This window comes from Rhopilema esculentum, chromosome 3, assembly GCF_057945365.1.
Source record: "Rhopilema esculentum isolate cy_ngs chromosome 3, ASM5794536v1, whole genome shotgun sequence".
NCBI lineage: Eukaryota > Metazoa > Cnidaria > Scyphozoa > Rhizostomeae > Rhizostomatidae > Rhopilema > Rhopilema esculentum.
The window spans coordinates 2,828,228-2,883,906 of NC_142817.1; the positions used below are offsets into that span (position 1 = coordinate 2,828,228).

The 55,679-nt window shown below is 35.8% G+C and overlaps 3 protein-coding genes and 1 long non-coding RNA gene across 4 annotated transcripts; 3 read left to right on the forward strand and 1 right to left on the reverse strand.

Moving 5' to 3' along the window:
* Positions 1-1,355: 1,355 nt before the first annotated feature.
* Positions 1,356-14,316, forward strand: LOC135692712 (sonic hedgehog protein). Its single transcript, XM_065210962.2, has 3 exons — positions 1,356-2,031; positions 12,318-12,579; positions 13,348-14,316. Exons 1-3 carry the CDS (start codon positions 1,741-1,743, stop codon positions 14,151-14,153), a joined length of 1,359 nt encoding a protein of 452 aa, XP_065067034.2. The 5' UTR covers positions 1,356-1,740; the 3' UTR covers positions 14,154-14,316.
* Positions 14,317-22,626: 8,310 nt separating this feature from the next.
* Positions 22,627-29,522, forward strand: LOC135692683 (synaptophysin). Its single transcript, XM_065210931.2, has 4 exons — positions 22,627-22,789; positions 24,024-24,356; positions 26,644-26,844; positions 29,047-29,522. Exons 1-4 carry the CDS (start codon positions 22,724-22,726, stop codon positions 29,200-29,202), a joined length of 756 nt encoding a protein of 251 aa, XP_065067003.1. The 5' UTR covers positions 22,627-22,723; the 3' UTR covers positions 29,203-29,522.
* A 4,660-nt stretch (positions 29,523-34,182) lies between these two features.
* On the reverse strand, positions 34,183-39,311 carry LOC148960495 (uncharacterized). Its single transcript, XR_016144468.1, has 2 exons — positions 38,779-39,311; positions 34,183-35,007 (listed from the first exon to the last, which is right to left on the reverse strand). It is a non-coding gene; the product is annotated as an uncharacterized LOC148960495 (long non-coding RNA).
* A 4,225-nt stretch (positions 39,312-43,536) lies between these two features.
* LOC135692711 (metabotropic glutamate receptor 3) lies at positions 43,537-51,133 on the forward strand. The gene is made up of 3 exons (XM_065210961.2): positions 43,537-44,259; positions 46,883-47,041; positions 47,941-51,133. Exons 2-3 carry the CDS (start codon positions 46,888-46,890, stop codon positions 50,529-50,531), a joined length of 2,745 nt encoding a protein of 914 aa, XP_065067033.2. The 5' UTR covers positions 43,537-44,259; positions 46,883-46,887; the 3' UTR covers positions 50,532-51,133.
* Positions 51,134-55,679: the final 4,546 nt, after the last annotated feature.

Genomic DNA, 55,679 nt, shown 5'->3' on the forward strand with positions numbered 1-55,679 from the left:
AGGCAACCTTAAAAACTGTGTGCTCGCGTTTCTGACTGGCCTATTTCGATCCACAACTGGGTACATATATTTCCTAGCGTAGCGTTTTCGATCTATGTTTTGACGCTTTATACTATGAAGGGTGTCAGAAAAGCTTTAGTAACATGTCTCAAAATTTTTGCATTTTTCAAAGCCAGTTTTTCTTTTCCAACCATCTAGCTATCGATTTCTTAATAGCTTACTCAAAGAGCATACAGTTCATACCTCGAGATTTTAATGTAAAAAACCTAATAGGCTTCCTGTAGGGTTTAAGACACCTTATCTATAATTAAGACTTGTATTTATAATGTCTATATCAAAGATTATCGCCTAATAGCATATCTATTTTTCCTTATGTTAACACATAAATCTCTAACTTTATTTAGTACTTCCAGTGCTAATTTCGTAATTTTTTTACCTAAAAAATCCTCAGTATGCATATTTCGTTCCCGCCCTGATCTATAGCAATTTCAAAACATCTTTCTTGCCAAGATTAAGTCCCCGCCTACTTTGCCGGATCTCCATGTTGATTTGTCTTCACAACACGTAATTTCCAAGAATTAAAGTTTATTCCTGCTGCCTTATTGTTTCATTAGCAAATCCCAATTTTTTTCAATTTTTACAAAAGGAATACTTTTAAGCGTTTTTTACCATAGTGCTTTTCTTCTTAAGCTGGCCGAAAGACTAGAATGTAATTTAAAATTATAAGCAATTATCTAAATGAACCACATGTCTTCCTCCACAACAAAATCCCCAAAAGGTAGAAGGAAGTTTCAGAGAGAGTGATCAGAAAATATGTTGAACATAAAGAAATATAGCAAGAATTATACTGTTTCAAACAACACATTCGATTCAACGTTTCCCCATTTTTGAAAATTCGGTCTTCCTGAGTTATGTCCGAGCATGATTGGAATTTGCGGAAGATTATATTTAGATTGCCTTACAATTCTTCATCAAATATTCATCACAAAGTTTCAAATTTGCCAAGTTGATTATAATGATTAATCAATATTATAAATTTACCAAGGTATTTATTTTAAAATTCCTGGTTATTTTTCAAATGTATCTTTTAGAAGTGCTAGATTTTCGCCTACCAATAAAATTTGACATAATTCTCTTCCACTGGCGTAATTGCAACATCAACACGCTAGGCTTCATCATCACCATCATCATCGTGATCATTTCAAAGGAAATCAGCTGAAAGACCTGAGGGTGGCTTGATGTCTTGTATGATGATTACGCCTTGACAATTATCAAACAACGATACAATGTGAAATTTTGTTCCCATGGTAAATGATTCTTTGTCCTAAACCTCGGTTTATCAAATGACATTGAAGCTAATGACAATGAACAATCGTGAAATAATGTCTCGGTTTAGTTCTTAGATCTGATCTTTTGGATTCGAGCTAGAATTTTGATTAGCGCTTAAGAGATGATCACCTCAGCGCTTTATTTCATAATTGACTTGGTGTAACTAATTCGCATATGATGAGGCAAAAACTTACTTTTTAAATTATGTCGACAGTAGAACTATAAAAGGGATTGGCTTCATGCGATATGGATGAGAATATCTTTATAAAACTACGAATCAAGCTAAACATTTTGGCCGAGAGGTGCATATCCACGAACATTGTCTAACACAGGTCAGTCACTATTGTCAACAGTCTATAAGCTCAACATTACAAGAAAGAGCACCAGAACCAAGAGCTTCAAACCTAAAGGATGAAAGTCACCCGAGATAGGAATTGCTACTTTTTGATGTTCCTGTTCTGCCAAATATTACGCGTGTCTCTGCAATGTGGACCTGGGCCATCAGCATCACGCAGAAGCAAAAGGTTGAAGCCCATGACATTGTACCAACGGCTTCCCGATGTGGACGAAGATTCTATCAGCGGCAGTGGGATGTTCCGTAGAATAGTGACAGATGAAAGCAAAGAATACAAGGAATTGGTGAAAAATTACAACAAAGACATTGTGTTTGAAAGTGGTGAAGGAAAGAGGATTATGACGAAGGTTTGGTTAATTCTTTATCTGTTTACATTCACTCCTGAAAACAGATTTATAATTTTTTGATTGCATCTTCTTTATCTTGTTGATATTTTATACAAGATGTTAGTCTTGATTTGTCTTTCATTGATAACGTTTATGTAATTGACGTGGGGGATATGACTCATTTTACATAATACTTTTAAAATAAAATTTTCCTTCTGGCAGATGTTAACTTGAAGCAATATTCCGTTGGGTTTGAAAAACACCAAGTTATAATCACCATAGTCTTTATTTTTTTCTCATTTCTAAGTATCTATATTTTAGCCAATTCATATTATTATCAATTTTCTTGTGGATAATTTCTGGCAGCTATAAAGCCCTTTATGAGAAGAAGAAAATTTTGGACGAAGCCTGCTAGAGCAATGGATTTGTGAACCCATTTAAATCTAGATAACAAATTTCCTTTAAGAGTATCGAGGAGTTTTTTTTACGTTAAAGGGCCGTTTAATATGACGTGTTTGTTTCATCCTGACGTTTCATACTTCATATATTCTTCTTTCTCTAAATATAATAATTAAGCCCTACTTTTACTTCATTTGATAGATTTTGATTGCTATTTTTGTGGGCTCTAGGCTTTTAACAATGTTCATCTCCAGACTTGTTTCATCTTTAAAATTTAATGCCATTCACACGAGCCTCTAACAAAACTATACGTTAAACTATATGTTTTGTGCTCTTTTGTGTTTATTCATTGTTTTGTCATTTTTGCAACATTTCTCCATATTCAATACCTTTATTATACTAGCCTTTTGTACAATATCAAGCGAATAAGCAGAGGAATTTCTTTCAAATTAAAACAGTTTTGAAGCTGATTTTCTTTAAACGAACTTACATATATTTCTGTTTGTTTTTTCTTTGTCCCTGTACCCTTATTGTTCTATGTCTAATGTACAGCCAAACCCTAGACAAAGTTATAAAGTGGTTATGGTTTCATGATGAAAAATGAAAACATTCTTTCTTTGCCAAATATCATTTCATTTTTCGTTTTAAATTATTTAAGGGGGGTAGCTCTTCAGCAAATGCTGCTTTACAAGGGGCTCTCTATTTATCTTACAATGTTGCATTTGACAAACAAAGCTAATTCATAAATTTATCTAAAATATATATAAAATAAATTTACAATATGTTTAGAAAGTGAAATGATATTTGTGTATATTTGTGCATGACTTCATACTTTAGTTATTTTAGTACCATTCGTTATACCTGGTAGTTGCATCTGTATGCCAAGAAAATTATCATTATATGATTTGTGAATCAAACCATCAAATAAAGTTTTGATTTTGATATTGCAGTCAAGAATATTGCTATTAGAGAATCTAAAAGATACCAAAATTAGCAAACTTTAAAAAGGTTCAGAAATTTTATCCTAGAAAAATGTTTGAGAATTAAAGTTCTAGTTTCAGCTAGTCTTAGAGCTATAACATTTATTGCTAGTTTAAGAGCAGTTTTCAGTGAAGTTCAAATTTTGCATAAAGTTGAGAAACAAGTCCAGTGTTCTTCACTGCAAAGCACTCTCCTCCACACTGGATTGATCTCTTCATGACCCTACCGAATCCATTTGTTGACTGTTATGCCTTTTGAAATAGCTTTACAGTATTCCCTTTAAGGAAAGCATTTCATTTTCTGTGCATGTTTTTCCCATTGTATGAAACACTAACTAAAGCAACAATAAAAAACTGCTTTCATTTCTCGTTTCAACTTCCCAGTGGTTTTCTAGCTATACGCCCTAAAAATTATTGTGGAAAAAGCACTTTGAAGTAATAATAAGATGCTATCTGTTTCCAAATGATGTATTGTCTAAGTTCTATTTGTTATCAACATATGGTGTATGTCATAGATTGAAATTTGATGCATTTACCGATTGCAATTGAGAAATTACTGTCTGATAATTCGAGACATCTCTGCTATTTATTTGGCTATCATTCAACCTCATTTTATATTTCACTTATTCAGAATCCTCTGCGGAGTCAGATCATAGACTATGGTCCAGTGGAAACCAGAGGATTAAAATCCACCAGGCTGATATTTTAACAATTACGCGTATTTGAGTTAAGAACCAGAAACATTTCCCTGATGGTCGCATTAAGCATGAATCTCAAAGTAGCAGTTTCAGTATAAGAGCAATTTCAGCCTGTGGCAGAAAATCTTAAATTGTTTTATGTTGGTTTCTTTGAGTGTCTTTCTTTGATTAAAAGCTGGAGAAACATCATCAGCTGGAGAAGAAATGTAATTCATCTGAGATTTCAGCAGTGATTTCAGAGGTATCAATTTAGGGGTTGCAGAAGCCTGAGCTTCAGAAATATGTGATACTATGTGGTATTAAGAGATTCTTCTCCTTTGCATGCAATGTTAGAGGCTGATGTGACAATAATGCTTTTGAAAGCACTCGTGATCAAATTCACTTGCAGCAAATCATTAGGGTGTTTTCCAGTTATCAATTTTTGCTGATCTTATCTTCATCAGTTCAAAACATTAGCTACTCCGTGGGGTTGACTGCTCTTTGTGAAGAATCCTTGATCTTTGCTTCAATAATCTGCAAATCAAACTGTTAACTTATAGGCTTCGTTCATGCGAATACAAAGTAGGCTCCTTTAAAAGTTGTATCCTTGCCAGGCAATCGATCCTGCTCCATTTTCTATTTATCATACCTTTGATTGCTGTGTTCGTCGCTTTCTGAATTCTGCTCAAGTCTAGCAAAAATAAAAGACCCAATCTATTCTTACTAGCTTTTCATTTCCCGTTAAATAAAGGGATAATATTCAAAATTATTTGGATTAACCATAATTTTTGTGTATGATGTTCTGTATCACAGGTAGTACACGTAAGATCACAAGTGTCGTAGGAACATAACAGAACATTCATCTAAGCCTGTTTATCCAGTATGGTTCTCTCTGACTAACGAAGTTAACTAAGTATTCTAATTTATGCAATGTTATTTTAATGTATGCATAAATCGCAACATTGCATTTTGGAGGTGCGGAGAAGCAATTGCAAATTCTAGAGAAATTGCACATGCGGATCTCGATTTTTATTTACTTATTTGCAGATAGGTCTTACTCTGTTTCGCCCTTAATAAAGAAAGAAATAAGTGTACTGCAATGCTTTGGTGTGATCTTCTTTAATTTGTTTTGAAAATGGCTTTGAAAAAAGCAAACATTTTACAACATACTTAAAGCTTTTTCGTCTGACACTCCTCAGAGCATAAAACGTCAGAATAGGTTCCGAAAAAACACGATGGAAAAATATATACCCAGTTGTGGATCGAAATAGGCCAATCAGAAAAACGCAAGCACAAGACCGGTATAGTTGACCAATCAGTGCCGCGAGCCTAAAGAAAAATTACCAATGGAGTCCAAGAGAGAAAACGAACTCCTTTTGTCTACACAATGGCGGCTTTTTCGTTTTTATGTAGATTGACTCCAAAACTGCTAGATGGAAGGACGACCGGGCTCTGCCAATTATCCGAAACATGTCGTCATTATAGAGTTTTGCACAATCTGGGTTGTCTAAAAGATGTTGACCAATGGCAGAATCACTTGTTTTAACAGTGTTTCTAGACCTACAAGATCGAGGAGGCTGTTCTCTTTGAGGGGCAGTTTTGTTTCGTATGTTGGAAGGAACATGCTGTTTTATCCTATCCCCCAATCTTTGGGTTGTGCGCCCTACGTAGCCAGAATCACACTGGCACGTAAATTCATAAATGACGGAACTTTTTTGTTTGGTAGGGACGCAATCCTTTTGAATGGATGGAAGGGCTCTCCTAGTGCTGTAAACAATCCGAGGATTGACAGCAAAGAAACAATTGGTTATGGCTTGCCTAATCTGACTCTCGAATCGCAAGGAAGTGTTACCAATCCATGGTAGTTTCAAATAAACTGGGCACTTTTGCGGACCAAACTTTTGAACAGCCGAAAAACTTGCGATCTTCTCCTTAGTATAAGATAAAATGACGTCTTCAGGATAGCCGTTGTCCAAGAAGATCGTTTTGAGTTTTTCCAGTTCAGCGTGCAGTTTAGATTTCGAGCAGATCATAAGTGCCCTATGTACTAATGTTTTGACAAGGTTGACTTTGCGTTGTTTTGGGCAAAATGAATTCCAGCGTATGTACTGACCGGTAAAAGTAGGCTTGCGATATACACTGGTAAGAAATCCAGTGTTAGACTTTTCGACCAAAACATCTAAAAATGGTAAGGAATCATTTTCTTCCTTTTCAAACGTAAACTGGAGGGCTGGGTGTAGGCTATTTAGGTGTTTTAGAAAAATATCACACTCAGCCTCTGTTTTGAAAATGGTATATGTGTCATCCACATACCGAAAATAGACACCTGGCTTTTGGTCGTAGTCGAACAAACGCTCTTCATGAAAGCCAACAAAGATATTGGCCAAGGCAGGTCCCAGAGGGCTACCCATAGCGACACCATTCTTAATTTGTTTTGTTGGCAGTATTTCTTTTAATCATTTTCTTCTAAATTCCCTATCCCCCCAGTTCCTTCTCTATCTACCTATAACCGGGTCGAAAGGACTTCACGATAAAACCGTTAATCAGGCGATATATGTGGATGGCCCCATGTCCTTCTACATGTGTGTGCAGAGATGAACAAGCTTAAAAGCTTAAATAATGATTCGCCTCATTATAAAAACTATTTAGACTTCAAACGCTTTCCGCCTCTTGATGTCTTGATATCAGAGCGGTCTGCTTCCCAATTACCAATTGACCAAGATATGCCGATTATATGATATACAGTTTTAAATGCCTTTAAATTAGCCACATTCGAGTAAGAGGGTCAGCATACTTGAGGGTTATATCTCGTAAAAACCTGCACTGTCTACGGGTATCGTCAAAATGACTTGACATTTGTGTCATATTCATGGGCAAAGCCTATCATTTTGCGGTCTTAGAAATTGCTTTCAAAAAGGATGGTGTCAGCAGTTTCCTGTTGTCAATGATAGGCCCTAAACTTTAAATTACGGAAAATATAATGGTTGGTGTGCATTTCTATTTTAAATTGTAGCTGGTTTGAGCGATGCAAACAGCCGAACTTGTTAAAAAATAACTTTCTAGGCCATCGGAATACTGGCTGCTGTAGTAAAATACTTTCAGCCTCTCGAGAGTTTAAAATTGCGTTTTCTGTCAAAGGAGATTGATAGATTCAAATCTATACAATATCACACATTCGTGTGCATAAATATGACTCTCTGGATGTTATTAGATAATTCATAACATTCAAGTGGTCATAAAGGGTGCGATCGACGCAACAAAATACAAGTATGATCAGTGGCGGGTTAAAGGGGGGTCTAAGGTCCATGGCCCCAGGCCCCATGCTTATGGTAGCCAAAAGGGGCCCCACACCTAAGAAAAATAATAGATATTGTAGAGAACAAGGACCCCGCAATCCCTAAAACCGCTTAGCATTATCCTCGCTCGCTTGGAAGTGATAATTCCTCTTTTTTATATTCCATATCAAAATTTAATTGAAAAAGTTAGCAGCCATTAAACATGAAACACAAGGACACAAAATATTTCTTATATTACTTCTTGTATTTAAATATTTATTATATCTCTTTTTCTTTATAGTCAATTGTTCAATTCTTAATGTCGTGACGGCTCGATGACGATTTGATTTTCATATAAGTCTGATCCTTTAGAATTTAAATTCGATCTTTAGAACCTAAAATAATCTCGTTTTTTGTTTATGTTTTTCGAATTATTATGATATGATAATATGTTGATATGATAATAAGTCTTTATTTTACTAAATATTCCAGTTCACAGTTAAGATAACATTATTGTATGGAAAAAACGTCAGAACTCCAGACGCGTAACCAAGTGATGTTTTAAAGTTCATGGGGGCTGAAACAATGTTACCTATATTCAGCAGCGTAGCAAGGGTGGTAAGATTAGGGGGGGAGAGCGAAAGCGAGTTGAATGAGGGAAAAATTGATTCACACCTTTTGGAACGTCAGAATTCGCCCTTTTTCGATGAGACTTTTTGCCATGTTAATGGGGCATCCCTCCCTTGCCCCCCCCCCCCCTCACTATGCTACTGCCTATATTTACAAACGTTTTAGTGGGAAAAGACATTGCACAGCACCTTTGTATCTCATAATAACTGCAGCCTTTTAATATAACCTTGCTCAGTCATCAGATTTCGTTAGTGTTCTTCGCTTGCATTTTATACTAGATCTTCTATTGTGCAGTTGATCAGGTCAGCGACTAGCCATTCCCATCTCAAAGAGATCTTAGTCTTGACCAGCTACATATAGTCAGGACCAAGCACGTTACTTAAAGGGGCTGTGTCGCAAGGGACATGCCAGTTTGCGAAAGTTGTTTGGGTGAAACAACCTGCGTTCAATAGGAAAACCAATATGGAATAAAACAGTTTTTTGTATCCGTGCTCATCGTGCGAAGCTTTTGCATTTTTGGATGTTTTATGAAATGAAAAGAATATTAAAGGTATTTTCTTCAGTCTTATCACCATATTTCTTTGGATAAAAGATGGCGCTACAAAAACAAAGGCAACTTTTACGGCCAGGATACAGCAATTCGCAAGGTGCAGTTTATAGAATAGAAATAGGAACGTTTAGGGGTAAATTATTTTTTGAGGACAGTTAATGCTGTATCCTAGAAACTCAAGTGAAATTGTTGACTCAGAACCAGTTGGCTGGAAAGGCTCGAGAACAGAGCGATTTTGTTTCTGTTGAAAACGCAGCTGGCATTGCGTTGGAAAGAAACTTTCTACAAATCTAAATAAGTTTAGCAGCTGCATATGCTTCGCATAACAAATCAGTACTATTTTCCAGTTTATTGTAAACGAGTCTTATTCCAGGTCCTTTCCTTTCTCTTCCATGTAAACGAGAAGAGAAGTGCGTTATATATAAGCCAAAATTAATGATACCAAATAGTTTCCTTTGTAGTGTAAACGGAGTCCAAATCTTATTGGGTACGCTACCCTTCTTTCCGAAAGGTGTGAAAGTTTGTCGGCGAAGCATCCCTACATGGCAAAAAAGATTTGCATTTGCAAAGAGTTTGCATTTGCATTTCCCAAGGGGGTGTCACCACCCGTGCACCGCACCGTAACGACAGCCCTGTTTATGTGGTTCTATTTATCAAAAACTAGATTTTCCAATATCCAATTATTGCAGGAAAACTTATCACATTTCTATATCCCCCTCCCTCTCTCCTACTCCTACTCGTAACTTAAAATCAGTCATCAAATTGAAAATTTAAAGGCGAAGTTGCGTGTAGAATAACAGCTTAAGTGTTCATCAACAAAAAAACCAGTTCAGAGATTCATATCTTAAGCTTTCTAGCTATCTATAAGATAAATTTCTGTATTGTCTTAAGTTGTATCCGCATAAACACGGCAATTATAATGATATGCCAAGATACCTTATCAAGCCAGGTCTAAGCCACAGAAGATATAATTTCAATCAGGTATCTACGACCAAACATCCATTTCATTAGAGACGATTAGAAAAACATTCACTCATTCATTTCCCATATTCTGAGAATCTCGAAAGCCAATAGATAAAAACCCTCCAACACCATCTTGTTCTTGGATATTACTTAAGAGTTGTTCTATATCTATTTATCCTTAAAATGCCATTCCATCGTTTTCATCTTTATTGTTTCCCTTTATCTGTGGTATTTTCAGCTTCAAAATCATGAAGACGTTTGTCTTTGGGCATAACACATTTGGAAAAAGGACTAAGCGCTGGTATATCTGTGAAATGCTTATAAAGTATCAAAACAATTTTGCTTTTGTTTGCTCGTGAGTGGGATAGAGATGCCGGTGTCGTGGAAGAAACTAAACTTCACCCTTGAAACTAAATTCCAAATATGTGCATAAACGTCAAGAATTAGCCTTCCGAAAGTTGCTTGAAACGATTTAGATTCTGATCGAAGCTTTGTAAAAAGAATTTTAGATATTCATGACTCAATAGAGTTCTTAAGTGGTGACTTAATAAATATATCTATTAGGAATTTCTGAATTTGGACCACATGACCTGAAAAACCATTTTGAAATACCTATAAATGTGCAAATTCAGCAAATTTGTTACATATTGGTTGAGACATAAAAAGATGGGCACAACCTCTTTCTCTGTCCGCTTCCGTTCTCGAATCTGCAAACCAGGCTGTAAGCTAGGAAATACCAATAGTAGTTTACTGGCAAAACTCAGTTTTCCCACTTGCAAAAATTGGCCAATTTTCAACAATTTCAGCATGTTTTGTGGTTTAAGAGGTATTTCATGATATTCATGGTCTTCTAGAGTTATATTATATAAAACTCCCGACTGATTTGACTGGTGCAAAGAAATACTTACTCGTTTAGAAAAAAACGCGCGCTTCTTAAGAGCAGCCCCGTTAGAAAACAGCTTACTTAACGTGCAAACTGGATTGGCCGATTACTCAGTACTCCCACTCCTAAAATCCTCTTATGATTCCTAATTACGATCTTACATTGTTGATGATTCATTCATGTGACTTTGAACTGGTAAGAAAAATCTGCTTCCTTCATTGATTGCCACACTATTTTCTGAAAATTTTTCTTTATTTTCTCTCCTATCACTAGGAGTCGTCAAAACAGCTTTTCCTCTTCGAACATCATCCATTAAGATAGATCATTTTGGAAAACGAATTAATTTCCCAATTGCATTCCGTATCCTAGTTCCGCAGGCTTAGAAATTATTTTTAAAGAGATCTACCAAGTCAATAGTTTGCGGTGATGTGTGTAGCTAATTGTAGTTAAAACTCTCTGTCTTTGCTTTTGCTTTCAACTTACAAACTACCATATGAAAAAGGCAAGAGGAGATGAACTGGGATGTGGCACTCATCAGATAAAGAAATCTCGATGTGATGAATTCTGTCCAGAATTTGAAAATTTGTTGTTTTGTTTTTATTGTTATAGGAGCTGATCTTTACTCCAGACTTCTAGTTTTAACTGAGGAACAGGCTTATATCTGTAGATTTTCCGAATTATATATAGCCTTAATATGCCTGCAAAGCGTGCACTAGCATTTTGGAGAGAGTAACAGCTCATTGACTTTCCCACTAACAGTGTGTATCAATGACTATTGTGCTACATTTTTTTGTAAGGCAAGGCGTGCTCATATGGATGAGGTTGGTGTTAAAGAGGCTATAATAAGAATTAAGCTGAGTAGTTGTATAACCCGCATACTTATAGTAAAGTTATAATGTGAGAACCAATATAGGACTGGTTACAAGTACCCCAGTCTAAAAATACCTTTTGGGGGCGTTTTAAAAGCTTGATATGCATCCCACCGTTTTCAGCATTTCGAAGTGAGTATCTGTAGCTGTAGTGGTTGTATCATGAAATGCAGAATTCAACTACTAAGCGACACCAATATCATTAAACGCCAGAATGGCAAATTCTTTAATAGAAAGAAAAATTCCAACAGCCAAAACATAACCTTTTGCTTTTAGATCAGATCACATTGCTGTTTTTGTATTTTTATTCATTTTTGCAAGCTCTTTCTGATGTTGTCATTTCCCGCTTCCGGAACGTTGGTCATTTTGCTGAATGTTCACAGAGCTTAAAGGCAATCTGTTCCTTATTGTGCTTAACTTTATTTTCCCGCGAGTGAAATTCACGCACTTTTGAGATTGATCGATAATTAAACGACAACCAATCAGAAACAACTTTGATTCCAGAGCTTTCGAATCAAATGGCTGTGTTCCCGTTCAAGAAAACTGTTGCTAGAAAAAATTTGTTCCCTGTTCCCTGTTTGGTTTGTGGAACAGATATGTGAACAGCGAAAGGAAATGCTTCCATTATCATCATTTAATTCCAGTAATTAAATCTTCTTGCCATTTTTGATAGCTTTTTGCTCGCAGTTTCAATTCGTTAAGGCGGGAAGACCAATTGTTCATGTTAGCCAATCACTAAAGGGACAGACTGCCTGTGGACATTACTTTTATGATCTAAACTTGAAAAAAAATTGGTTAGGCAGGTTGATAGATGAAAGAAGTCGACGGCAGTATTGTATGAAGAAATAAATACTAGAGGGGCACCATTGTTTCGTAAAAAAGAGACAAAAGGGATTGTCTTTTGTAAAAAGAAGTTTTACGATAATTATTGGTTCCGTTGTTCATAGTGGATGTTAGTAAAATTTTTCTTCGGATACAATCTTTTGATTGGATCCAAGCGTTCATTGTCATCACTACACTGTTGATAATGCATTCATGGCTCGAGCTTCCGATTTGTTTTTAACCTTATGTGCATTTTCAGCGTTGCCGTGAGAAGATTGACGTACTGGCAAAGCTTGTAAAACATCAATGGCCTAATGTAAAGTTACGAGTGATTGAAGCTTACGACAAATATGGACAACATCCACCAAACTCACTTCATTACGAGGCAAGAGCAGTAGATATCACGACATCAGACAGAGACAAATCAAAGATTGGTAGTCTTGGCGCGCTGGCATACCGAGCAGGCTTTGATTGGGTGTACTATGAGTCACATTCATATATTCATGCCTCCGTAGTCGCTGGTTCGTGTAATTTGTCTATAGAGTATCTTATTAACATAGCACTCAGATCTTGCAGGCTTAGCAATTACTAGACAAGGAACTTCTTATGACGTAATTTCTTTGCTGTAATATTATTTCCTTCAAAACGAATGAGTTTATGTTCTTGATCATTCTACGTTTAAGATGGTTCAAAGATGGAATCATTTTAATCATTCTACGTTTAAGATGGTTCAAAGATGGAATAGATGTAAATGATTTTATGCAAAATAAAATCGGATCATAAAGCCAGTACTGGACAGATAGTCTCTTCTTTGCTAATTGATTCAAAACATGACCCGTATTTTCAATAAGATTTCTTCTTGAGCGATCCTTTCTGGGCTAGACCCCTAGAGCAATAAAATCTGTCCAGAATAATAGAGAAAACCTGCTATTCTAATATGAAAAAGGCATACCAGAGGTATTTTATGCATAAAATGTTTTCGTATTGAGAGTTACGCTAAAAGAATGGGTAAAAAATGACAACTGCACCTTTTTCATTGTTAGTGGGAAGCTAAGATGTAGGGGGCTACCTTCTAGAAAAAGATTTCAATGCTGGAAAACTTTAGATTCTATCAACAGATACAGTTTGATTTGATAATGGTATTTTTTGGTTGGTTTACCAGTTTTAAGCGAGCCCCCGCCGTCAAAGATCATATTAAGCGGTATATTACTTAAAAGTATATTTGCAGAACCTTTTTGCTGCAGCGATTCCCCTTTTTGGAAAATTGAATTTGTTTAATTTCATTTCAGAGAATGAAGTGAGTCTAAAGCAAGCAGATTGCTTTCCTGGCTCATCAAAAGTAGAGACTTTGCAACGTGGTCAAGTCAGCCTCGAAGACTTACGAACTGGAGACGACGTGTTAACTTTTACGATTCTCGACGGTCAATATATTCAAAAGTATACAAAAGTTTTAGGATTCCTAGATAAAGTAAAAGAAATACGGCAGAAGTATTACACGTTCGAAACAAGCAACGGGGCCAAATTCGCAGCGACAAAGTCACACCTGGTCTTCAAAGTGAAGGATGAGGTTCACCTTAACTGTACGGTATATAACAACTTTGGAAACCAAAGACAGTCATCGAGGCCCAGCCAGGTTACAACCTCTTATTTTCAAAAGAGTCTTGGGATATATCGATTTTTACAGTTTTCGGAAAGTAAAACATTGCAATTCCACCAACAGCCTTTGATTTATGATTCAGCAGAACAATTAAACAGGAAAGAAAATACTAAATTTGCAGGATTGTTGAGGATTGGAGAAAGTCTACTTACCAAAGACCAAAATGGCGTTCGAAGAGACACTATACGCGTCATTTCTCAGAGTGTAATGCAAGGAGCATATGCACCGCTGACAGAAGAAGGAAGTTTAATTGTTGATGGAGTATGGGTATCGAGCTACGCAAAAATTCGCGATCCGCGAAAAGCTCATTATGCTTTTGCCCCATTTAGAACTTGGTGCAAATTTGCGCCGCTATGCACGTGGGAAGAACTGTTGAACTTGTATGTAGATGGTCTGAAATGGTTAAATAGAATACTAGGCATTGTTGATCTTTATTAAACTTAATCATACCTGTAAAATGGGCTTAAAAAGTAGCATGTATTTGTCTCTAGACTTTGATAGAGAAACGTATTTAAATCCACTTAATAGAGGACAGTATTGGCACTGCAATGTGTAAAGATAGATTTAATTTTATATCGGACATTCCTTTGAACTAGTTTATGTCTCTTGCTCTGCCCCTTACTTTCTTCATAAGTACCTTTGAAACGAAAAAAAAAATTGTTGAAAACTTCATCACATATTTATGAGTTAAATTTCATACCCAAATAAGCCTCTAGTACAACAAAATTAGAAGATAGCACGGAAAAGAGGAAAAATAGCATACTTATGTACTTTTTGTCTGACACTCTTTAGAGTACTAATATACATCTTTCTGACTAAAGGAAAGATGAAAGTTATATCCAGGCAAGGATCGAAAGAAGGCAAGAGGAAAATTGAACCTTCTGATTGGTTCCTTATTGTCCATCAATCGGCGACCGTTATTATATCACGTGGATGAAGAGCCTACTAGAGAAAAAGAACTTTTTCTGTCTTCACAAGTCCGATTCTTTTGATTTCATTTAAAATTTTGGATGGTTGCCTTCATTATCTAGTCTAGTTGCCTTCATAAGATCCTATGGCTCTTTCACTAAGAATGTATCTAAAGATAAACTTCGACCTAACTTTGAATTTCATTTTACGTTAATAGCAATTCGACCATGCTGATTCCAAATCCGAGATGGGCCCTTTGAAATTTCGACCGGAAGTGTGAATTTTTGATGACGTCACAGAGGGACATTTTTTGCCAGTAAAACACTCAAAGCGGGGCAAAAATACACGTAAATTGAGTGAAAATGGTCTCAATCGATAGTTCTCGATGTTATGATTTGAATGGTATATACACTTAGTGAGCAAAAGTATTGCACAGGTTCGACAAAGGAGTAATGGCGACCGCATTGTCAACAGCAAGGCAGTCGATATTGAAACCACTTTTGTGAAGCCGTAAGGCGTCTTTTTATAGTTAATAACCAACCAAACCAAACTTCAAGCCATTGACAGCACTTTTAATTTAAAAGTTGAAAAAAGTTACCTTTTTAAAAATAAAAAAAATTAACTTTTTATTTGACAGCCTTTCAGCTTTGAAACCTTTGTGAGACTTGCTAAAACTTTATCAAAAAGTTTAGTAGCAGGTTCTGTTAATCGAGACATGATAAGTTCAGAAAACCATTTGAAAGATCACATTTAGGCGTTGGAAAACCAAGTCGATGATAGATGGCCTTGTATTTGGTGGAAAGTGGCATATTTAAGTCATTTTTTAAGCCTACTCTTTTACAGCTACTGAGGCACTTGAGTGAACCTGTTTATCGCGGGAATTTTGGTATTTTCATTAAATGAGAGGATGAAATGTTGTTTCATGCAATTTTCAGCATTATTTATTCCTATTACAACATCGCGATTGGTTGGAAAAAATGGACTTTACGATTTGTGACACATTTTATTGATTGAATTTTGCTGCAACATATCACGAAGCGGCCGCTGCGATTAGGCCCATTGCGGCTCCAAAAATTTCCGACCAAAACATTTAGCATATTCTCCAACAAAAGTGAGGAAAATGAGCAGTTCTAGACACCAAAGCATAAAGTAAGTATTCCCGAGTTAGTCTTTATAAGATCTCGCAAATTGGTGCAAAGAAGAACTTTTTTATTGCAAATATTTCATAGTTACTTCAATCATCATGGCTCAATTTTTGTGATTTTGCAAATGTCGATATTGTTTAGAAATACGCAAAAATCAAGAATATTCTTGCATTTCTTATCATCAGCATCAAACCTTGATAAATTTTCCAATATATTCAAACTAAAAAGTCATCTTATGACTTTTATGAAACTTGCTATGGCCACTTGAATTTTGGTTCGCTAAAAAATTTCGCTGCAGTGCCGCCATTTCTGTTTCAGCCTGTGCAATACTTTTGCTCACTAAGTGTAGTTCTCAGAGTTTTGGAGATGTCAAAAAAATTGATGACGTCATCATTTGGTAAATAGTAAAAACTCATGGCAATTTAACGATATTTAAAGACTTGGTATTATTCAACACAAAGCATTATATCATGTGAACTGGACAAAATTAAAAGAATCTTACAGCCAGTAAACTTAACCAGGAAAATTGGCCTATATCAGAAAACATTCTTATTGTCATCTGACATAGAAAAATAAGAATCCAGAACTAAATGCCAATCATTAAAACATACTGGATTAAATTTATTTAGATTCATCAATGGGTGTAATTGGTTTGTTTTCAGGATTTTTTTGAAATCGGCTTGTCATTTTGTAAAGAGAAATGATAGGTTTACTGATTATTCTAGCAAACTAATTTCTTAAGTTGTGGAGATTTGTCAATAAAGAAAAAGCTCGGTTAAAAGGTAATGAACAGCTTTTATTGATCTGAACCTTTTCCACTCTTCTCATCTATTTTTTTAAAGTTTTGGTCTAAATAGATAATAAACTCAAAAGATAATGAATTGACATTATTTGTAGCATACTAAAACAAGGTCTAATATTTATTAATTCATTCCTTTATTCATTCATTCAACTATTTACTCATTCGTTCAGTTATTCATTCATTCATTCATTCATTCATTCATTCATTCATTCATTCATTCATTCATTCATTCATTCATTCATTCATTCATTCATATTTTTAAGCTGATCTAACCTTTGTCGAGCCTAGACTTCGAGCAAATGTCGAATGCCCTGTATGCTAATTGTTTATGAGGGAAACTTTTAGTTGTTTACAAGAGGATTTTCTACAAATCTTTTGACCAGCACACGACATACACTGGTAAGAAAGTGAGTTCCTTCCTTATCAAAAGTCAACTGATGGGCTGCGTGAAGCCTATTCACGCAGAAAGCATACCCTGTTTTGAAAACTGTATACTTGACGGTTACATATTAATTATATACATCTACATTATATACATCTGACATTTCGTCGAAGTCGAAAATCTTCATTAAATCAAAAGAAAAATTTAACAAACTCGGTCTGAAAGGGCTATAAGCAACAACACGATCTTTTGGACTGTACATTCAATTGTTGAACTTAATCTTTACTGCCAACAAAAATTTGACAAAACTCGGTCTGAACGGGCTATAAGTAACAACACGATCGTTTGGTCGGTACATTGAATTGTTGAACTTAATTTTTACTGTATGTGATGCGGTATCTATCGGTCCAATGAAAACCTCTTCTGGAGATGCATACAAATAAGCTCAATAAAAGTCGGGAAAGACTGAATAGAACAATTAACGCACTGACTAATTTTGGAAACGCCCCTGAATGAGATGAAACAGTGGAAAAACACGGTGATCAATATGCAGTGTGCCTTAGAGTAGGACTCTTGCTTTGAGGCCAATCAGCAACACTTCCTGGACGCTGGAGCAGTGTTATACAACTAGTTTTGTCTGTCGTGCATAGTGTTTGTGGTTCGTTATTGTTAATGAGAATGTCTTCCGATGTTTGCGTCAGTCATTTTGTTTGTCATCGTGCTATCTCTATTTTAGTTGTTATTAGTCCATTTGCCGTTAATTTGTGTCATTAGGGTTTTGTGTGCGTCACTCATGTTGTTAAAAACGTATGTTCTTTGAGAGCAAGTCCAGTCTAGTCGAAGTTTTCGTTGAATGAAGTCATCATTCTGTAGTTGTTGGTTGCTGCTGATTATACGATCGCTATTGAAGAATCTTGGTTTTTAAAAACGTTATTGCGAACTGGAGTCTGATTTATGAGCTTTACCTGTCCTGTAAAATACTTTATTTTACAGCAGTTTGAGCAAAACTTTCTTTTCAAAATAAGTAATTACAGCTGGGTTCTGTAGAATCATTGCAAGGACAAGGATAAAATATGCATATCCACCCACGAAATAGACAGGGAATTTTTTAGAAAAAACTAGCAAACTGCCTAACCTCAAATTTTATTTCACATTCTTAGTAAATCAACCATGGAGATTCCAAATCCAAGATGGGCCAAAAAAAATTATCACCGGAAGTTACTGTTTTGATGACGTCATCATAAAAATGATAAAAAATCTTTAAAAATCAGCCAAGAACTTTTCTTGCATTTTTGCACTAAATTAACTAAGCAGGTTTCAAATCTGAGATGAAATGAAAATTATCTTGAGCGGAAGTCAAATTTTTTTATGACGTCATCAACTTGGAGAAAATTCACTTCGAGCCCCTTTAATTGTTTTTTCGCAACTATCATTGTCAAATATGTTACATATTTGAATAGCACAAATTCAGTTCTTTTGAAAGATGTATTGAATTACTATTATACTTACTTTTAAACGTTCTTTCATGACATCATCATCATTTTATGACGTCGTCTTCCTTTGAAGGTAATTGAATTTAGCTAGTTAAAAAAGGCATTCAAAATTAAAGTTTCATTGCATAGAAAATCATATGGAATCAATTCATCCTTCATCACTGTCTCCTTTGCTGGAACTCCCAAAGAAATTGTAGTTCCACTCATCATCGTCTGCTTCAAGTTTATCACCGTTATTTCCCACGCCCTGGTCCTCATTGGTTACTCGGCGGAGGGAGTGCGGGGCCCTGTAAAAGATGAAAATTATTCGTGTGAAAAAGATTTTGGGAATTAGTTGGCTGACTCCAGTATTTTCTGCAGATATTCACAGCTTTTTTAACGTTGACGATCTAATATTTTTCTCATCAAGCCGTTAAGAAATGTTCTTCTCTGTATATCCTCTAAGTGCCATTTTTTTATTTACTTATCAAATGTATGTTCAAAATTAGAATATATAAAGAAATTTTGTTCCTATAAACCACACTAATACCACCTGTAGGCCAGATCATTCTTTCCATCGTACGTCTAACCAAAGCATAAAGGCAATTTCTCTTACTTTTGGTAATGTAAACAATAGTAAATGCGTGTGTCGAACAGTATTGATCTGGTTGTAGAGCTTCTGATTACCTGTTTCTCATTGCTTTGCGAATTCTTACACTTATCTGCACAAGTGTTTCGTCACATTTCCCTTTGTATGATTAATTTTGCACAAATTTGATCGCTTTCGCGAGAATGTCTTTGCAGATTTCCTGTCTCATCGTAACTCCCTCGAGCAATTATCCTTTCCAGGACACTTCTAAAGCTTTTTAAAATGTTAGCTTTCCTTACAACAAACATTACCGGTGTAGTTTCGCAGCCAATAACTGCGTAAATAGCCGGAAGATTTTTGGAACTATCTAAGCCCAGGTAAGATACAACTTTCCAAAATTAACGTACTTCTCGTTGTCAATCTTTAAGGAATATTTCATTGAAGGCTTTTCACACAATAAGCAGAAAACTACATTAGTGTCCTTTCGACAACTAATAAATTTTTATCGATGAGGCAAGTATGGAATAACAAGCAGATGCCAGCCTCTTCATAGCTGCAATTAAGCAAGTATGTCGTGGAATCTTTTATTATCTTGAAGGTTTGTTGTAAAGCTGGTAAAGCCTTTGGATTATCTTGTTCTTTGTACTGCAGAAAACTGCCAAGCATCACTAATAGCAACAAAAACCTTGAAATTGAATATAATATAGGTTTGGTGCGGGTATAACACTTTATCTCTGCGATAACCAGTGGCGGCTCTTGCTAATGGGCATCTGGGGCAATGCCCCCTCAAAAAGATTCAAAGGAAATCTATGATATTCATATTTAATTTTGAAGATAGTCTTACTATGGCTAATTATATAAGTTTGTATCTCTTCTAGAAAAAACTCCTTGCTATCCTGTCTCGTCCTTAGCTTTGCTTCTGGCCCGCTAGTGCCTTGAGCGATGATGTCATTTTGCGGGCAAAGTTTTTTTTGCCCCTAGCCGACATGCGCACAAGCTAATTTTCGACCTCGAGCATTGCGAAACGCGGCCTGTAATTGGCTTATTTGGAGGAATTCGGGGCAAGAAAAATTTTGCCCATAAAATGACATCATCGCTAAACAACAACCACATCTATATGTGCTTCTTCTGCGCTCCATGACGATCATCATCGAACCATGAATACAGTGAAAAATTTGCAAACTCGACCTTTCTATCGATTATCGCAATACTGATGGTCTGCCCTCCCAACTGTGAAAGTCACGAGCCGCCACTGGCGATAACCCATTGCAAAACTCGGTTACCACTTGATAGCTTGTCAAGAACATTTTGTATGATCTGATCTGGCTCTTATTGTATCAAACTTACTTTGTAAAGCTAGTTTACCAATAAAGACTAAACCTTCAAGATAATAAAAGATTCCACGACATACTTGCTTAATTGCAACTACTAAGCTACTAAAATACTCAGCATTTGTAAATATTAGCCATTTATACATACCTCAATATTTTTCCAGGTATCCTTCTAAGTTAGAATTTGATACTTTGATGTCAAAAAATAGGCAGAATAAAATTATTGCAAATATAGCAAAATTTATATGGGGAAATTTTTAGATTTCGTAAAAGGATCCCAACACCTCCTGTAAAGTAATACAATTCCATTGTTGCAGTTTCTATCTGCTTGCTGCGGTTATGTTATATTGTAATTTTACTCTTTCTATTCAGAAATTGAATTTCATTTTTTCTTATGTTTAAATGGGGCTCCGGTGGCATATGGAGTCCCATCAAGTTTCACGTACCTCTACTGGGGGTATGTGCTAATCATAGATATACTGGAGCCATGCCCCGGCTGGGGGCATGAAATAAATATATTTTATGATGATGATGATGAGACACTTACAAGAAAAAACTCATAAAAGAGCAATCGAGCTAAGTTCCCCGGTTTAAAATTTAACGTTTAATTTGAACAAGACTGAAAAAGAAAAACAAATTTTATTCAACATATATAGGTACCAGTAAAAAGAAAAACAAGGAGAAACATCAAAGGGATGAAAAAGGTAGAGAAAAAGAAAAAATAAAGAAGAAAGAGAGAAAAAGTGCCATCTAACTGCATAAAAAGGTCATAAATCTGACTATTGTGAGTAAAAAAGGTAGAGTTCGTAGTGACTCTACTTAGGCCATTTTCCACAACTTTCTACTCATCATCATCATTATCATTATTATTATCATCATCATCATCATCATCATCAATAAAATTAACTAAAGCACAAGTTAATACGTAAAGAAGCTCTTTACATCTAAATGACTAATTAGGGCTTTTTACTGAAAAAAGAAAAAATAATCAATTAACAGCAACAACAATTAACAGTACGAATATGATTAAGCGACAATTATTAAAATGTATGTAAATTTAGCCAAAAAACAAGGAAAGAGAAGCAACAACTACAACAAAGAACTTAGTCTGCCTTACAGGAGGTGACCTGCATTTGTTATTGGTGCCTAAAAATTTCTTGCAATATTGGTCCAGAGTCTTTTATTGTTGTCTGTTTTTGTCATTAATATTGATATCTTAGTACAGACGGGTATTTAACAAAATAGCTAGGAATACAATAATTTCTTATATGCCAAAAAGAAGGGCATTCCAAGAGTGTGTGGAACTCCCCAAGTCTAGATATTTTCTTCTCCATTGCATCATCATTACATCGTCTTAACACGTCCTTACTCAGCACATCTATTTTTAGCACTTCAATTTGAATAAAAGTATGTTTATTATGTAAGTAATTTAGTTCTGCTCGGATCAGAGATCTACAGTCAACATACTGTCTCTCTCACTTGCTCCGTGTTCTCTGCACGTTAAATAATACACCAATTTGACTTACGGCCTCATTTTGAAAAATTCTTCAAAATATTTTTGTATGAAATTTTTGACCGCAGATTCAGATTGAGAGCAATGATTTTAGTCTGATTGTAAGTTTTCATTATCATATTGCTCACGATATTGATTTTATGACGACACAAAGATAAAAATTTTATAAGGGATTTGACCGTGATTGGCGACTAGGGGGTAAAGGTTCCTTCGGAACGATTTTTGCGGTCAAATCCCTTACAAGTTTTCAAACTTCATTTCTCTGTAAAATCTAAAATACAAGCTGAAACGATATGAAAAATGGTATCCCGCCTAAAATTATGGCGATAAAACCAAATCTGAGCTTAAAAAAGTCGTATAATTAAGTTTGGATAAATTTCCAAAACGAGGTCGTAAGTCGAATTGGTGTATACTCAGAGAAACATCAACGATGAAAAGTTACAGAAAGCAGGATAGTAACCACGGCAATTCCTTTGATGTAATTTCGTTTCTATGATGGTGACAACGACATGACAAGCACCTCCATCGTTGGTTAATCCTTTTTCGCCTACAACACCAAAACTTCGGTGGCATCGAAGACATGAATATTCTCGTCTTGTATCAAACATTTCAATCATTATCTATCTGATCATCTACGTCAAAGTCGAGAGAATTGTAATTTTCAGCGTACTACTGCAAAATCGCGATTTTTTTTCATATTTGCGATTTTGGGAATGATACTCACATTACGTAGTGCTCTGTTAACTGGTGCCCAGATTCCCAGTTACAGAGTTGGTTGCAGTTGCTGCACCTTCGAGTCTCGAGAAGTATTTGTTGGGTGTTGTCTGTTTTCTTTGTAGCTTTTGCTAGCACAACTTCTGCAGTTATGAGACAGTCCTTCCAGTTCGAAGTGCTAAAAGAGCCAAGAGGGTTCATAAAGGTTATCCAGGTTGTAAGTAACTAAACAATACTTTCCTCCGCGCTTGTCCATTGACATTGCCTAACTAAACTAAGACCTTTGCTTTTAGGCCAATATGACTGCTCGTTACCTTTGTGCAAAATCGCCTGAAAATTCAAAGGAATAAGTAATTTATGTTTAAATACAAGAATTGATGTGCTCCCAGAAATACCGAAGATATTTTTAAGCAATAGAGAGTCCCTTCAATTAATCGTTTAATTTTTTTTTCATTCTCAGAGGTTAAATTCATCTCCAATAGAGACATGTATTTGAAACATGTACCTATCTGTCTTGTGTTGTTTCCTGTTTGTAGTTTTTAAAACCAAACCATTTCTTATGTTGAATTTATGCTCATCTAAAAGGATCCTTTTTTTAGTTTTGTTATGATGGGGTTGGAGTAATCTTTCATTTAATCTATTTAAATTTAATTTAGGGTAACATCAATCAAAGAAACCAGACTTGAAATTTCCCCTGTGGTGTTAAAATATTGCTGACACATTTCTACCAAACTGCAAAGTTTGGTTATCTCCCCAGAATAATAATTTTTCTTCATTTTATCGGCAATTTTTTCAAATTTAGATTAATTCACAATTTACAGCATCAATTTTGTGTGATTCCTATGCTTAACCTTGCCACAAGGCCAGGCCTACAAATGCTTGTTAAAATTAAAATCCTGCAGCTTTTAACCAGCTATTTTGTAACATTGATTGTTTGTATGCAAGTATAAGTGGCAGAAAAGAATTCCCTACACCCAAAAATACTTTGCAGTCTGACATTTTTTATACTGTAGTCTGCAATTTTGACCCTGCATTACCAACCATGCAAGTATGTGTTCAAATGCCAGAGTCAAAATGGTACATTTATGGTTTTTATCTCATTTATATTGTTTGGCTCGACCACTGAACTGAATTGAATATATATATACATTATCTAATTTTTGTTGTGCAAATTTCCTGTCAATTTTTTTCAGACAACACAAAAAGCTTATTCTTCTACTTGCTTACCAGCACAATTATATATATAAAAGTTTCGGAATTGGCAAAGAAATATGCTAACCTTAAAGTAATGATGCCTAGACCTGATCCAACTTACCAGACTAAAATTATGTGCTGCTTACAGAGGTGCCTAAATGTTTTCAGGTAGTCCTTCTACTCTTTTTGAAAAATATTTGTTTCACTTCTAAATTTAGATATTCACTATAAAGCTTCTTTTCTGATTTATCTTTCAGTTTGTTGCCATTTTTGCATTTGCCACTTGCACTGATTTTAGAGGTGAGTTGCAGTTGAAACAAGTCTGCAATGGAACAATGACACATGATACTGGAGCCAAATTCAAATATCCCTTTAACACACGTCTCCAGTTTAATGTGCACAGATGTCGTGATTGGGCATTATTTCCATATATGCGTGATCTGAGTTACCGATCCTCCATGGAATACTTTGTCGTCATTGGGGTCTTCTGTTTCCTGTACTCACTGGGTATCTTAGTATACTATATTGTATTTGAGGAAGATCAAGCTTCTTCAGCTGCTCCACCAGCAAAGTTTTCACCACCAGTTATTGTAAGTTGATACTTCTTCTTTATGTTTTTGTTGAGTATCTATATATGTATATGTATACATGTATATACTTCAAAAGCTCTTGCAGCAAGTGTAATAAGAATGATATATATAGATTTAAAAAAAACACTATTCTGATAACTGTCAAGTAACAAATGATGAAGACTCTATAGATATATATATGTATATAATTATATTTGTTCTCAATAGTTCTAGACTATAATACTTTGGTACCAATCGCACAGAAAAGCTATAACATCAATAGTACTAATTTTACCACTTTTCTGTGCAATTTAAACTGAAAGTTATGAATCATGCTCCTTGATGAAAATTTTCGCTTCAAGGTAGCGATCAGCCAAGCACCAACTAAAATTTTAGGGAGGGGCCTGCTAAACAGTGTGCAAGTGCTACCCACAAACTGTGCACACACCACAGGCTTTACATTCCATTGCATACACAACATTTGAGGAACTCAAGTGAATTTAAAATTGATCTTATATTCCTTATCTGTTATATGGAAAGTAAGTGATCACTGTCACACATAACATATCTCAATGTCAAGTTTCAATGTGCCACATTCATACAGCCCTTATAATATGTTGTCCCTGCTCCCTCAATATAAGTTTAGCACTATCTAGTAAATTTTTAAGATTCTAACAAATCTTAATAATATCAAAGGTTGCTGAGGAAACACCTTCCTATGCCCTTCTGTTACTTTCAGCGAATGGAGTCTGCTGGCAGAGAGTTTTTTAATCTAATATTATATATAATCAAGTAGGTGTTGAACGGGTGAGAGATTTGATGGCTTCCTAAATTTGATGTTTTGAATATTTAATCATGATTAAAAAAAATCAAAGAATCTCTTTAATAAAATGTTTCCCATGCACCAAGTGTACATCAGTCATCATCATTTTCCAATGCTGTTGTTTTTTGAAACAATAAAAAATCATGAGATTCTAGATTAATTAGGCATGTGAGGTTTGCTAATCAACGCATAACTCTATAATCCTGCTTGATACACAGCCACATATTTTGTATAGCAAAATGCTATATGAAGAAATTCCTTTTTCCTTTAGTTAGTAAACTGCTTTTCATTGCCTGTGGCTGCAAAATGATATTACTCATATCAATAGAACTACAGTTTCGTAAATTTTTTACTGGCCATGCCATATGGGAAGTTGACACAGCTTCAAAGGAAGTTATAGTTATAAAAATATTACCAATTGCACCCTGTTTTAATGAAAAGAATTTGCTATTGTGGAAATTGAGGTGATCTTTTCTATTCAATTATCTAATCTATATGATAAATTTTTCAAATGATGAGCAAATCTGTCAGATTTCTACACTATTAAAGTCAATGATACATTGGTCTAACGCTTTCCTGGCTCTTTCCTTGCTGCTTGGTGCCAGGTGTGCATTTGCTCATCAATACTACAGATACCACTATCAGAAAGATTACACGTTTCAACCATCTATTGAATGTAATGGCTGACCATTGGTGATGCATTCTCTACTAATTCTTAAAACTTACTTTTGGATGCTTTGATGTGAAAAAATAATTATTACTGTCAGCACAAGCATCAAAGCAAAACTAATCTCTTAGGAAATAACTTTATGTGTAGTCAATAAATGATAAAACACTTTTGGTGAAATGCACTTGAACGGCATATGTCGCATTAGCAGTTGGCTGATAAAACAAAAGCATATGGAGTGGACTTTCATTGTTTCATGACTTTTCATTTCCTCTTAATTAATTTTTACTGTTGTAAAAATTCACCCTCACTTCCATACTTTTTACTAAACAATAGAGATAATTGTGGTGCATTAGCCATTCATTTTCACGACGCATGCCCTTTAAAATATAATGGCAATACGTAATCAATGGAATATTACAAAGCGGATTTTTCTTTTTTTTTCTTTGATAATTACAGTTTATGCAGATCTGTTTTTGGAATTGAAATGAGATGTCTTGGAGTTTAATCCAAAAGAAACTCTGTAGCCTTTTCTTTTTTCACTTTGCTGTTCAAACTTCTTTAACACATTATTTTTTTCTTAGTTCACCCTGAAACTTTGTTCTGACACTGTCTTCCCCCTTCAGTGGAAGGCAGTTCCTAATCAGTTTTAGTCTTTGCTCTATCTGATAACTTTCATGAACACAATAAATGTTTACTAATGAAAGATTCCCATTAGTACCCACTTCATCTAATTAGGTGAACAATACATCTAAAATTTATTACTTAAATATTTTTTTCGAAAACATTGAAATATTTATTGTCTCCTCTTGCTCTAGGATTTTGTCATCAGTGTGGTCTTTGTAGTTTTTTGGTTTACTGGTGCAATCGCTTGTGCTGCCGCTGTTACTGGCATTAAGAGTGCAACTAACATGGATACTATCATCAAGAACATAAATTTATGCACCAAGTCCTCAATTAACAATGTACTGTGTACTGCAACAAAGCAAGCAAATTATGCAACATTGGATATATCTGCTGTAAGTACCTTCGCTTTGGCGTATTTGACCTTTAAAATCTCCCTTACTTTCTGCTCAATTTTTATTTAAGCTTTATTCTTTATTAACAATACTCTTAACCATGCTTATATACATTTATTTTTTTATTCATTTATCTATCAATTGAATAATTTATTGCTTTATTCATTTATTGATGTATTTATCTATATATTGATCTATTTATTTATTTATTTATTTATTTATTTATTTATTTATTTTTTTAATTATTTATTTTAAATGCAAATTTCAGCTAAAGTGACAAAAAGTGAGATGATCTATGTTGTGTACATTTTCTTACAAGAAAGGTTTCCTTTGGTTTCAATTTATAGGGTCTGGGTTATATTTTTAAACTAAACATAGCTTGCTGTCTTGGTGTTTGTGGGATAATATTGGAATCTGCAGAGAAAGGTTATGCATGGAAATAACAGAATGATGATCATGAAAAAGGGAATGTTTTCAAAGTTCTTTATTATGTTGCTGAATAGTTTTAAAATCATGCCTAAATGCCATCAAATGTTTCAAATAAGACTCAGCACTGTAGTACATAACTTTCTACCTAGTGTGGGGTACAGAATTTTCAAACAATATTATGCTTTGATTTTAATAAAAACACAGCTTTGTAACATTAAAAAATATTGAATACTAAAATTGTGTATTCTTAATGTCCAAATTGGAAAGTAGCCTTAATGTTGAATGATACCAAGCAGAAAATTTGTTTGAGGTTCACTTACATCATATTACACGCTTAGACCTACAGTTTCTCTCACCCAGACCTAAGTCAATTAAGGAATGTGGCTATGCCTGAATTACAGTTGATATTTCATCGCTTCTTAGCATTTTGTACAGTTGTGGAACTTAGGCTTTTGTAGTAGATCTTCCTCTTCCCCTTGAATCCAAAGAGGCCCTTTTAACTTTTGTTTTTCACTTCTTATCAGAACTTGTTGTCCCATCCACAGAATCTTATTCCATATCCATGCAAGATCTGTCTTTTAAATTTCTTAGTTATAAATAACCATTTTCTACCATTCAAAGCTAAACACTTCTCCAATGCACATGATAATCTAAATGTTACTTTGACTGGATTCATCCCAGCCGCTACCATAAATCCAACCACATTGTCCCATGAGGATAGTTCACCCCCAGCCCCTAGTGAATCATTTTTAACAAAGATTTTTCTGCTGAAGTTTTATGTCATAGAGTGAGGTTTCTATGTTTATTATTTGATTGATGTTTTATCAGTAATAAAAATATTTAATGAATAGAGTTTGATATATTCAGAGCGTGATTTCAAAAAGAAAACGAGAACAAGCTTTGAATAAAGTTCAGCATAACAATGGTCTCTGATTATCAACTAGAATTGGTCATAGGCTACAACACAGGCTGGAAAAGTGGGGGAGGGGCCCTAGGAAAACTTTATGACTTATAGCAAAAGATTTTGAAAAAACTCCATTATTTTGCAAAAAATGGAGAGGTAATGCCCCCTGCCCCCTGTCCCCCTGTCCCTGTGCCCCCCTTCGTTGGAGGCCCTGTTAGTGAGTTGCTATATTGCTCGCATATTTTGCTTTTAACTCTATTTCACTACTCCCTTGAAAAGTGATTTTTAGAGGATTAATAGGACCAAAATGGAAAGCTGATGATCATACTTTCATGACAATTTTATCTCTTAGTGTGGCTGTGTTACAGACTAAAATTTATCATCTCTTATCTCACATTGCTGCTACTTCTATCAGCTGTAAAGTTACTGAATGTATGCAGCACCACTGCCATTGATTTTTTATTGTTGGGTTCTTCAGAATATATATGCTTACTTCTTTGTTGTTATCAAGAAAATACTAAAGATGTTTTGAGATTTCAGGCCTTTTTAGTTTTTAAGATGGCAAATGAGATCTTGCCTTGCTGTGATTGAGACCACTGTCTCTGCTTGACTGCTAATGTATTTTAATTTACCATAAAGAGTCAATCTATTATATCCCATTTTTAATGGATATGTTCCACGTGGGCCAAAAAGAGATTCCATAGCACTTTAGACACTCCCTATTTTTAAGTCATCTTGAAGCGAAATGGTTTGCTTTATCACATAAACAATGCTTATGATTGTGAGAGATTGTGCTTATGTTTTTTCCATCATTCAAGTGATAAACTACTATAATCTACAACCTTTCAGTGCTAATATATCCTTTATAGGTGATGGGGTTCTTGAATATCTTTGTATGGTGTGGCAACCTTTGGTTCTTGTACAAAGAGACACCATGGCATAACCCACAAAAAACGACTGCTGCAACAGTTTCAGGCCCTGGAGGGCCACCACCTTCAGTTCAAGCTCCAGCTGCTGCCATTTGAAGATTTGCTCATTTGATACAAAGCTTTCCAAGAACTACTTTCTTCTGCAGACAAATAAATTGACATTTGAATGGTATAGCAAGTCGAGGACTTCTTGTCTCAACTTACTTGTCTTCCTTAATGTAACCATCCCCTCTCTAGCCTCCAAACACAATTATTCTAGGACCACTTGTACTTTAAGTTACCCTTAAACTCTAAGTTCCCTTCAAACTTATGACATTTCCATCTTATTTTGTTGTTGTATGTATCAAGCGTTTTGTCTTCAACACACTATAACTGACTCAAGTTTATTGCACATGATCTACCATCTATTTTGAATACTTCTACTTGTCTCATCTGGGTTTACTTGCTGCATGTTGAAGTCAAATGCCGTTAAATTTTGTAAATGCTTTCATATACAATTAGCTGGTATGTGGACATTTTGATAGCTGCATATTTGTGTTAAAGCGTAGACAAGCCGGTTCAAGTTGTTTGCGAAAATGGAAATCTAGTTGCATGCAAAATCATTTTCTTTAGCTTGGTTTGTCTTGAATGTAGATCAGAGCTCTGTGCTGGATGGTTTTTTTAATCAGCCAACAACCCTGTGCCAACACACCTCTTGTCGAGCTATTTAAGGGTACTATTCCATGGGTCCAGATTGTTGCATTTCCATCTGGAAGTCAATTTCTACAATCTTATCAAAAATGTCGAGGACACACCATCAGCAATTTTCATCAATACAAATACAAGAAAAGCGAGTGACTGTTGGGCGAAATAAAGAACAATTCAATTGAACTAGTTTTTCCCTTTGCGAATGTAAACTGGAGATCTGGGTACAGGCTATTAAGGCCGGTTTCCACTTTAGCGAATTCTTCAGCAAATTCCCTGAGAGTGTTTCCGTTAAGAGGAAAGCTGTGTTTCGCTGAGAAGTTGGTTTCAAATTTCGCTAGTGAATTCGCCCACGCCCGGAAAGAACAAAATATCTTCCAATCGCTGGCGAATTCGATGAAACTTTCGCGCAAATGGAAACCGGCCTTTAAGGCGTTTTTGAAAAATATCACGCTCAGCGTCTGTTTTTCCTATCGGCACGCGGTACTGATTGGACAACTAAACCGGTCATGTGCTCGCGTTATGTCCACGACTGGGTATATATTTACCCTGTTCTTTCGGAACCTTATTCTGACGTTTTATGCTCTGAGGAGTGTCAGACGAAAAAGCTCTAAGTATGTTAGAATATCTTTGCTTTTTTCAAAGCCATTTTCAAATTTTGTACCGCTAAAAAGTTGTTCTGGCTATTTCCTTACCCTCTCGAAGGTCCAATTTAACGGGATTCAACTGTATTTTACTTGCTATTTTCAGTGGCGGCTCTTGCTAATGGGCATCTGGGGCAATGCCCCCTCAAGAAGATTCAAAGGAAATCTATGATATTCATATTTAATTTTGAAGATAGTCTTACTGTGGTTAATTATATAAGTTTGTATCTCTTCTAGAAAAAGCTCCTTGCTATCCCGTCTCGTCCTTAGCCTCGCTTCTGGCCCGCTAGTGCCTTGAGCGATGATGTCATTTTACGGGCAAAGTTTTTTTTGCCCCTAGCCGACATGCGCACAAGCTAATTTTCGACCTCGAGCATTGCGAAACGCGGCCTGTGATTGGCTTATTTGGAGGAATTCGGGGCAAGAAAAATTTTGCCCATCAAATGACATCATCGCTAAACAACAACCACATCTATATATGCTTTTTCTTTTGCGCTCCATGACGATCAACATCGAACCATGAATACAGTGAAAAATTTGCAAACTCGATCTTTCTATCGATTATCGCAATATTGATGGTCTGCCCTCCCAACTGTGAAAGTCACGAGCCGCCACTGGCTATTTTTGTCTTATATATATCGGGAACCTCATCACCATTATCGTGAACAGCTCCATGATAATCACCACGCCTTTGCCGTTATCACAACAGGCATGATGATATTCGTCGTCATCAGACATTATCACAATTATTTTCTTTACTATTATCATCAATCACCATGACCATCCTTATCATTATTCTCGTCCTTAACATGGTCGCAACCATCATCATAATTTTGATAGGGGTCGATAATGCTGATGATGATAATATTCATGATGATGCTAAGTCGAAAATAATGATATTGATAATTGTGAAAACTAATGACGAACATGGTGGTAACGACGATTGATGAAGATGATACTGGTAAAAATGATTGATTCGGCCTAACATTATCGAATTTTTAAGTGTGATGTCATAAAAATATATTTTTTAAAATTTCGAAATTTTTACCACATAACCAGGCGCCGCAGAGCAGTGGGGCTGGGGGAGGCTTTTTGCAAAATATGCCAAATATTAAGTATCAAACTACCAGAAAAGCCTCTTTATACGGTTTTAGCCCTCCCCCCATTTTTAGACCCCCCCCCCCCACTTTTCTCAACGCTCAGCGGTGCCTGATACCCTAAAAGTGAAATTAAACAGATGTTTACGTTGCGAGGTATTTCATGATGCTCTTTAAGACTATGAGATCCAAATTTTAAAAATTCTAAACACATTTTGTGACGTCACCGCTTAACAACATTATTGCTATCATCATTACTGTTAAGTGCCATCTTGATTTTTTTAAAGTGTCACTTTCACGCTCTTTCAACGCCATATTGCCATGCACTGCCTTATCATCTCTCTTATTCCCACCACCTTTTCCGAGCCATTTGAAATCTTCCTAATGTTCAATTTTATTCTTGTTATGGAGATGTTGCTAATTGAAATACCTTTTATACTTTCAAGGGATATCAAGGGTTTTGGCTTTTTTGTTTAGAGTCGTTGTATGACTCTATGCAACCACTTAAACTTTGCCTACCTCTTGAAAGTTTATTTCTATTAGTAAGTTGCCTTCAACTTGAACCTACATCGAGAGCTTTTTTAATATTCCATATAAAAATTTTGCATGTACACATGGTAGTTTTCCTCAAGTCACCTGTTTTGACCCATCATTTGATCCTTTCAATTGCATTCTGCTTGTCTACGAAAAACGCATCTTCTGTGTGATAAATTGTATGTACAATGCTCTACAAAAGGATTCATTTTGGCTGTGTTTTTAATATTTATTTCCAATCAGGCTATGCATTTGAAATTTACTTTAATCGATTTGCGCTTACACTAGAGCCCAAATGTTTGATCAGCTGTTTTGAATAGAAGCAATTCATTTTTTTCATGGCATATACTTATTTTTCGCACATCATTTTTAGATCAGCTCAATTTTAGAAGATTGATGAAAAATTATGAGCTATAATTTATTGATTGTAAAATGCGAATTATATATTGCCACCGTGCCATCTTGATTTTAAGAAACTTCCCAGGTGTTTGTTCTTCAACTATGTATTTTTCAAACACCGTAATTCCTCAAATTGCCCCCTCAAAAAGCCCCCTCTCCTCTCCCCAACCTAGAACTACAAATTGTCAATAGTCTCCCCTCAAATAAGCCCTCACTGTTACCATAAATCCTCGAAGTAGCCCCTTCTCGATTTGTTGATTCTTGCCATCTAAGATCTCCTTTGACATTTTATTGAATTACTACAAAGATTCATACTTTTGGTAATAATCAATTAAATGTTCGTGAAGAAATTCCTACTAAAATATACGAGGTCCTTTATTAATATCCTCTCAATGTCTACTATAATTTTATAAGCCCACCCTCGTATAAGCCCCCTTCGAATAACCCCCACTCCAAAAGTGCTAATACGAGGATTTTCGGTATCAAAGTATGAAGACAGCTGAATTCTGTTAATTTTGACTTTCAAAAAGGGGGGGGGTAAGGGAATGGTCCGACTTAGCGAATGTCCGACTTTTTCGGTATACAACTTTTGACATGCGTAAAGTAAGTGAATCAAGTGAAAATTCAGTCAAACATAGTGAAAGTCCGAAACAACCCTTGTATGACTTAGCGGGATTCAGCTCTATTCCAAACAACAAACATGGTCAAATTTTTTGCTTAAGGTTCAACGAAACACCAAACAAATGAATTGTTTAACACGCGTCTCACTTATACCGTTACAAAAAATTGTTACGCTTCTCTAATTTTGCGCATTGCCGAAGCAGCAAAGGGCCGCTAAGGGCTGCCTGTATCATATATACAAGCCTACCTTGGTGGGCCAGTTGGCTTGAGTAAGATCTGCGCTGTTTACAATTTCTCCATAATTGTCCATTTTGGGTTTACATATCCAATCTTGCATTTGAGAGCCGTGAGAGTGGGCTAGTCCACCGCGAAGATAACAGAGCAGAAAAGTTATATTTGTTATCATCTTTTAGGAAAATACATTCTGTTTATTGTGGTGGCAGAATTGGAAAAGTTTTTGTTTCATTTACAAGTTCAGAAAGGGGCAAGCCTACCTGGATGAGATAAATCGCGTTCTTATGTGAAAACGCTTGCGAAAACGATCACATCCGTTTAAACCACCCTTTTAGATCGACTGGCCATCTTTATTTTAACAGGCCCGAAAACTCTGACCAATTATTGAACCAGCGAACGCAACATCTTGAGCCACATTTGTCTGCTTGTTTGAAACGGCCTGCTTTAATTATTTTTCTTGACCTTGGCATTTTTTACGGAGAAGCAAGCAAAAGCGGGAAACCTAAGGGATGGTTCTTGTAGCACGAACTAAAATTGCTCACGAGCCTCAAACGAACTACGAAAAGTCTCTGTCCTGTTCTGCGGATGATGAATAAGCAAAGAAATTCGGACATAAAATCTAAAACACCCACTCCACCTCCTCTACTTTCTTCCTTCGCAAGTAGAGTTCAAAAAGAGACTGACCTCATTGCGGAACAAATGAGTAATAACTTGAGTGAATTCTCTTTCTTTAAAGTTTCTCAACAAAATCCTGCAGAACCATTCCATTTTTCTTATGGTTCCTAATGAAAGTAAAAACAAACGATAGTTGTGTCGATAAGAATCTGTATTGAGGTCAACAAATATTTAATTATTTTCATTGGTGCGTATGTACATGTTGATATCAAATAACACGTTTCAATATTAAAAAACAACAGTTAGAATAGTTATACAGTTTTCTATGCATGAAAGACAGATTATTTTTCATGAAAGCCTCAATGGAATTGTCTTTTAGAAGAGCCTCCAGTCATAATTCTGCAACATAGCATTCAAAACTAACTCTATTACAAACATAACAATAAAAAAAAAAATTTTAACTTTTTACATAACAATAAAATTTTTACATATTGTTTAAGAGGTGATTGTTATGGAAGGGCTGTTTGGGCTGAAAAAGAACTGGACAAATGCGTTCAACAGAATGAAATGTTTTAACCTGATCAATGGACTTTGGAGCTTTTGAAAGTTTGGGAGATTCATCAACAGCATATTAGCCGAGGGGCATTTCCCTGAAAAGGAAAAAGCGTCCTGGGGTACCTAGCACAGATAGTGCTTCAGAAATATGTTTTCAGAGTAAAACACATTTTTATCCAATCTAGTTGATCAAGGGAACAGGTCTACTCTCTTTAGACCTGCAAACGGGATAAACAATTTTTAAAAGCAACCTATTTATGTTCTGATACGTGTTTTCGAGTAACAAATTATAGGTTCTTTTATCGAGAAAAGTACCAACTGTCTGGCTTGTTATCTGTCAAACTATAATCTGTAAGAATAATCGCTTTGCAGAAAAGCTGACACACATCATCTTCTTTGTCGAACACTATCTTCAGGGAAATCTTTCCTCGTATTGAACTCGGCCTCTTTCTCAATCTGCGTCTGCTGGTATTCTATTGCCTTTTGAGCTTGCCATCTTTTATGAAGACGCCGACAAGCTGATGAAAAAAATTTAATTTTGAGTTAACGTTCATGTTGAGCAAGGACATTGAGTAGCAAGCTCATCCTAAATTTAAGACTGATTACTTAGCCAAGATTAATTTCGTCATTCATCATGATTCAAGATTCGAGGAGGTATGCAACATAAGACCAAAAAATATCTTTGACACAATGGCAGAGGTTGCTAAATTTGCAAAGATTTTTGTCGTAAAATGGTGTTCCAGTAAAGAAAAGGAAATTTACAAAGAGGTTCTATATATTATGAAAATTTCGTATTTTCATTCTCTGGACACAAAAACTTGTGAAGAACAATACGTGTTCCGGGTAGTCAGAGGGATATACATGCAAATTTGATTAATTGTCTGTTTATATGAGCTTTAAATGACTTATAAATATTTGTTTAAAGATTCTGTGGTTTGATAATTCACGTCGTACGGTGCTCACTACGTCTTCTGAAGAGTGAGTTGTTCATGAAACAGGCTTGTAGAGGTGTCAAACGTAGTTGTTTGGAAAGTGGACTGTGAAATATTTGAGAAGGGAGCAATTCATTAGACTAAGCATAATGTACAAAGTTCAAAGACGTTTTTCTTTTTGATTGTTTAACAATAATTCACATATCATCCAAGTTTAGTTGATAGATGACTGAAAATCTGAAAATCTGAAAATCTGTCACTATGGGACTGAAAATCTGTCACTATCTGTCACATCTGAAAATCTGTCACAAGGGACTGAAAATCTATCACTATGATGTCTCGTTAAGTTCTTGGATAATTCACTGCAGTTCTGTCAAAAGAGCCAACTTCTAGTTTGGCCAAATTATATTCGTTGTTGTTGCGGTTATTTTTACTGTTGTTGTTGTTGTTGCTATTGTTGTTCCTGTGGCATTTCAACAAATCTGCGTATTCAAAAACAGTACGTGCTTAAAAATATCAAAACATCTACCTCAAAGTTTAAATTCTAAAATCGCCTTAGATCCAAAAAGGTGGGGGTCTAAATAATTTCGAATCTCTGCTTGAACCTGGAAGTAATAAACGATATATTCAAACTCTTGATCATTTTATTCAACAATATGCATTTACAATTATAAACACCTTAATATTATTAGATAGGCTCAATATTATTACAATTGGCTGGTTTGTTGATTCTTACGTTATACAAGTATTTCTAATCAGAATTCCATAGACCTAAAATAATAAACAGGGACGGATTTAACGGGGGTGTAAGGAATGCAACAACCATAATATTTTTGTGTCGTTAGATGACTTTTGCTTTGATTCTGTGAAAAAATTCCGTCAGTAGTAATAAAATGACATCAAAATTTTACTTTATTTATCTTCCTATCTTCTTTATCTTAAAATTAAAAAGAGAATTGTAAAAATGGGCGTTTCTATTACTTTCCAGCTAAATTAAGAGTGTGGCACAAAAAGTTTTCTAACACCTCAGATAATGACAACGTTGATAACGACCACTGTGTTGATGAGTGATAGTTTTGATCATAAACGCAATAATGATGAACATGATTACAATGATTTGATGATCGTGATGTTGATTATGTTGATTGTTTGATTATGAACATTATGATTATTCATGATGTCAAATGTTGGTGAACTTCCTTGCCAGGAAGCACCAAATTCCGTCCTAGTGTGCACCTTCCTCCGTTACTTAACTGTCGTGATATTTGGACGGGGGAACGCTAAAATCCACATTTCGGTAACTCGCACTTGACAATACAATGTTCATCTTCTTTTGACAATCCGCCATGATTTACCAGTGAGATTTCTTGTTTTGAGTTACTTTTGTCATATCTTCAAAATAATTTAACAACTTATTTCTTGCGGTCGATCAAAGTATAACAATCAAGTCAAGCGGTGGAATTACAAACATCGAAAGCTTGTCAAAATTTCATGAAATAAAAACTTGCTGTTCTTTTGTTTTAGAATAAGGACCACACGTGGTTATGATCGCTTTCCCCCCAGTGTTTCGTCAAATTCCAGGCTGTCTTTTGACTGGATCTGTCAATCTAGCTAAAAACCTCTCGCTGATAATCCCCACCTTATTAGACAAAGCCAGGTGCAATTAACGTTTTTTAAATGCCATGTTCTCTGATAAATTGAGGACTTTTTTATAAGAAACTGCTTGAAATTAAAATGAACGTGCTGCAAGGAGATTCTGCCCAACTAATCTCGTTATCAAATGTTAATCACATAATGCTACGCTAAACCATACTGCAAGACCAGTTCAGGAAATTGTCCATATTTTTTTAAGTGTCACTTTTCTAATCCTGGTACTTCTGAAAGCATTTTGTAATTCTGATTTTGATCGGAATATCTACAACAGTTCCAAAATAATTATACCTTACGTTAAAACACTAGTGTCGTACACAATCGTTTTAAAAAGACTATAGCCATCCTAGACATTCAAATCGAATATGTAAGCAGAGCCCGCGCCACGAATTTGAAAGTGGGGGGGATGGGGAGTCAAGGCTTAAAAAGTAGGGGGCCAAGGCTTCTTACCCCTTTTACAGCAGTTTTAAAACTACTTTCTACGCAAAAAAGTGAGGGGCATGGCCACCCCGGTCCCCCTGTTAAGCATCTGAAAACGCGATTGTTTTAAATCTAAACATGTGCCACCCCACCCCAAATTGGTGGTGCAATGAATATTATATAAAGTCAATACCCTCAGATGCATTAAAACAACTGCACAACTTGCAAAGAAGATAATTTTCCCCAATTACACCCTAGTCTTTATTTGTTAACATTTTAAACAACCTTCATTCGTCTTTAATTTGAAGATTTTGATCTCAAGTTCTTTTGAACTCGTTATAAAAATAAAACAACCTTGTAATATTTGTTTTAGTGTGATTCTATATTCAATATGAGTACGCCCCATGGAAATAACAAAAAGTAAATCGTGCATCCAGAAGGCACTGACATGATTCAAAAATGAGAGACACTGGTAGAAGTAGGGCTATTTCGGTAAAGTGCTTCTTACCCATAAAAAGAAGAGGTACCTCTGAAGAGTGACAGGTATTTTGTAAGTTGGGGCAGTGGCCTTACCCTTACCTGCCTCCCCTGTTTCTACACCGTGGGCTAAAGACTTGCAACAACAAGGCCTTTCTTGTAAATGTAATGTTTATGAAGCTCTTTCTTCTCTACCATGTCAAAACACCGTGTCAGCCTTCTTTTTTAAAGCCTTTGTTAACGGTTATGTTTCAGGAAGGGCCAAATTCGTTTCCTGCCTTGTGATAAAAAGGTTTGCCCCCTCACTTCCACCCATTCAAAGCTCAAATCAACCATGATAGACAGAGCTCAGAAATCAGCTAACTTAGAAAAATCTAAAGTAAAGTATGACAATGATATTCTTCTAAATACATATTTATAAATTTTTAAAAATGTCTAGGCCTTAGCAACGTCTAACGGTAGCATTGGATATTGAGTTTGATAATGCATCTCTTTGTTAATAATCAGGTCCCAATTCATGGTAACAAATATATGATACTCTTTTCAATTCTCATAAACGCTATAGTTATGAATTATATTCTTGAAGAGTTATATCCTCTTGAAAGGGTTCAGGAAGCAGCATCAAGAAAGTACAAGAAAAACTGCACTCTTGCAATGACGAAAATAGATACAGTTGAAGAGCATCAGGTGCATGGGGTGCATTTTAAAGGACTAAGAGTAATATTTGATAAGGTAGCTAACATAAACAGTATCAATAGACATCAAGAACTTTGGATTATATATTGGATTCTCAAACGAAAGATTTCATACCTCCGACAACTGGTCACGCATCAACAAACGCAGACCAGCTTGAAAAGCATGATGGTTTTTTCTGCAAATTCTCACTCATTCTTCCTGAACGTTTAGCGCTTTCAGAAACTGTTTATTTTAGGATGATTTATAGTCGACACGAGCACTGAATAGGCAAACTTGACTTGCTATGCTTCACAAAATCAGCTTGCGGTCTGACAAGTTTTTAAGTTCATGATTGGATTGGTGTTTCAATTTTCAGACGGGGGTGGTCGATCTACCTCGCCGCTTAGCAAGAGCTTCAAGGAGGTCTGGGCAAGAGTAAATCTGGTGCGAAAGGCAGCATTCGTGCAAATTGCGATAAAGCGTGAAACTTGGTCTAAGTTTACAATTTGACATGCGTAACAAGATGGAATCTAGCCCTTATCTAGAAAAATGCCCCCTTCAATGTTTTTAGAGTGGGGTACTCCTCCCCCGTACTCATCATCATCATCAGGCACCATCTTCTACCAGAAGGTTGGCTACCATCAGGGGCGAAAATACCCGGGGGGGTGTGGGGGGTGTGACACTCCCCAATCCTAAAAATAGCCGATTTCGCAGGGCAATCAAAGATTTCGCAGGGCGCCAAGAAGAGCTTTATTGCCACGCAGAAACTTCGAACTTCGTAACCACTCTGAACTTCGTAAAGAACCGTTTACGAATTTTGAAATGGAAGTATTATATTTGTTATGAACCTCCCTTCCTGACATTGCATTTTAGAGAACGGAACTGTTATGTCAGGAAGAGCTCCGTTATTAGCAGAGTGAAAGCATTCCTTACCGAAAGTCATAGCCAATGGATGCAATGATTGATGCATATGTTTATGAGGGCAAGGTTGAGTCCACACAAATTAATTTAAGTTGTAGAATATTTTCATGACAGGTACGGCGCCACTGGGGGGAGTAGAGGGCTAAAGGCCCCCACTTTGGTCAAGATAATAATTTTTTTATCATTTTTTCTATAACTTTTTAACAGTGTATGAAATAAAAAGAGAATAAACGTTTAAGATTTTGTTTGATCTAATTGCTAACTTATTCACGCATATTTTTTTATTATTTTTCTTTCATTTGCATTAATTCGGTAAATCACTTTCTGTATTATTGCAATGTTTTCATTTTGAATGTGTAAACATGGCCTTCTTGAGACAAGAAACTGCACATTACTCTTCAGGAAATAAAATTCTCCCAATCAAAACAACATCTTCCCCTGTCATTCAAAACTATGTGCAATCTGAAACGAAAGGTTACCGTTTCTTTCCTTCCCCAACGTTCATCACTGGAGTTTTAGCATGACTTTCCCAATCCCTATTTTTCCAATAAACAATAATTAGTTTTTTAGCAGTATAGTATTTTGCTAAATTTTAGTCTGGGAGATGCTTTTTAGCCCTTTTACAAAGTATAATTTCAAAACTTTTCTTCACGTTGGACCCAACCATGGTGTGTCCTTCTACCTCACTAAACTTGATATGCCATGAAATACAAGCTTTATTACAAAGGAAAATCAAATTTGACATTTAATTTACGCTCACGTAAAAAAGTAGATATTTCATAGGCAATGAAGTTTCATGTTTGTTTTTATTGCTTAGAAGTTTGTTCTTGCTAAAGACAAATTTACACTTGTGAAGCTTTTACTAGTAACCAATAGACAAACCTTTGCTACGAGGTCTGCAGGGCACCACTCATTTTCACAGGGCAGAAACCCTTGTCACCCCCCCCCCAAACCTATTGGCCAAGTTACGCCCCTGGCTATCATGACCCTCCAACTATCCCAAAATCTGAGTTTTGGTTTGTTGTCATGGTCATAGATAAAACTAAGGGGCTAATAGTAGAGATAGGCCCCCAGAACCACCTCTACAGTGTTTTTAAAGGGACACCATCACTCTTTCCAGGAGTTCTTTCGCCCGAAGCCGTTGACCCCTGGAGTCGGAGCTCATCCGCCCTCCTTGCCGGTCTCCCGCCAAGTTAGCCTTTGTCCATCGCTCGTACCACTGAGTAGGGAACCCTGCCAGGTGGTACTAGTCGGGTCAGGCTGGATCTGTAAGCTAGTGGAGTATTCTTAAAGCCAAAACTAGCAAATATGGCATCAAATCTTAGGCCCAACATTTGGAAATTTCTTCCTGACCAGTAACAATCATCCACAATTTATTTGTCAACCATGAATTCAAAATGCTAGTCAACCATTTGCTTTTGTAAATTAATGTGCTTGTTCAGCTTATGACTGTTAATCGCTATGATTGCGTTATTTTAGCTTCTTTTAGCAGCCTTACTATTGTAACACTAACACTAAAAAAATATTTTTTTATTATCGCATACTTTATTATCAATGTGTTTGGTCAGTTTGAGTGTAATGGACATTGCCTAAGTTCAGCTGCTTTGTCAATCAAACACGACAAACAGAGAGTGGTTATTCGCGAAGTATGGGTAATGTATTTATTTTTTCTCTTTGCAGTCTCTAGAATGATATCTCTAGAGATAGGATTTTGAATGAATTGAATACATCGACGTAATGTGACGACCATGAACCAGGCCTGTTCCAGTAGAAAATCGAGCCCTGTTGTGAGAAAGATTTTTCGTCTAGTCACAATGTCATGGTATTCAAAGCTTTGATAAGCATGTAAAAAATGTAAGAAACCTATGTGAAGGGTGGGCATGAGGCATTCTCTACTCGCTGAACCCTAGAATTCCATGATGATGCGAACAAAAAGGCACTTTCTGCCACCTCCCCTGCCCCTCCGGTCATGGGTACAGGGTAACAGCTGCCCCCTCTCTCCCCTTGTTCCAGCATCGCTGCCCCCAGTCCTAGCCTCCAAAATTCGCTTCTGCTTCCACTCTGTAGGGATTGAATTGAAAAAATGTCTCAAGTAACAATAAAGTCAGAATTTCATCTTTTTTTCGAAATAAGCGATTTTTGAATTATAAAGGAATGATGCAAAACCACATTATAAAGGAATGATGCAAAACCTCTATGTTAAGGTAATTATTGTGCCATACTTTACAATAGAAGATTGATGCATACGAATTTAAGGAGTGTAGTTTGATTTTAGGGCACCTCCAGCATACAATAATATTTATCTTCGAAAAGTAGAAATCATTGTGCAATTTTGTGCAGAACCTACAGATTTAAAGAGCGTAATAGCCAAATGCTATTCTTTACTGAAAAGGTTCAGAGGTGGTGCGAGCCGGGTTGTATGAACGATTCAAATATGGGGGACGGTGAAATAGAATCATGCACTATTAGGACATACAGAAGAGACACTTTTCCGAAAAAGAGGAGCGGATTTCATATCTAGGGGGTAAAGGATTTGTTGACAGAAAAATCGAGACTTTCCCTGCTCCCTGGTTGCTGCGCCACTGCGCAACATCAAATAACTTTAGGAACTTGATCTCACTGCTTTTATTTCGTTGCTTCTCAGACGCGGAATTGAATAGCATATGCAAGAACACATTAGTAGTTTTTTTACGCAAGTCATATTCCTGGTTACGTAGTAAAAATGCCGCGAATAGCATAACAAAGCAGATTTACTTTGGATTTAGCTATTATCATTGACTTGCATAAATCAATCAAAGAAAATGTCTTTGTTGTAAACACAGCAGGTGCATTGAAACGCCTACAGCTAGGAGATAAATTTCCATTAGGGCCATCTACAAAGGACATCCAGCAAGAAGATGATTTTTTCGACCCCCTCTACCATTTTGTCCGGAATTGTCCGTTTTCAGAGCCCCCTCCCCCTTCCTCGGATACCTACTCGGACGTCATACTGAAAACTATTCAACCATGTATCTGTAAATAGAATGTAAAAAGCCGTTCTTTGTTTCAACCAGAAACTGACTTGATGAACAATTTTTGATTTTCTAATACGTTTTTTGTATGGTGTTATATTCAAATAAAGCCTTAGATATACGCAGCAAAAGTCGTGTTTCACACTTCGTTTAAGTAGTCAGTTTCTGTGAATGGCTGCTTCAAAAAGGTGGTAATATCCATAAGAAAAGATTACTGCTACTTCATCTTCCTAATTTGCTGCTTCACTCTGTGACGCCCTTCACTCTTCAGTACCAACCTTTTGTGGCCAGTTATCTCGAGGTGCATTTTTGCCAGCTCTATAGAGGTGAAATTTTGCCGCCATTACACAAAGCCGCACTGGTATCTGCTATCACCTTCTTCTGCAAGCTTCTTTCCACAGATGGATAGAACAAATCACACGGCAAATCCACTTGCTCGTAGCCTTCTGGTTTCAGGTTCAAGTGTCCATCTGTTTGCCTCATAAGGTGCTTTTTTGAAAGTACATTTTTTCTGGAATCATCCATTGTCACATGATAGCCCTATAGAATTTTTAAATTATGAGGTCACAAAAATCATTCCTTAAAAAAATTTGAATTTTGATCCACTAACCTGAAAGAGCATTGTGAAATATCTCTAAAAATTACAAATCATTTAAAAGTGTTACGAATTGGCAGAGATATTGCCACATGAGCACTAGCTCTTTCCCTGTCAAACCTCTGTTATTTTATCTCTGTTCAAGTTTCCATCAATGTTATGAACAAAGCCAAGTTAACAGTAGCTATTCCGTTAGCAAACTTCACATATCTAATTGGCCATTTCTCACCCGGTTTTTGACTCGTTTTGCATATTTAGTCGTATATTATAGAGTTCTTTTATGCTAAGTGCTCAAAATCGAAAAGTTCTTAAAAAGGTTTTTTGTGGCGTTAGAACATTATTGCCAGGCATTACAAACCTAATTCATTATCAAAGAGCACCTTGAAAAAATTTAGCCTCATGTTAGGATCTTTGAGGCTGCAAATCCTATTTGCACGTTTAAACAAGACCCACAAAAATGTTCTGTCTCTCGAAAAAGTACGTTCTTCTTCGATGGATTAACTGGAATGTTTATACGAACAGCGATCAATAATGGCGTTGGGTATATTGAATTATCCAGAGAGAGCGTAATCAGTTACACGTTAAGGGATCTTGACTTGATTATTAATTTTCTTTGTCTATATTCGGTTTGTAATTATCTAGTATCGGTCTTTTCATTGAAAATTTTAATCTTGGAATAATAAATGAAAGACATCATATAATTTTTTTGATGAAGATTTTGATGTGATATGCTTCCGCTCCTCTGTACTATTTCAAATAAAGATTTTAGCAATCAGATATCTTGCAGGTACATTTAATAAGAAAAAATATTATGTAGCGCAATAAGATTCCCTAGGCTCATTCAAAACATAATCCTGAAGAACTTTAGTTTTAATCAATATTTGAACTGATATCTCAAATGTTTTTGTTTGTTTGTACAGGTGATAGAACGTTGGGAATATATCTTTCTGAACGCAATCATTAGAGTAAACAAGCTGTATTGTACAGGCTTTCGCCATGTTATAGGTAACTTAACAAGTATTAGCTTCTTTATTGGTGTAACAGCCGCAGGACCTGGCTCGCATGTATAGCTGAACAAAATCAATCCAGGTAAATGTTTTGCGATTTTGAGTTTTGTATGATACTGTAATTAAGGAAGACGTGAATAAATTTTTGATCTTTCACGAGCCTTTGAATTTATGGATAATATAAAGACCTCACTTACAGAAAGGGCTTGGAAATTTCATTTCCAGAGCCTTGTCAATTTTTTGCCGACCTCACACCCCAGTACCGGCTTTTTGTAAGTTAGCTTCAGCAAAAATTCAGAATAAACAACCAATATAATGAACAATTATATATTATTTGAAAAGGGAGTTCAATTGGAATAACTTTGTCTGCCATGGCTACTTTTTGCCAAAGGTGAATGAGGGATCTTTTAGACATACAAGTGGTCAAAGAGGAAGTCATTGCTAGGGCTGTTCTTTGCAGTTATCCTTTTTGGGTGAATTATAATTCTATCAAACATATATGAGGACTTAACAAAAAGAAAGCTTCTTTTTTCATTTTCTTGAAGATTTTACGAACATCAATTACGTTGGAGGTCAGACATTCTACAATGTGATGATTTCTCTTTCTCGCTATCTGTTAGATTTCTCCAATATATTTGTTTGAAGGTCATTTAATTCTTGGCACAGGTTTTCCTACAAAAAAACATCCCTGTCAATCTTGTCTTCTCTAAATTCTACTTGGGTTTTTCTATGGACTGTAGCCAAGGTCTGCAATAATTTATTGCGATACCAAAGTTTCTTTAAGCCTCTAAAATGCTCTGTTTATGCTGTAAAAAGTCTAATAGTGTGCGTTAACGCATGCGAACCGGCATTTAGAGCTAAGCAAACGAAGCAATGACAAACCATAAACATATAAAGGAAAAATAGGAGTATCTCTAAGTAGAAAACCTGTTCAAAATAAATGAATCTTATTAGCATTTTCGAAGTTAATTTATTGTGTTAAAAAGATTTGTGAAAAGACAATAGTGATATTCGACAATGTAGATGCATAGCTAATCAAATCATAGCTTGGCAAAAGCTAGGCAATCGCCTAAAATCGATTTCCTTTTCTTTTGGTACTGAGTGTGGATTTTGACATTCTATAAATTACCTTCGGGCTAGACACGATATTCACTTGAAACCAGGTCTTCGAATCTTTTTCCTTTCTCTTCTAGAAAGGGGATCTGTGAGTTTAAGATGATGTATACTTTGGTGTCACATTTTTTCTCTACTATTATCAATGGCAGTGGCGTAGCGTGACTTTTTCAACTGGGTATTCTCTATTAAACAAAAGGGTGGGGCAGGGTGTGGCTCGATGGGGCTTGATGAAAATAGGGGGATAATAGGAAGAATAAAAGGACTAGCTATTGACATTTTATCTAATTTTCTTTTTGGTTCGGTTGGCAAGTACTGCACTGTCAGGGCATTACTATGATGGAAACGATACTTTGCTAAAGGACCCTTCAAATATACTCTTCGAACTCATTCGTTGCATCAAATTACCACTAACCATTTCATCAAAAGTAATTCAAATCAAAACATATCATTGAAAGCCAGTAAAATTTTACTGGTCGAAATATGTCCCAATAGTTGTTGTTGAATCGTCTAACATTTGCACTGATGATGTAAAGAGGAAGTAACTGTAAACACCTTCTTTTGATACCTTAATACAAAAGGGCTTTCGAAAGTTTCACAATTATTCACATAGGGCATTACATGAGTTATAAATGATATTGTGGTATGCAGTATAGAATTTTTCTTCATGGCCTAATCGTGATATTTTCAATACAAGTTAATATTTGAAAGAATCGAAGGTAATGAAATGAGACTGCACATAAATGCGCTCGCAAACAAAATAGGCCAACAAGATAACTGAATACACCAGGCAACTATAAGGATATTATCCAGGCCTATCTGCATTTACTTTAATTCTATCACATAATACAAACAGAAACATCCTTGATTGGCAAGCAATAACAAATTGGCATTTCAAGAGGGAACAGATCTGAGTCAGTCAGTGTAGTATTATGTAGCAGCCGACCTTTCCTTTCCACTTTGCTGTTGGTAGATTAAGTTTAGTGGTCAAATGAGAGAATGATTATGAAACAGTAATACGGACATTGCAATAGTTTTTTAATTAAGTCATGTTTACTGTTTTCGATGCAGCTCCATCACTCCAACCGCTCCGACGTTCATTAACTGTTTATATCGATCTCATAACGAGACTATTTTGAACCAACTTTGAGGCTGTACGCTGCATATTTCTCAGCGTACAGAACCATTGTTTTAGCTGATTAACGGCAAATATTATTCATGGAAAGGAGCATTTTGATTGGTCAAAGTACGGGCTAGGGTATTCACTGCGTATTCATGACCGATCTCCATACAACATGAAGTAGCTCAATCTTCAAAATTAGCTTCAAAGATCTCCCAGCTTCTCTATGCTTCGCAGCGTTATTGTTTCCATGAATTTGATGATATTTTGTACTTGTACAAAATGTAGAATATCGGAGGTAACGAATTCAAACAGAATCAATAGCCCCAAAACATTTTTTACTTATTACAATTATACGTCGTATTAATATTTTTTCTGAGAAATCTCAGGGTATTCACTGAATACCTTGAATACCCGGACGCTACGCCACTGATCAATGGCATACTTAATACAGTTTATCTTTAATTTCTAGTTAAAATGGATGTGCTGAAGATAATTTTGTTGGTCTTTTTTCTGCTGTGCAACTTTGCTGAGTACGAATTCTGGGTATCAAGAAGAAGAGTAATAAGGCGAAGAGTAATAAGGAGGATCAATTTTGAATTATTGAGATGCAATCGCTTAAGAAAAACAAGTAATCTTCTGATACATTTTATAATCTTCTTAATCTTCTTTTGCCATCTTCATGATGACTAATTTTATCTTTCCAAGCTTAACCATTAGAGCAGTATCCCTTGAAGCTTCAATTAAAACGAAAGAGGTCATAGAAAATGCAAGGTCTGTGGCATTTGATGGTTTTCCTACTCAATATATTTATAAAAGATTTGTCTTAGTATAGATCTCAAGCCAATCACACTTTTAATCGAAAAAATATAGAAGAAGGCATCCTCTTGACAGCAGTACACAATCTGAATATCTGATTCTAAACATACAAAATGCAGTTAGTTAAAAATCATTTCTTTTCTGGCTTTAAGAGAAAAGTGATTCTACTTCACAAATTCTCTTGTAACACCCGGCTTGTGAGGTTATACATGGCCTTCCTCAAAACTACTGCGTCGTTAAAAAACCTTCTTCCAGCTCACAGCCCTGGAACCAGTGGCGACTCCAGCCTGGGATAAATGGGGGGGGGGCAAAAGGTGTGTCAGGGACCGCGCCCTTTTGGACCACGCCCTGTTCCCGTGATTGGAACATTTTCTTTCGAAGGATACAACTCTTATCTCCCAAGAAATGTCATTTAAATGTGACGATCTAGATAACGTACATATCTACCCCCCCCCCGAAGTTTTCTCATCAGGTTTGCAAGAATCTAAAGGACCGATTTTCTTAAAAAGTGGGGAGGGGGACTAGTCCCCCCATTCACCCCGTGGCTCCGCCACTGCCTGGAACCGTCATGTTTCTGGACCCTGAAACCCGACTCGACGTCTTTTGAATTCTAACATCTTTATGATCGGCTTCAAGTCTCGTGTAGGTTGTCATATTTTCTGTGCACTCCCAAACTCTTGGTATTTCATTTTATCCCATGATCTCTTCTAGGGCTCATTTCAAAGTTAAATCAAGGAAAAGATTATATTTCTGGAAAACAGATTGGGAATGAAATTCTTTGTTTGCTCAATATTCACGACAAAGAGAACAAGCTTAACATCTTGGATGGCATGGTGCTGGCTATCGCGCTGAGGTATGCAGTTGAGAAGGTGCGAGAGAAGTTACCGGGGGTTTCTTTTACGTACAAAATCGTCGACCTACGGGGAGAGAGCTCAAATGCTGTCAACTTATTAACGACCTTCAAGGATTTGAAGTTCGCAGCTATTGTAAGTGCAGCTGAATTGTCTCAAACAAATTTCGTTTCGCAATTATATGGCGGTGAGACGTACAAAATTCCAATCTTTAACCCGTTGACATCTAGTAGCGCTTTCAATAGAGCAGCAGAAACTAAAAGAGTGTTTCAAACCCTTCCGACAGAGGAAATTGAAGTCAAAGCAATCATTGATATACTCCTTAGATTCAATTGGACATATGTTTCAATCATTAATTCCAGAGACAGTTTTAAGCAACGTTGTGTTTACTTGTTTCTCTTAATGGCAAAACGAAACAAAATTTGCATTGGTACACAAATCACTGTTTCTGAGAACGATAATGGCACAATATCTAAAGATTTCATTAGAAAACTAAATAGCTACGAGAAAGCAAATATTGTTGTGCTTTTTACGCTATCACATGTGACAAGAAAGGTTTTGGAAGCATTTGAAAACAATACAAAATTTCATTTTGTGTCAGATACGGGTTGGCGCTCCGGCACTTACACTGTCAAGGAAAGTCTAAGCATTGCAAAGGGCTCTTTAATACTTCAGTATTCAGATGTATTTGATGAAGGATTTGAGCATTACTTCTTGAAGCAAAATCTTGCTAACGACAAAAATAATAACTTTTGGTTCAAGGAATTTTGGGAGCAAGTCTTCAGTTGTGATACAGGTTCCTTTTACGGTAGTGAATTGCTAAACAGATCAAAGTGCACTGGAAATGAGAGACTAAATGCAAGCTTAGTTGATATTAAGCATGCCATTGTTAAACCATTGATTGTTGCCGTTGAGTCGATGGCATGCACAGTCACGTGTATGATTGCCAAGGGAACATGCAGACTTTGTAACAAGTTCAAAATACAATTTTACCAATGCATTACTGCACATTTTGAAGAAAACCACGGTAAATGCAATTGTCAAAATCTCAGTGGCCTGTTTCAATCCCAGTCGGTTTCCAGTCATTCTTCAAGTACATTTCAAATCTTGAACTTTGACGGTCAACAATACAAAACTGTTGGTACTTGGACTTTAAATTCATCGTCTGAAGAAACGTCTCTGAATCTGAATACAAGTGAAATAAACTGGAAAGATAATAGAGTACCTCAAGCCTTCTGTTATCAGCCATGTAAGGACGGAGAGGTGCCTTATTTTGGAACCGATGCCAATGCTTGCTGTTTTTCATGCATGCAATGCCATAAAGATGAGATAACGCTCAATGGTACATGCCTGCCTTGTGGTAAGCATAAAAAGCCCAGCTATAACAAAAAATCATGTTATAAATTACCACTCGTCTATATCGATAAAAGATTTTATGAAATGATCGCTATAAGACTTGGGTCATGTATTGGACTCGCTATTAACTCTGCAACGGTTTTTTTGTTTATTAAATACAGAGACACAAAGATTATTAAAGCAACAAGTATAGAGCTAAGTATGATGATACTATTAGCTCTCTATTTGTGCTTTCTTTCCCCGTGGATTTTCTTGATGAGACCATCTTTGATAATATGCGGGATGCAAAGGTTTATTATTGGCCTAAGCTGCACGGCTTGTTATACTCCCCTTATGCTTAAAACAAATCGAATATATCGCATATTCAAAGCTTCAGAAAAGCTGAACACGAAGCCGTTTCTGGTGAGCACGAAGTCTCAAATATTAATCTGCTGTGGTTTCATATCTCTCCAGTTGCTTCTTTGTGTTGTATGGGTGGCTGGTAGTGTCCCAAAGATTCAGCTTCTGGATGTAGACTATAAGAACCAGACAGCAGTCCTGTGTATGTTCGAAACAATCAATATTGTGTTCAACCTCCTTCCATGTCTTCTTATGATGGCTGCTTGTACTTTGTTTGCTTACAAGACAAGAAACTTCCCTTCCAATTTCAATGAGGCGTTCAAAACCAGTGTGACAATGTATATAAGCTGTTTTCTTTGGGGAATCTTTATTCCGTTGCTTTTCCTTTTCGAAATGAAAGATGGAAACGTCTTTCTAAATGCTATTCTAATTTCATGCTTCATGATCGCAATTGGTATTGTAACCGTAGTTGGAATATTTGGACCGACGCTAGCAAGACTTTTCCTTTCTCCAAGTAAAAACAAGGCAAGCAGCCAGTTTTTTTACTCCGAGAATGAGCTGAAGTCAGATACCAATGTTTCGAGTCGTGACGTAAGCATTACGCAAGAGGATTGCCATGTCTCTAAGCAACAGCTATGTGAGACCAAAGGAAAGAAAGTTAAAACCAGTAATTATCGTCGTATGGATGATGAAAAGAGTGTTGAACTTAAATGTTGGCCAAGAAGAAGGTTAAGGAGAAGATCACAAAGCTTCTGAATTTTCCCATCGATGGACAGTAGTCACAATTTTTGGCAAAAATAGCTGGAATGCCATAATATCAAATTTCAAAAGTTGACAACCCCAGGATTTAAAAACCCTCCCCAAGTTGTTAATGTTTTCGCTGAATTTCACCCCCCCCCTCTATCCCTATACAATGTTAATTACTTCATCAAAGTTGTTTATACTTTTAATGCTAGTAAGATTCTCACTGATCAAGAAATGGTGCAATCTTTTAACATTGTAATGAGAAAAGGGAGAACAACTTTGTAAAACCGCAATTGATGTTCCAACAATTGTGGCATATTTTCTAGCTATGTTTATTTCGTCGAGTGGGTGTTTATGGCAAAAGCTTTATAGAAAAATCGGTTGAAGGAGTAACAATTCTTGATTAAGCAGCATGGTGTTATAAATCTTATACCTTTCCAGTCTGTATGCCAGTGTATGCAATTCTTGAAAGAGTCAGAGGATTAATTTTGTAAAGAGCCTTGAAAATGAGTTTCAGGCTTAAGATACTAACCTTTAGCAACAGTTCAATAGGGTGATGACGTCATCACTCAAATTACTGATGCGTGCAAATTCAATTAAGTTATGTATCATTCAAATCGTCGTTGAATGCTGATTGTAACTATGTATTTCCTTTTGCTCAAACTGCTACAACAAAGCTGTTTAACTGTTATATGTGTCTGCTTTTGTTGCTCAATGACGTCATCAAAATATGCAACTTCCGGTCAAATTTTCCAAAGGCATATCTCGGATTTAGAATCTACGGGGTCTTTTTAGTAATAGTCGGTTAAAAAAATTTCGTTTAAGCCGATATTCAGATTGTCTGCGAAAAAATCCCTGCCTACATGTTTTTGATCTATCCTCGTGAAAATCAGAATTGGCACAGTTGTGGATTTACACTACTCTGGAACAAAGAACAGAGCTTCATGGAAATTAAAGACATGAATGGCAAGAACATTGCTGAAACATGTCGATCGCGACAAGTATGCAAAGGGTTTGGTATTTCCTTTAAGCTATGACATTCGATTTTCGACAGATCATGCAAAAGTTGTCGCATTATCCAAATTTTGTGCAATGCATATAGTTACAAAGTACCAAGTTTAAAACAAAGAAATTCTTCAAAGGCAAAATATCTTGAGTCCATTCCAGGGGCGCTCTGGCTAGTGTTAGGAAAACGCTTTTTGTTTAAAGGATGTAGGGAAGTGATAATGAATTAAGTGATTAATAAAGTGAAAGAGGAACCAGAACTAACAACTATAATTTGCTGCATTGACATTGAGTTGGTTTGTCGAGTCAAATTTACCAAATCATCAAAAGGTCTTCTACATTATTGAAGCTTATATGACTTTCTTACAACCATGAGACATCTAGCGTTTATTCTTGGCTCAATCAATTAAGGGTAGCTGTTTCAAAAATATGCATTATGTCTGTGGAAGCGAGGCGGTGCAATGAAATTATAATGATGAATTTAAACAAGTTTTTTTAAAACTTGGGCTGATTTTTGCAACATCAATCAAGCGAGATTTTATTATTATATGTACCAATTGGTTTGTAAAATGGAGGAAAAACATAAATTGGGCTGTTGGATAAAAGACGATAGCTGCTCAAAGTATTAAAGCCTCCCATTACATCATCGTGAATTCAGGTAATTAAGCTAACCTTTCATTCCATTTTTTTAACCTTCATCAGAGGATATTAAAAACCTATTTCTGCAATGGAGCTAATTTAATATCACCTCTTTCAAGGATCCGCAAATCTGTTCTTGATTGCTTTTGTGACGAAGTGAATGATTTCGTCTTCTCTCTTGAAACATCCATAACATAGTTGTAATACAGTTTATTTTGTTTTTTATTTTTAAATCAACTGACATCCATAACCATACACAACATTGTACAATGTTTATCAAAGCTACAATACATTTCCCAAAACAAGGAAACCATCAACCATTCCATTGAAATAAAAACTCTTCATTTAATAAAAGTGTGGCATGGCTAGTCCTACTCCTTCTTTCAATAGCTTTTTCTAAGAAATAATCACCAAAATTCGATAAGGAAAATAAAAGAGAGATTTTGCATATTTGCCTGCCAAAGCTTTTTTCTCCTAATTACATTACATCTTACAAATGATGCACAACTGCCATTTCTTTTTTAGTAGGAGTCTTGAATAAATGATGTTTAAAATTCAATACATTGAATTTTAAAAGTCTTAGGTGTTCATAAAAGTCTATTTTCAGGATTTTTTTAACTTTGACCATGGAATACTTCTAAATATATCAAAATCAGTTAAATATGTCTAAAATCATTTAAGAGCACTGTTGGCTGGACCTGAGCCCACTTTTCGAAGCTGGAAAAATGCGTGTTTTAAGGGAATTGAATCAGTTTGCAAACCTCAAGTTTTATTAAAAGCTACGTTGTTTTACTTGCATTTTTTGAAAGGATTTTGCATTTCAATAGGAGTTTTGTGGTCATCTTTAGGGTTAAAAGTCAAAAATTTATAAAAATCAATTTAAAAATCAATGAATTAATTCACACTGTCACACTTTGGATATCTCTAAAGGGATTTTTGGGGTTGGAAAATTTGAGCCTATTACAGAGCACGGGTGCAATTAGCAGGTAGCGCAAAATCGTAAAGATATCATACTTGAATACTCTTTATGACTCTCCCAGACCCTCCTCGAAGTATTAGCATCATGTAATGGCGAAAGCAGAAATTTATATCCAGTTGCGGATAAAAGAGAAAGCTTTTTCAAAGCCATTGCATCTGAAACGCCGAAAAGCCATCATCTAATGAAACTTGGATGAACGTAAAAGCAATCACCGTATATGTGCTTTGAAAACCTTGCTAGTAAACTGTACTAACGCAAAATAATGTCTTTATAGAGTTAAACGTTGATAACCTTGCTTATGAAATGCTAAAGGTGATACCATTGACGCCAAACTTTGTGTTGTTCTTCGATTCTCTACATCGGTCCATCATAAATTTTCATCATAAAGAGCCTAGTTCAAGATACTTTAGCCTAGTTTAAGTTTCTTATTTTATATATATAGTCTTACTGCACTTTAAATGAAGTAACGCATCTAAATTCTCGATTGTTTGCAATGATGAAAATAAAGAAAATTGAAAAGTTTATCAGGGAATTTCTCCAGCAGCATAAGTTTCTACAATATTTCCACTTTGTAAAGAAAGTAAACCTATCTTTGAAAAAAGTAGAGTTACTATTGGCTGCGTGGTCTCTGAGCATTATTTTGGAAATTATTCGTGTATGCTTTTTCATAGTGTAATTTTCTTTACTTTTTCTGCATGATCTATTATTAGATTGAAACTGTACTTCCTCAACATACTTACATTTCCAACCATCCTCAGCCATGCTTCTGAAGCATTCCGTCCTGAAATCTCTGAAATTTCTTATCTTCTTTCTCTGAGAGGCTCTCCTGCGCTCAGAATGCACGTTTTGGACGTTTCTAATACATGTTTCTAATAAATTTGCAAAATGACGACAGCCATAATAATCAATTTTGGAATTTTTGAGTGTTGTCTTCATGAGCAGAAAGAAAGTGATGAAATACCCCTTTTGCACAAATCAGTTAGATCTGGTATATAATTCTAAAGATATGACAGGGTTACTGTTACTTTGGACTGATTCGTTAGTTTTGGAACTATTCTTCGGTTCCAAAAAGACAGATGCTATTTGATGATCGATTTCCACTCTATGTTATCAAACGTTATCCCATTTCTAGAATAAATAAACTTGCCGTACATTTCAATTCATTTTCTCTTTTTCTGTAAAGTAATTCCCTCCCTGTTGAACGAGAAGTTTCTCTTATCATACACTGGTGTCCACATAAAGTCATCAAAACTGTTAACTTGTGAAATTTGTAAGCGGATTCATCATCTTTATTGTGTACAAAGGACAAGAAAACGCTTTTTGTTGACAATATTACGATTATTATCATTTTATAAAGAGAAAAGAGTGAACTTAGAGATTTTATCTACTGTTGAATAAAATCAAATTATTTTATGTTTGATTAAATATTTTGATGACTTTTATCAATAATTAATTTCCATAAAATGCTTCCTATCACTGTTTTTATTGTTTTGTTATATTGAATAATAATGTCATAATCCAATGTTTGTGTTTGATATTTTGATGAATAGCTTGATAAAATGTCGGAATGTTGCTCATCCAACACCCATCTTCACATATTAGATCGGTTGGTTTATTAGCTTGAATTCACTGAGAGACAAAATGTTCAAATTTGAAGACTGCTTTGTAGTAAATACTAAAATAGATAAGCACATTGATCGTCATGAATAAAATGAGATTGTCTCACTATTTTAAGTCTTATAGCTAAATACATCTCTGTGGCTTCCAAGTTTTTGCTAGGAGGGGAGCGAAGGAGAAAAGTTCCTCTCTTGTTTTTTTCCTTTCTCTAACACTTCTCCGCAGCCTAGGTATAGCTCTAGTACCCAGGCTTCTTGTTCCAGTATTTAGCATCAGACAATGCAGTTAATTTTCCACAATCTAAACCGTTGCGGTCTCCATCAAAATCTAATTTTAGACAATCGGATAACATATTCTTCATTTTTCTTGAGACAATGGCATGAATCCCAAGAAAAAGTCTTATTGGAGATATTGATTTTAGGTGAAATCCCCAATAATCGAATGCAATGATTTGCAGGGGTGGAAACCTAAAACTGTTCCATTCTTTGTAGGAGAAGAGGAGTTCAAAAGTATAGGCAAGATGAATGAAGTTTTTCAACATTTGGAAAATTTAGCAGATGGTTATTCATTTCCTTTCAAGCCGAAGAATTTTTAATTGGTGTTTTATAGATTAAATGCCATACTATAGTCATATGCGCAAGCTAATTGGCTTTTGAGCATGTATGGCAATGTGTTTTAGTAAGCTAGCATGCAACTTTGGATCATCGTAGCTAATTGCTAAATAATGACGTCACTTATTTTTTGAATACCATCGAAATACAAATATGCAAAAAGGATCGTGCATTTAAAGGCATAAATTTTTGTTGAATTCTCAATTTTTATGGACATTAGGCTTGCAATTGAAACCTGTAGCATTGTGCAAGCTTTTCTTGGTTTGCAACTTAGGATCAAAATATGGTTATTTACAGGATATATTGTGA

What these genes read in the sequence shown, in the direction of transcription:
- LOC135692683 (XM_065210931.2), top strand. Translation starts at nt 22,724, where the DNA reads ATGAGACAGTCCTTCCAGTTCGAAGTGCTAAAAGAGCCAAGAGGGTTC. An exon ending in AGTTTTCACCACCAGTTATT is followed by an intron (nt 24,357 to 26,643) that starts GTAAGTTGATAC and finishes CTCTTGCTCTAG; the next exon opens with GATTTTGTCATCAGTGTGGT. An exon ending in CAACATTGGATATATCTGCT is followed by an intron (nt 26,845 to 29,046) that starts GTAAGTACCTTC and finishes TATCCTTTATAG; the next exon opens with GTGATGGGGTTCTTGAATAT.
- LOC135692712 (XM_065210962.2), top strand. Translation starts at nt 1,741, where the DNA reads ATGAAAGTCACCCGAGATAGGAATTGCTACTTTTTGATGTTCCTGTTC. An exon ending in GAAAGAGGATTATGACGAAG is followed by an intron (nt 2,032 to 12,317) that starts GTTTGGTTAATT and finishes GTGCATTTTCAG; the next exon opens with CGTTGCCGTGAGAAGATTGA. An exon ending in TCATGCCTCCGTAGTCGCTG is followed by an intron (nt 12,580 to 13,347) that starts GTTCGTGTAATT and finishes ATTTCATTTCAG; the next exon opens with AGAATGAAGTGAGTCTAAAG.
- LOC135692711 (XM_065210961.2), top strand. Translation starts at nt 46,888, where the DNA reads ATGGATGTGCTGAAGATAATTTTGTTGGTCTTTTTTCTGCTGTGCAAC. An exon ending in CAATCGCTTAAGAAAAACAA is followed by an intron (nt 47,042 to 47,940) that starts GTAATCTTCTGA and finishes GATCTCTTCTAG; the next exon opens with GGCTCATTTCAAAGTTAAAT.